This window comes from Desmodus rotundus, chromosome 4, assembly GCF_022682495.2.
Source record: "Desmodus rotundus isolate HL8 chromosome 4, HLdesRot8A.1, whole genome shotgun sequence".
In the NCBI taxonomy this organism is placed as follows: Eukaryota; Metazoa; Chordata; class Mammalia; order Chiroptera; family Phyllostomidae; genus Desmodus; species Desmodus rotundus.
The window spans coordinates 154253476-154322466 of NC_071390.1; the positions used below are offsets into that span (position 1 = coordinate 154253476).

The window sequence follows — 68991 nt, forward strand, 5'->3', positions numbered from 1 at the left end:
AATTATCTTTTTAACAAATATTATTGCAGACATAAAGTGATAGAACATGAGGCTGTCCGGAAAAAATCCAGCCATTGTTAATATAATGAGAACGGTTTGCACGACATCAGTGAAAACCGGTAGCCAAGGAGAGTGGACTGGAATGCACATGTGGTGAACAATGATGACTTCACTGTACTAATCAGTGGGGGGTGGTAGAAGCCATTGAATGAACATGTGTACTGTGTGGCTGTTGCATATCAAAATGCCTGAGTGAGTAGAGCAACCAATCTGGATCAAATTTTACATTAAGTTTGAATACTCCTCCATGGAAACTACTTGGATGTTTCAGAAGACTGAAGCTATGGGCAACTGGAGATTGGCAGCTTCATCACGACAATGTGCCCACTCATGAGTCACATCTGGTGCAGAATTTTTGGTGAAATATCAAATCACCCAGGTGATTCAACCCCCTACAGCCTAGATTTGGTACTCTATAACTTCTGGCTTTTCCCAAAACTAACATCACCTTTAAAAGGGAAGAGATTTCATACCATCAATGAGATTCAGGAAAATATGATGGGGTAACTGATAGTAACTGGGAGAACTGGGAGATCCCAAGATGTCTACTTCTAAGGGGACTGAGGCTGTGTCCTATGTTTCATAGGGATATTGTCCTATGTTTCTTGTATCTTGTATCTTCTTCAGTAAACGTCTCTAGTTTTCATAGTACATGGCTGTATAGTTTCTGGACAGACCTCATATAGCTTTTTATAGTCTAAAACAAGGGAGTAAAAGCATAAAAGGCCAACCCCTATCTCTCAGAAATACTCACTTTTATCATTTGGTATCTCTCTTTTTCATTGTATATATAAATATGTTCAGGAATATATGAGTATATATTCCTATAATTTTATATCAATATACTGACATAAACATGCTACTTTATAACCTTTTTTAAGGAAGTGATTTATTATGGAACTTAATTCCATGTCAAGAAATCTATAGCGATGTTATACAATGGGTGTTTTCTGGACCTCTGGTGGTTTCATGGACAGGTTAGCACTTACAGTAGAAAATAAATCAAATTAATTTGTCTTCTAACATAGTATAAATTTAAACTATAAGATTGATTATGATTTTCACAGAAATTTTATGTTGTACATAAAAATTAGTGTTCGCTGGTTTTGTGCATATACATAAGGGTCACTTGTTTCAGCTTACATTAAATTAGGAGTCTAATTCTTGGTCGGGTTACTTTCAAAGGACTTGCATATTAATGTTCACACTCACTAAGCTGGCAAACTTTATGGTTTTCTGTTGTACTACGACACATCAATGGGTCAAAAGTTTTTGTTGAGGGTAGAAGTGATGATAATGGGAACAGCAAAACTATGATTTAGAATAACATAAAAATTTTAAGTCCAGTAACCCAGTGTATTATTGTTGTTGTTTTTAAACTTGGTCAAGCCTCTTTATAGTTGCTGGGATTGCACTTGGGCAAGAGACTGGGAAGACTCAAAAGAATTGTGCATATGGTACAAATACCATATGATCTCACCATTAACAGGAACCTAATCAACAAAATGATCAAGCAAGCAAAGCAGAGCCAAAGACATTGGCATTGAGAACAGGCTGACAGTGACCAGAAGGGAGAGGGGAGGGGATAATAGGGGAAAAGGGGAAGTGTTTACAGGAACAATTATAAAGGGCACATGGACAATAACAAGGGGGATGGAAACAGGGGAGGGAGGTGGGGACGGCTGGGGCGGTGGGGAGGGGTGGGGGGAAAAGGCAGAAAATTGTACTTGAACAACAATAAAAAAACAAAAAACAAGCAAAAAAAGAATTGTGTGGAGGACATAGTGTAAGAAATTGAGACTGTGGAGGCGGGTCAGTTTGTATTGTTGCAAAGGTCTGGTGAAGTAAAGAGAAAGGTCATTAAATGGAGGAAAATACTGATTATCATTGAGAATGGTGACAGAAATTTAAAATGAAGAGGATCATTCTGGGGCAGAAGCTAAAATTCAATTGCTTTAAGTAGTTCCTGCAGAACAATGTTAAATAATATTGAGCCCAAGGAAAAGAACTGTTTTATTCTTAAATATAATAGGCATGCTCCTAGATATCACCCTTCAACATGGTGCTAAGTATTGTTTTGAAATTTATCTTTTTTATAATCTATTTTAGAAAATAGGTTATTTCTTTTAAAATTCAGGGGGTTTTGGCACCCAGCTATAAGTTCACATGTTTTTTTCTTCTTTTAATGTTTTCATATCCATTAATATTTGAAATATATTTCCTCAATCACTTCCTCTTCTATCTCCCCTTCACTAGCTGCTGACCCTAACAATCTTTTGATTCCCACCAGGACCTATAAACCATGGATGAAGTCACCTTTCTATGCCCTTCATCCTTCTTGTGCCGTCAATATCTTCTTTAAACTCGATGACATTATAATTCCACTCTTGGTGAATGGCAATATTCTAGGGTTAAACTTATATGGGATGAAAAACGGTGCCCTCTGGAGTTTACACTCTGGGGAAATAAGACACAAAGCATATCTGCTAGGTGATTAATTCATTCCTGCATGTAGTACCCGCCGACAGGGCATAAACATCTTGCATCAAAACCTCTTCTACAGACTGTCCTTTTAGATGATACAAAAAATCTTATTTTATGAAAATAATCACGTAGCTTTATAGTAAACTTCACTATAAGTAAATTTCTGATAAAATGTTCCAGTTTTCTAGCCTCTAAAGCAGAAGGGTGGTCTATTATGGGAGTTACAAAATCAGAGCCTATACTTTATCTTATCTATTTGTATCTGCAGCATAAAGTGTTCTTTTGAAAATTGTTCAAAACAGTTGATATTGTGCCACCATTGTAATCATTATTCAATATTTACTAAGCCTGTGCCAGAATATATTTTTAAAAACTCCATATTCTGAGCACAATAAACAGAAAAAAAAAAAAAACCAGGAGAGCTTCACCAAATGTTAACTGCTATTCTTTCTTCCTTGGAATTCTTATTGAAACTTTGGGAAAAGCATAATTTATCTTTAGCAATATATGTGTGCTGTTTTACCAAAACCTGCTTAAATTACCTGTCTGTGGGGTAGAAACTGTAAATTAGGTTTTGCCCTGGTAATTGATGAGAACTTCAAACTGGATAAATATAATATACAATAAATTTTCTGGACATGAAAGCTAGTAAAGGCTTCCTCACATGTCTCTTCTAAGGGAGGGGCCCAATTGACGTGTCAGTGAGGTGGCTTTCTGCGGCCGGGGCTGTAGCCAGTCAACAAGGGTGTTTGTTCTTTGCAGGCAGCAAGCCGCCTGGAGGTGGGAAAGCAGGATTTGTGAGATGTCTTCATTATGCTTGGTAATGTCCTGGATGCTTGTATCATCCTGATGTGCCTTCCTTAGTGGGGTAATCTTTTCTTCACCTTATCATGAAAAACCAGGTTTTCTTAGGAAGGAGGAGAAAGAGATATTTGGTCATCATTCACAGTTTTTCACAGGGACCCTTCTTCTCACACGAGATACATCCCTGGTGCCTAACGTTAGGTAAATGATCTTATCCACCCCCCGACAGAAATGGACAGGCAGAACCGTCTGTGCCCATGATGTATCTTTGTGAGAACTTGAAAACCGTGGCATGCTGAGGGAATGCAGCCCTATGTTGGAGCACATGCCTTGGTGAATGGAGCAGGGCTTAGGTTTCAGCCTCCACTTAACCGTTGGCCAAACTCCTGAGTTCAGTGAACAGCCTGAACAGCTGTATGTGGCAGCAGTCGGGACAGGACAGGAGTAAAGTAGAAGGAGTTGATTGGTGATTGATTTTAGCTTCTTTGACACAGATCCTGTTGGTTCTAACAGCGCAGCTCTTCTTTCTTTGGAAGCGAAGTTAGCCATGCTCAGCATTTACTCTGCGTGAGCAGAATCTGTGAAGCAGATGCATGAAATAGTTTGCAATCTTAATAAAATCCCTCTGATGGCTTGTAAACTTTTGACATGAGAAAAAAGGGAGGGAAAAATCTACCTCCCATATTTAAGAAAAACCTCAAGTCATCGAAAAGTCAGTGAGTACATTATTAAACAAATGTGAAGAGATACAATTATTGTAGAAGTGTATGAAAAACTATCTCAAGGAAACAACTTTCTCCTGGGCAACCAGAAGGACGGAGTGGACAGCTGAAAAGGGGAATACTGAAACTATGCCCAACAATCCTTCGCTGGACTTAGAATGCTTGCCCTCCTCAGGGTAGAACCATTTAACAATACCCAAAAGAAGCACAGGATACCCTCTAGCTATGATTGTATTTACTCCATCTTTCCTGTTTCATCTTGATAAAGACGCTGTTGCCATCATTCTAAATGTGATAGGTTTCCGGAACACAAGATGTGATCCCTCTTTAAATAGAATGCCTGCCAATCATCCTTAACTGCTTTCTCCCAAGCACTTTGTCTTTTAGGCAGGGTTATCGAGAGGAAGCTCAGCTCCTTCTTTGAAGGTGTCAGATCTTATATTACCTCATTACTCCTTGCCCTGTCCTTAATTCAGCTCTGGTTCTTCTGCTCTGTCTTCTATTTAAAAAGAAATGTAGCAAGGGGAATACATTCTGATTAAGGAAATAGCCTTCAAAGTAAATGCCTTACTTAAATAATGTCAAAGCTACACAGGAGGGACTTAAAGAAGTCACCTGCCTCAGCCCTTATTCCGCGTTGTTCATTTTTCAAAGGTTTGCAATCTGATAGCCACCCTTCTTGCTGTTGTTTTTAAATAGTCTACAGTCTTTCTTAATATTGTTTGGTGTTAATCATCTTTGTGTAAAAATTTTCCACATGTCCATTCACTCATCCATTTATTCATTTCTAGTTTTATTGTATTATATTCAGAAAGTGCTGTTGTAGCAATTCTACTTTATGGATCTTACCAATGCTTTCTTTGTGATCTAATATAAAATTGATCTCAGTGACTGTTTCTTGAGACAAAGATGTGCACATCATTATTAGAGTGTAACTTTCAATATACATTTACAAAGTCTACTTTACTGATTATTTGTATTGTGCATATCTTTCATTATTTTGGGCCCACTTGATCATAAGAATGATATAGGCTTATTCTTATTTATTCATGTGACTGATATTTTTGAACTGAACTCTTCATATCATTTTATAACTTCCTATATATATTATGTTTTCTGAATTTCTTTATCTATTTGGAAGTTTTATATATTTTTAATGTTCTTTACCATGTTTTCTTATATGGCTAATTGCTAGCTGGGCTGTTGGTGTTTAGTGCCAATATTCAGGAACTCCCACCTATTACTTATACAATGAATCAATTAATTTATTCAACTTTCTTTTTCTCTCTTCACTTCTTCCCAATTTTTAGTTGAAATATTTTCTTTTGAAAGTGGATAACATTTCTGTATTATTCTTTTAATATTATCTCTAACCTTTGTTTTTATCTTAGATCTGTAATTAAATATACACTTTCCTCACCACAATTTCTTTTGCCAAAGTTTCTCCAATTATCTCTTGGTTGGATAAAGTCCAGTCTCTACTTTTACCCAAGAAGAGTTAATGGGTACAGAAATCTCCCCGTTACTGAATGCTTAATATCATTTTTTTATGGCTTTGATATTTGAAAAATAGCTTAGCTGGGAATAGTAAACATTGCTTCACACTTCTTACTTACCCTTGAGCTTCTTGAGAATGCTGCTCCACTCTTGCCCCACTTGTAAGGTTGCTTTGAAAGTCTGATGCTAGTCTAATTCACTTTCCCTTGTAGATTCTTTGGTAATATGGTCCACAATTATTGAGGACTTTTTTATCATTAAAATTTAATATTTTAATAGTATACATCATTGACTTAATTGCTGTAGGAAAGTTTTCCCAGAACCTTGGTAGGCCTTTTCAATATATAAATTGAGGTCTTCTTTGATTTCTGAAAAGTGTTCTTAGATTATATTTTTAAATATTAGTTCTGTTCCATTGTTTTATTTTGTTTGTCCAGAATCAATAACAGTATGTCTATTGAATTTTGTTTGATAGTTTCCTGCTTTTTTCTCTTTTTATTTTTTCTTTTACATATTTTATGATTAAATCTTCATCCTTTTGATTGTTTTCCTCCTTTCAGTGACTACTGTGCATTTTTTAAAATGTATTCTCCTTTAAATATCTTGTAAATTTTAAATCATTTTAAAATCATTTGTCTTTCTCTTCCATTTCTTTTCTGAGTTCAATCATTTATCATTCATTCCCTTCCTGTTTTTTAATGTATTTATGTTTTAATTTTGGGATTTATGCTACACAATCTTTTAATTACATATATTCAGTTCAATTTTTATAGCTATTTAATTCAATGGGTAGTGTTGTTTTACAGTTTTCTTACACTTTTGGGGGGTACAGGGTACTTATTAAAAGAAATATTTAATTCCCATTTTCTAGTTGATTATTTTTAGTAGCTACGTATAACAAAAACTGCTTGCGTTCCTAAGTTATCTGGACATCTGTGGTATTTTAAGCTTGTTTGGGTGATTATAGTTCAAGAACATATTCTCTCTGATTAAAAGACTGTGGTCTCTTTAGTGGATGCATTTTTTCTTTTCTTTTTTTTCATAAATGAGGAGAAGGTCATTTAAAAAAATTTTTCTATACTTTTATCTTGAAAAATTCTAAAAATCTCCCCCTTTCTTCTTCTCCCTTTCACCACCCAGCCTTCAAAGTGTCTCCTGCACCCTTCCTTTTTACCTTTGCTGCCCCAGAAGTAGCACCTTTTCAGGACCGCCTCCTTGAACCCTGCATGCTCATTTCATCCTTTTTCCACAGTCAGTGTTCTAGGGGACCAGAACTCTTTTTCAGTATTTTCACTTGTGTGGACTTTCTCACACTGGAATTGGTGCTATCTCACTCTTCTGTTCTTTATTTAGCACAGTTTTTCCTGGGCCTTCCTACCTCTCTGCAAAGAATTGTGTCAGGGACTGGATAAATAGGTATGTTGGAAATTGGTATTTATTTTATTTTATTATTTTTACTTACAGATAATTATAAATTTGTTATGCTGAAAAAGTAGGGGTTGTGTTGTTTGTTTCTTGTTTGTCTGTACAGTTTGGGGAATGGCTAGAAGGCTAGAGAGATTTGGGTTTAGACAACTGTGCAGCTACCTGGAGGTCTTCTATGGTTTCTCTTTTATAGATCAGAAAACCAACACTTAATGAGCTTGTATATATAAACTATACATATAGTTTAAATTTCAGTGTGTACAACTCACATGTCTTATTTACAGCAATTACTCCAGGAAGCAGGATTGATACAGTAGCTGAATAGAACATCAAAGTGTCCAAAGTGTTTAGGCAACAGCTTTAAAATGATTTGGGCCAAGCTTTAGAGGAGAATAAGTGAGTAAGGTCAGAGCAGACAAGACTGTCATGAGCCTAGGTTCGTGATGCAGTCTTTCCTGTAAGTCAGCTGGGCAACTGCTCAGCTAGCTGCCTGCTGAGCAGCCCAGCACCAAAGAATAGACAAGAGTCACACACAGTGACTATGCTATTCACTCAGCTTTTATTGAATGCAGATTCACTCAGAGTAGAACATCAACATACATTAATATCTTACTCACACTCTAAAAATCCAAGAGAAGTATAATAGACACACAGAGCAATCAGCGGGGAATAATAAACTGGAGTCCCAAAGTCTCAGTCTGCAGGTCCAGGAGACAGCATGGTGGGCGAGGGAGTTGTCAGCGTGTTGCAAGGAAGGATCTCCAGAACCAGGGTGGGCAGCAGGGCAGACAAAGTCCTCAGTCCTGCAGGGCAGAGCTTCGTGCAGCCGATGCCAAGAAAGATCAGCATGTTGTAGAGCAGCGCTCTGGTGTGTGGAGCTCGGCTGTCTCAGCAGTGGTCTGGAGCCTGCCTCAGTTATACCTTGAGACTGGTGGACTCCCACCTTCTGGGTCTTTTGATAAGTGTCTTGACATCCCAGATACCAATTGTGGAATTTGCCCAGGACCCTATCTATGGGTGGTCCCGCTTTGCAGACATGGCCGTTCTAATCATATGTGCAGATATCTTAGTTGTGTCTCCTCTCCAGATGTATCTGCTCTGACTGAGGTAGTTTTCCTCTTGAACCAAAGTGTCATGGCAGATTGGCAGCCATCTTGGTTGACATGAGTGACTCCAGTTTGTTTTATATTCTTTATGCTATCTTGATCGGACTAACTGTGACAACAGCAAAGTGAAACAGATCGGATCAGGATAAACACACAGTGAAAGAAAGCAATTTCAGCCACAGTAAAGAAGTAAAAAAGGTGATGGGGTTAGAAGGATGCCATTTGTTTCTAGGGAGAGAAATCAGCATAAGAATTTGCTTAAGTCCTGGATAAGTACAATCAGGGAGATAAATTTGCACTTTCCTGAAAGCATAAAAGCCATAGAAAATTAATGGGCTATAATTGATCTTTTGGATAATTCACACCATTATTTACATCTAGAAAATTAAGATTTGTATTTGCTTGGGTACATGTCATCTTGTTGTGAAATGGCAAGATGTATTTTCAAGGAGAGTCACTTTCAAACATTTGAAGACTCAAAAAATGAAGCTACTTACAGGACAGATAATTATTACTTCAAGGCCTAGAGGAAGTGGATCTATGAACATGCAGAAAGATAAGTGCCTTTGGAAGAACTAAATATTCCCAGTGATACATTTCCATGCCTCAGATGGATTCTGAGAAATGAGTGGTAAATCAGACTTCTGGATCTAGGGGATAATTAATATGAAATAAGTATAACTTCAACATATTTCTCAAGAAATCTTAAGCTTCCAAGATATTAAGAGACCACCACATGAGTCTAAAACCGTATCTGCCTAATGCCCATCTTGTGTGTTTCTGGAAAACAGGCTTAAAGTTTTTATTGATTGATTGATTGATTATTTTCATATTCTTCTCAGGGGGAATGTGGCCTGGTGGAGGAGACAGATAGCTAGCTAGTAGTTCTGTAACCTTAGATTATTTTATGTTTTGGTGCTTTATTTCACATTAAGAAAATATTTCTTCTATGCCTATTTTAAAAAATCAACGGGTGCCTAACTCATAGAGAACAGAGATGTAATTTCTAAGTGAATAAATCTAATTCTTGGGAACACCAGCAATTAACATTGCACTCTCACCCAAATGAAGGCAGGAGATTTTACTGGGAGGTATACAGAAAATGTATTGAAATTCAGGGCAAATGTTTTTTTTTTTTTCTGTCATTTATAGTGAAATAAATCACTTACAGCATATAATCACCTATTTCATTTGACTTCATTGTTAATTGCTCCCTCCATCTCGAAATTGTCCTTGTTTTCACACTAACCATTTTTCTCTCTCTTTCTTTTTTCTTCCTCTGGGAGAAAATGTATATTCACTTTAATTTTGATTTTAATTTTTTTAAGCTGATAAAGCATACATAGCATAGTGTTTATCATCGTAACCATTTGTAGGAGTGCAGTTCAGTGCTAGTAAGTGTGCGTATATGTATATAAGTGTGTATATATCCATATAAATACGTAGTTGTGCAACGATCACTGCCACCCATCTCCAGAGTTCTTTCGATTTTGTAAAACTGAATCTAATTTGCATTTCCCCCTCCTTTCGGCCCTCGGTGAACTACCATTTACTTTCTCTCTCTACAGCTTTGGCCAGTCTAGCCATCTTATATAAGTAGATCATACAATATTTGCCTTTTGTGACTGAGTTATTGTGCAGCAAATATCCTCAAGATTCATTCATGTTATAAAACATGTCAGAATTTTCTTCCATTTTAAGGCTGAATAATATGTATATGTATGTATTATTCACACACACACACACACACATATATGAAGTCTTTTTATATAAAAAGTCCAGCCGTTATTAATATAATGAGAATGGTTGTGTGACATTGATGTGACCCTGGCAGCCAAGGAGAGTGGACTGGAATGCACATGTATGACTTTACTGTACTAGTCAGTAGGGGTGGTAGATGCTGTTGCCTGAGCCTCTGTACTGTGTGGGCATCACATTCAAATGACGGAGCGAGTAGAGCAACCAATCTTCATCAAATTTTTCATTGAGCTTGAACACTCCTCCATGGAAACTATTGGGGTGATTCAGAAGGCTGTAGCTATGGGCAACAAGTGATTGGCAGCTTCATCTCAACGACACACCCACTAAGTTATCAGGTCTTGTGCAGAGTACTTTGGTGAATCATCAAATCACCCAGGTAACTCAGCCCCCCTACACCCCAGATTTGGTACCCTGTGACTTCTGGTGACAGATGTCTCTCCAGGACTTTGTTTTCAATTCTTTTGGATGTACACCCAGAAGTGGAATTACTGGATCATATGATAATTTTAAGTTTTTGAAGAAGTGCCAATATTGTTTTCCATGCTACTTCACATTCCCATCATCATTGCACAGGGGCCCAGTTTCCACGCATCCTTGTCAATACTTGTTACTTTCTTTTATTTTTTGAGAGTAGCCATCCTAATGGGTATGAGGTGATTCCTCATTATGGTTTTTATTTGCATTTCTCTAAGTTAGTGATGTGTTGGGCATGTTTTCATGTGCTTATTAGTTCACATATCTTCTTTGGAAAAATGCCTATTCAAGTCCTTTACCCATTTTTGAATGAAGTGTTTTGTTTTTGTTATTGTTGAGTTTCAGAATTTCTCCATATATTTTGTATATTCCATTTTTCTATCTTTTTCTGAGCATTTTTTTTTACCTCCAATGAATATATCTCCAATATCTCAATGAATGAATCAGAATCACCTGGGATATGTGGTTAGAATATAGTTTCTCTGAATCCTCCACTCTACCTAGTCAATCTGTCACTAGATGAGGGACCCTGGATAGCGCATTTAACAAACTTTCTGAGTGAAATGTCACAAGTATTAAAATTTGAGAACTATTTCCTTAAATGTTAGACCTTTCTAGGATTTCTTTCCCAATGCACTATTCTCAATTTCATGGTTTAAGTACCAGCTACTGATGCACTGAGAGCTTTCAAAGCTATTATATCAGTTTGGACCATTTATTTTCAGACAACCAGCAGACCCAGACACCCTGAAGTCAATGCTTACAAAAGTTAACTTATCATCTTTCCCCACAAACCTGCTTTTTTATCTGTAGTTTCCACTGGTAGTGCCGTCATCTGCTTAGTCACCAACGTTAAAAATTTGAAAGTTAGAAAAGTGGAAATGATCCTTAATCTTCCCCTGTACGTTACTCCTCTCTCCAACCAATCAGCCAGTACATTGGACAGATTTTACCTCCATGGATTTCTCAAACAGGCCTGCTTCTCTGATTCAGCTATCATCAGTACGGGTTGGTCCTGTGCCATGTTTCAGCTGGAACACATCTTCTCTCTTCTTTTGAAACCAATTCCTTTACAGCACTCTGTTGGCTTTTCTTTTTCTTTTTTTGCAGCGTGAGTTTTCTTTTAATTATTTTTTTGTTGTTCAAGTACAGTTGTCTGCATTTACCCCCCACCACTCCACCTCACCCCAGCCATCCCCACTCCCCTCCCTTGTTTCCACCCCACCCCCTTGGTTTTGTCCATGTGTCCTTTATAGTTGTTCCTGAAAACCCTTCCTCCTTTCCCCCCCATTACGCCGTCCCACCTTCTCTCTGGTTACTGTCAGATTGTTCTTAATTTCAATGTCTCTGGTTATATTTTTTTGCTTGTGTATTTTTGTTGATTAAGTTCTACTTAAAGGTGAAATCACGTGGTATTTGTCCCTCACCACCTGGCTGAAGTATATCAAAGGCGAAGTATATCAAAGGCAAAGTATATCAGCTCAGGTCCCAACAGAAAACAATGGGCATTTTCAAAATAAGATCATACAAGGAAGTTTTTTCACAAAGAAACAATTTTCACAGGTTTGCATGTTGAGCAACCAACCACAACAGATGGTATAATTATGTAGTCAAATTATTATCACCTTTAAATTTCATGGGATGAGGTGAGGGAGCGGTTACTGGAATGTGGACAAATTAAGTGGGGAGTGCTCGCTGATTTAAAAGTAGAGATCTTCGATTAATGAAGAGACATCCCAGACCAAAGTGTATCCAGGTGTCACATACCAGGTCAACACGCTGTTCTCAGTCCCACTCTCCCTCTGATCTCCTGACTGGGGTGCCTATTAGCCAAACCAGCTGAAACTCAGAAAGCGTGAGAGCCCTGTGGTGCAGTCTGTACTGGGTAGTCTCCAGGGCAGAGCAGAGCAGAGCAGAGAAGTGAGAAAGGTGGAGAATGGCTCTAGAAAGGCAGTGGAACGATCCAGCCTACAGATCCTACAGTGCAGCTCATTGCTTGTAAGTATTTGGATTTGCCCACCTCCTAGTAGGCAACATTTCTGTTCTTTAAAACGGAACACAACCTTTTCTTTACTGCCTCGTTGCCTCTTCGGCAGACTCTGCCTGGCTCACCATGTGACAGAATGCAAACTGCTCGTGCTTCCATATGAAGATTCCAGTATTCTCACCTCCATGTTTGGGTTCAAATCTTCCCTTCTGGAGGAAGTGCTCACTCCCTCTAACTTCTTCCAAGAAACAGCACAGCTATATCCCTCTTTTTATTTAAAATCCCAATTTGGCTAGTTACTGGTTCTCGGTATTGTCTGAATCTACCATTGGGTTTACTACATTGTTTCATCAGTATGAATTCATGAGTTTCTGTTCTGAACCATACTCTGAATTCAAGGAATTCAGTTTATAGTCTGAGGACTAAGCCCAGTGCCTACTGGTTGAAAGAAAAAAATGAATTAGTAATTTCTCCTTGTTTCTTCTCTCTTGCTATTCATGTGTTAATAGTCAGAGGAATCATTTTCAGATTTCTAACAAATGGTGTGCATCTAAGTGCCTCATACTGGGGCTGCAGCCGGCGTTAATATTGAAATGGTGAGTAATGGCCAATTTTGTTCCCTTTGTAATGGAAATTGATGGAAGGAAGATTCACTGTGGATAATTAGAATGATTTTAGTTTTACCACTTTAATATCCAGACAGTTCTCGAAAGTGATCGTCGTAATTACAAAAAGACAAGCTGATACAGAGAGCCACTTTTTATTTTTCTCTCTGCAGTCTAGATTCACTGTGCTGGTAAAAAGAATTTCTTAATTCTTCTAATCTTCACTTTTGGTGCACCTTCTTTAAACACACACATGTCTCAGATAGGCTTCGGAATATAAGGGGCTACTTACCAGCCCAGTTGTGATGTTTGCAACGGGCAGAGCCTCTTATTCACTGTAATGCTTTCAGTCAAATACAGCATCAAAGAGATAAATGCTGGCATCCACACTACAATCAATTATTTTTTATGATGACAGCGTTCTAGGTGCTATGTAAAATTTTAGTTAGAAACACGGAAAGAATTATTGGGAGCAGGAAGAAATTTTCTTCCCCTATCCTACTCCAAACAATAACAGCCATTACATCTTGTTGCAATTACTTGATAAATTTCCTATTAGATGGTGAATGCTGTTAATGGAAGACATCAGTTTGATTGCTTGACTGTTATATCATTAACACTAAGTACAGTGAGTGACTTATGTTAGGTGTTCAAGATGTATTCGGGAATGACACGAATGAATAAATAAACCCACTAGCTCCAGCCTCTTGGCCGCTATCACTGTGCTTGTATTGTATACAACAAAAAGTTATAAATCGTGCCATTAAATGTTCAAATAATATTATTTTATTATTGTGCATCTACTTGTGAGAAAAACTATTGTAAGCATTTTACATGCATTAACCCATTCAGCTCTCATAACTATTCTAGAGGTAGGTATTATCATTATCACTGTCTTTTAGCTGTGTGAACTGAGACAAAAAGTATTTCTTTTCCAAGGTCACATGTTAGTAATTACAGAGCTAATTAATGTCGGGGGCTTTAACGCAGCCCCCCGGGTTCCACCACAGCCGAAGAAAAAGACTACCAAGACAGGATCTGCTTGGCGAGGAAAGGTGGCCGTTTCTCTCAGGGGGAGAAGGGCCCCCGAGCCTCTCTCTCCAGGGGCTTTTATTAGGTTCATTCGCATAGGAATACAGACAAAGGTCATCGATCATTGTCAGTCAGTAAGGGTTAAACAATACAAGATGTACAGAGAACTCTGAGGGCTTATTATGAGTTACAGTCAATTAGTTAGAGGGCCATAAAACTTTAGGCGCCAGACTCATCTCAGGTCTGGACCCTTATCTCTTAAACTGAGGGTACAAATTAAGTAGGTTTCACAGGAATGTATGTATTTTTGTTAGGCCTGATTCCCCAGGGAATCTGCCCCTCCCAGCACAGGACTGCACTGCCCTCTGTTATTGCTCCAGGCTTAAGTCAGGCAAGGGAAGTAAGGCAGCCAAGAGATTAGGAGACTTCTTGCAGACAGAATGAGGACTCAGGCTATTTCAAAGCCGAGGGGCGAGGGTCCATCACCCCCTTTTTCCACAGCCCCCCGAGTCCTTCCCTGCAGGCCTCTTTCGTGACCAGAACCTGTCTTAGGTTGATCCTCCCTTGAGGATTCTTACCCGTCATTGGCTAACTGGCCAAGCTCAGGGCCAAGCAGGGTGAAGTGGGCAGAAGTGGCACTTCTGCCAGGGAGACAAGCTTTGTCTCCGTAGTGGCTTATGGTCCCAACTCTGACTCAGCCTTAACCATGAGGGGTTACAGCCTCTGAAACCAGGCAGGGCGGTTCCCAACAAATTAAGCTGATTTAATGCTCACCAAAAACATTATAATTTGACTCCTGTACCTTACAGACAAAGAATGAGTGGGTCATAGGCAGGATATCTGTTTATTTCTATTCACATCATTTCAGGTGATAAATACACTTTGACCCCTTATTTGTAAGTTATTTAGAAATATATACTACTCTAAAAACAAATTATAAAACATAGTTTGTTTTGCTCCGGGCATAAGGGTGGGAATTATAGCATAAAGAGAGCATGCATGGACATAGACAGCAGCCCTCGGCGTGAATTCTGACCTGGACACTCACTAATAGTAGCTACTTGATTACAGCGAATCACCTAAGCAAAGGTCACTACTTGGTTAGGTGATTATCCTCTGAGCTTCAACTTCCTCATTTGTTAGAAAGAGGAACAATTCTGATAACTTTGCATAGTTATAAAGACTAAATGAGATTAAGATTATCAAAAGTCCACTGTTACACTGACTGTCACATAGTAGCTACTTGATTACAGTGACTTGGTGGCTACTCAGAGGATATTATTTAAGAACACAGGTTGCATTCTGCTGCTTGGCACATCCTAGGGGGCGAGGGCTAATTCGCACGCACTGCTCCACTGACTTCACCTTCCCCGTCTTCTGTTATTCTTTTCCCATACTGACTATTGAGGATGTTTGGTCTTTCTCTCTATAGGAACTGAAGGTTCCTTTCCAAATCCAAAATGTGAAAGATCATAAACATTATCCTACCATGAATTACCCAAAATATATTTTTCTTTCATTAGAAAAACGATAACAACAATTACAAACATTACTTAGAATTAGAAGAAAAGAAGTTCTTTTAAGATCTGGGTTGAAGTGTTGCATTTATTCCTATTGGACTTTGAAAGAGGTTTTTTTAAATTCAAAAAATAACAAGAATATCAAAGATTAAAGAAGGTTGTTGGATGTGTCAACAAATGGGAACCAAGGTGTTTAACTCCATTTACTATGTCATATTTTTAAAGGAAGATTATCACAGAAGTAGATTATGTACATAGAATATAATGTGTTCAGATGGGCACGTTAACTTGTTTTCTATTGGGAAAGCATTGGTGAATTTTTCACTAGTAAATGATATCATCTTAAGTTATCATTATTTCCACAGTGCCCCCCAAAACTACTTAATCAAAATATTCCTTTAACTCTTTGCCAGCTTATTAACAGAATGTAAACCGGGGAGATCTAAGTTCAAAATATAATTTATTTTCCCTGTAATAATTTTAAAAAATGAGTGAAAAGGGGAATGTGTTTTCTGTGTTTATCTATTGTTATGGGTTGAATTATGTCCCCTCAAAATTTACTTGTTGAAGCCCTAAGCCGCCATTGACTGTATTTGGAGACAGAGCCTCTAAGGAGGGGATTAAAGGAAAATGAAATCATTAGAGGTGAGCCCTAATCCGATAAGACTGGTGACCTTATAAGAAGAAGAAGAGCTCTCCTACCCTCTCTCTGCACGCACACACAAAGGAAAGGCCACGTGGAGACAAGGTAAGAAAGCGACTTTCTGCAGGAAAGAGAGGCCTCACCAGAAACTAAACAGGCTGGTACCTTGATCTTGGACTTTTAGCCTCCAGACCATGAGAAAAGAAGTACCTATCTGTCTTTTAAGCCAGCCAGTCTTTGGTATATTTTTATGACAGCTTGAGGTGATATATATATACACACACACACACACACACACATATGTGTGTATACATATATATAAACAAAATCTGAGTATATATCTTATATGTACACATATATAATAGTATAATTGTAGTTGGTATATATCAGAAATATCAAATATCAAGTTCTGTTTTTTTAATATCCACTTTAATCAATTATTCTAAAATAATATACATTTTTATGTCACAAATTCTAAATCTCTTCATACTGCTTTGAGTTAAAAATGGTATTTGGGGGGGGAAGTGTACATAATTTGATATACCACAATGGTTAATATCCGCTATTAATTGTTCACAGAATTACTTCATTACAATTGTGAATCCATCTAATAGTTAATTAGATGTCTATTTTCATAATTGCCATGTAACAAAATGTTATGTTGATGTGCAATTTTGTCTAGAGCCCGTACATGACAGAAATATAGTGGATGTCTTCCTAATGGTACATGATTATAATTATAATCACTTCCATTTGATACAACATTATCTTTTCATGAATTCATCACAGAGTATTTATATTAGCTTCTTTACTGGCGTTTAGGTAATAAATCCCAATGCATTACAAGAACCAATTTGCCTTCGAGAGTTTTGTCTTTGTCTTTGTGAAGGTAAATACACTGGCAAACTTCCTGGTAATGTCCAGAAGACAAATGCCAACCATTCTAAGTAGATTTTCCTCATGTTTCTTCAGTATGTGCTTTGCCTGAATAAGAGTTAAGATTGCTGCCCTTTTAAAGACAGCATTTTAGTCAATGATTGGTCGTGGGCACAACTTGACTAATCAAATAATAATTTTCATGTAGCTTTAGAGTTATGCCATAAGCACAACTAGATCCTCAGTCACAGCCTGCACTCTTAAATCCTGTTTCCAACCCCAAAGCCCTCTGAGGCTGCCTCTTTTCTAAGGATTGTAGGAGCCATAGGTTTCAGATTTCTGAAGTCAGAACTCTGCAGACAAACCCTGTGTGTGTTCTTTATTCTGTTTCTTTGGGTTTCACTTCCACTGCTGCAGGTGCCTCTAGCTCCTCCACGCACTTATGTCAAACACTGAAAGAACACGTAAATTCCCAAATGAAAATGCACATCAGTTCATGTATTTCTAGGGCATAAATGAAAGCATTATAACACTGCAAAAATTCTGCCCAGCTCCTGGAATGTCAATGGTTTGTGATGTTTCTTTGCCGGCAGCCCAGTAACATGTCAGGAACGGAAAATGAAGGAGTTACCTGTTGTCTTTGGGTAGCCTATGTTGTCTCCGAGGCTTTCTCTAATAATTCTCCTTTCTATTCAGATTCAGCTCCTGTCTCCCTGTCAAGACCTGACAGTTGATTTTCTGGACCTATAAAAGACCATGTATTAAGGAAAAGAGCTATTAAGAGGCCATTTTGTAGGAGCACAGAATTAGTCCGTGGTTGGAGTTCAGTTTAAAGCTGCTTCCAAAGAAAAGATATAAATAAAATATTATTGCATAGGTTTGGGGTGGCAATAAAAAGATTTTCTAAAAGGACAGCAACCATTTCTCAAGCATGAATCCTTTGGGGTTGTTTGCAGAGAACTCCAGGTTGAAAATCTAGGTCCTAAAGAAAAGGGCGATTGCTTTTGCCTGACCTCCTCACTCACACAGAGCCCAAATTCAGCCTGAGCTTTTCAGGATCTCCACTTTGCAGTGGCAGCCTTTAACAACAGAAGGGTGGGCATGGAACTTGCTTATTCATGTCAACTCCCAGCTTTTTATCAAGAATGGGAATAACAGGTAGTGTGAAGTGTGAGATGCTGGACATGCACTAGCTCCAAAGAAAGCAAGTAAAAGTGGTAGGCCCAGGAAAGTCCGCAGTCTAAACAACGCATTAATCCCCTCATCCATTCTTTCCAACCCTCAAGAAAAGGACCATTTTAAAATAAATAATTTACAGTAGGGATCAAAAATCTTTTTCTGTAAAAGACCGTATAGTAAGTATTTCAGCTTTCGGGGCCATATGCCCTCTATAACAACTACTGAACACTACCATTAGGATGTCAAAGCAGCCTCAATAATGCTTCCACGAGTGAATATGGCTGTGTTACAATAAACTTCATTTATGGATGCTGAAATTTGAATTTTGTATAGTTTACATATGCACAGAATATTAATCTTCCTTTGAGTCTTTTCTGTTTGGTCTAGAGACAGACAGATGTGTTACATGTGGCATCAGTTTTCCAGGTATACTAATGTGAACCTGAAAAAGCAGTACATATAACACATACAATGTGTATTATAACACATATAATTTATGTATGAATATACTCATGTGTATGTGTAGGTGTGTATGTGTACACCTATATGAAAGCAGAGCCAGTGGTGTCTCAGGTAATGTTACATATCTAGTTCCTCCTCTTCCATTGAACTCCCTCTGCACTGCCCTCTCGTCCGCTATGCAGACTCTTAAACCCTGTATCAGTCACGTCTTTGTTTCAGTGCTGGAGCTGATGGTCTCATAGAAAGTCGTGCAGGTGGCTGTACATAGAGGACAACCATTGGAGCAGCAGTTTTCAACCTTTGTCATCTTATGGCATACATAAACGAATTACTAAAATTCTGTGGCACGCCAAAAAATATAACTTTTGCCAATCTGACAAATAAAATAGGTTTAATTTTGATTCGTTCATACCAGGCAGCTATTGTTGTGCTGGCTGTTGTCATTTTTTTTTTTTTTAATTTGACAGTCAAGGGAAAAGAAGTCAGTGCTCCCGACCCATAGTTAGGGATTTCATGCACTAAAAATTCTTGCAGCACAGTGGTTGAAAATCATTGGCTTGGAGTAATATAGAAAGTGAGGTCAGTTTAAGAAGGAAATTCTTTTTAATTATACTACAACCTTAAAAATATGTGACAAACATTTTCATGTGTATATTCTATTTCAAAAAGTTCTATGAAGCAAGACACTATGATTTAAATTTAATAGATGAAGAAACTGAAGCTCAGATAAAACTAAATTTTCCGTGTTTACAAGGCAGAAGTCTTAGATGAGTATTTAACTGGAACTGTGGAAAACTATATCTGGTTGCCAGGTTACAAGGTGAAGGACCAAAAAAAAAAAAAAAGAAAGAAACTTGTTAGCTCTTCTCTTTTCTAGTACAATGGTTTTTCTGTGTTTCATTGACATCAGACCGATGATGGCAGAGATATTTCTGGAAGCTCTTGCGTTATCTATCCTAATGTTTAATATTGTTTTCAGTTTGATGAGAATAAAATCCTAACCTAAACATACTCTAGATCATCGGGGTGACTACATTATTATAATGAAATAATGCTGGCGATTTCTGTGGCCGTGATCGCCGTGATCTTTATGATTGCCTCGAGTGCCATATTCCACTACTCTAATTATCGTGTGCCGATAGAAAACAACGGCTGTGAAGTTAACACTGAATTGACTCTATAAAAAATAAAAATGATACTAGCCTGCTCTGGGTAAACAAAATAGCTCTTCAGAGAGAATGGTGGAAGATGTGAGCCAACACAAGGAGCCTGGCAGTGCACGCAGGCTTGCTGACCTCTGACACGAATGCCATAGTAATCAGGACCTTCTTCCTTTCAGGCAGGGCGACCCAATGTCAGCACAGCAACTGGGTCCTTCCCCAGAATCAGTGCGGCGCAGTGGACAAGCACATAAACTAAGGGGAACCAGACAAGCTGGCATCAGATCTCAGCTGGGCCACCGACAGGAAGTGTGGCTGGGAAAGTTTAGTTAATTTCTCTGTCCCAATGTTATCACCTGGGAAATAAGAATTGTAAATTTCCTGCTTCTTGGGGTTGTTGTAAAGCTCACATTAATAGATGTGAAGCACATAGAACAGTTTCTACAACGTAGTAAACCCTAAATAAGTTTAAAATGCAGTTATTATAAATAATCACCTTACTCTAATTTCAAAAACCATTTTATTGAAGTATTATTGGCATAGAGGGAAAGGCACACACATAAACATGTGACTTATTGCTTCCTTTGTTGTAGGTTATCGACCGCACATGCATGGGTCTGTGTCATTATACTATTTAATGTACGTTTCTTGTGGGAAAGGTAGCTGGGATTTGCTTTCTTTTTCCTCATGTTTTTTGTTTTGTTTTGGTTTTGGTTTGGTTTCTATTGTTTATGCTACCACAGTTATTCAAGTTTTCCCCCTTTATCCCCCTTTTTGTCCAGTATGACAATTTCTGCCATTTAGTTGGGTTATTAAGAACGTGGCAGTTGATTCTTGATATATGCAATGGTTATATTATGGAGCTACCTCAACCACTGAATGAGTAAAGACCTAAGCATTGTTCCTGGGGAAGCACAGTTAGGTTTCTAGAGTTTCTAGACGTAACTGCTTTGTCCGCTAGTCAGTGTAGAACCTTGTTTTATATGTGCTTCTTTATAAGACACCTTAATGGTATATATAGTTGATTAACTAACGTTGAGCTCATGGCATGCAGTAACACAGCTTATGTCTGAATGAAGCTGACCTAACACACTCAGAGCCTTCTTGCACTTGGAAACACTATGTAAATGCCCTTAGGCTTCCAGGGCATTTACATAGCTAAAACACTAGCAAACAGCACAATGCAGCACAAAATAGACCACGAAAAGGGCGTTTGCTCACAGTATTAGAGCTGAAACGCGAAGACAGAGTGCCACCTGTTTAACTGCATCTGAGAACTTGAATGTCTGGCACTGAACTTTTTTGCTGCTTTGTAGAAGTACATGGATTAACGAATGGGAAAGAGCAGCAAGTAGTGACTTGGGAATTACAAATAAATGTTAGAGAGTAGACAAACTTGCAAATATAAAATCCAAAAATGACAAGAATTGACTGTACAATTAATGGGATTATTGATATAGTAATATTTAAATCTACCATTTTTTATTTATCTATTTGTTCTACCTTCTTTTTGTATCATTCTACTTTATTTAACATATCTTCTTGGTTTAATGGAGAAAACTATTGTTTTTCTTAAACTCTATTTACTGTTACCTTTAGAATTTATAGTATACACTTTCAATATATAATAACCAATGTTCATATGACACTATACAACTTTATCTATAACAAATACACACTTTCACTCCTCTCTGCCTGGCCTTTGGGTTATTGTTCTCACGAACTTTACTTCTGCAGGAAAGAGAGGCCTCGTCAGAAGCTAAACATGCTGGCACCTTGGTCTTGGACTTTTAGCCTCCAGACTATGTTGGTTTTAACCAATTTTATAATAATACACATTTATGGTTTTCTTGCTTGAGGTTCATTGAGCTTCTTATATCTGTGAGCTAATAATTTTTATCAAGTTTGGAAAATGTTTGGCCATTATTTCTTCGAAAAATGTTTTCTCATTCTCCCTCTGTGGTGACATTTATCATACATGAGGTTGCTTGATGTTGTCACACACCTACATGGTTATTATTCTATTTCATTGTGGACGGTTTATACCACTGTCTTCAAATTCAATAATGTTTCTTCTGCAATTGCTAACCTTCCATTCATTCCATCAAGTATATATTTAATTTTAAATATTGTATTTTATGTTTGTTATTTTCAATATCTTTGATGTCTATTCTAAACATGTTCAATCTTCTTGCTTTTGAACATATGGAATATAGTTATATAACTGTTATAATATCTTCACATACTAATTCTATCATTTGTATAATTTCTGGTTGCTTTTATAGTTTCACTCCTCTGTGGCCTATTTTCCTTCCCTTTGTAGTCTTATTTTCCTTCTCTGAATGCCTGATAATTATTTTTATTGGATGCTGGACACTGTACAATTTACCTGTTGGATACTAGATATATTTATATTCCTAGAAATATTTTTGAGTGTTCTGAGATATAGTTATTCAGAAACTGTTTGTTACTTTCCTATCTTGCTTTTACACATTTTTGTGTTGGACTATGCAGCAGGTGTAGCTGTACACTTCTGAGTATGCTACCTGGTACCTTGTGAATTATATTGTGTTTCACTTCAGTTGATAAAAACAGGCACTATTCTTATCTTTATGTGTGTTCCAGAAATTGTTTCCTCCAGTCCTTTGGGTGGTTCTCCCCAGCCCTCGATAATGTCTTCACATGCTAGTCCTGATCAGAATTCACCTGAAAACTTGAAGTAGATTGTCTCTAGATTTCAAGAGTTCTTTCCTTACCAGCTCTTTGCTCTCCAGGATACTTTTCTGCAAACTCCTGCCCAATTTAGTCAACCCAGACTCCTGCCTCTGTCTCTTAAACTCAGGAAGATGAGCCAGCTCTGCCTGGCTTCCCACCTCCGCACTGCAGCCTGGAAACTTTCTCTAGTTGGCAGCCTTGGGCAGTTTCAAAGTTCACTGTGCTTGTTGCCCATTGCTCAGATATAACTCCTCTTCATCTTTCAGACAGAAGGCTAAATCCTTTCTCAGTTACTTTATTTTGATCAGAAGCAAAACCACTCTGACATTGTTATAATTTTATTGGTTTAATGTCTTTGTTTCTCTTTAAGTTAAAATTTTAATTTTAACTTTATTGTCATTTAAACATATGAGCATAAGTAATATAGAGTGACTTTAATATTTGGGGAAAAGCAATAACTGAAGCTACCCATAGGAATAGGAGAGGGGAGAGGAACAATTTTATTGTTCTTAAAACGTGTCCATATAGCATTCAAATTGTGAAACACAGTTCCAGTGTGAAGAAGAGTATGGACTCAGTATGTTTTAGACTCGAATGACATTTGTTTTTAAAATAAGTGCTTTTATTTAATTTTCTGCCTTGCTATTTGCCTTAGAATCCCTTCCCACCATATTTAATTTCTGTGACTCTTGTGATACAGACATAAACTTTTCTTTCTCTGGTGTGTACTACCTATAAATCTTAAGACTTTTACTTGTAGAGGCTGAGCATTAGAACCACATACAAATGTAATACATTAGGTATTGAAAATTCTGGGATGTTTGATAGTACTCTGAACCAGCACAACTTAATGCCTAATAAACCATGGGTAGCGAGAAAGCAGGGGAGCCCACTAACAACCTCACCCTTAGTTTTGCCAGCTCCTGATCCCCTGTCTTCGGAAGGATGTTCTGGCGATGAAAAATGGGAGAAAGGTAAAGAAAATATTCAATCATCAGGATTTACACATTTTTGTGGAAGTTTCTTTCCTTGATCCTTTTTTAAGGCAGAAAATCATCTACTTCCTTTAGATTGGAATATCCACGGGGGCAGCAGCAATGTGTTTCTCATTTGCCACCGATTCCAGCACTGAGAACATCGTCCGGAACGTGTGCTGCATGTCCTGGAAACAGCAGTATCAGTGCAATGCTCAGAGGTTAAAAACAAGTCAAGTATTTGTATCTTCTCTAATTACTTTTAATTCTCTAAGAGGCCAAGACTAAGGTAAGAAGACGGAAAAGGAAGATCTCAGTATCTGTAAAGCACAGCAGCGTAACTGACAGGTATTCCAACTGGGCTCTACTCCACTGTTGTTGCTTCCATTGATTATTGGAAAACCTGGACTCTGATTTCCATGAGCAAACAAACCATATGTGCTTTGGTTCTTCCTGTATTCTCAGGGCCTCCAACATGTACAATACATATATAATAGACACTCAACAGAAATGAAAGAGGAGTTAGTGTTCAAGGTAAGAGATGATTATGAACCACTGTGTGATTCTGAGGGGAATCTGAGAGAGTTGTTCCTTACTGCCAAGTATCAAAAGAGAATAGTGAAATTCAAGTACAGAATTCATGGATCCCAATACAGCTGTGGTATAACAAGGGAAAAAGCTATTTTTCATTATACACGTACACTACATATAAAGTTATAATGAATACATAATATTTAATTACATATGTATTTGAAACATATATATAGTTTTTGTCCTACCAACACTAGTTTCTACTTAATTTCTTCATTCTCCTATCAATTCCTTGAACTATATTACAAGTAAACCCTGCCCTCTGAGGTACTGATGGAAAAACAACCACCTTGGATCAGCCACTTAAATTTTCGATGCCTAGGTTAGGCATTTCTATTTTCCTCACTAAGATGGCATGAGTATTAATATTTAAAACATTCTGTCTGGTATTTGATGTGGTCAAGAAGCCAAGATAACTTTGATAGTTGAGTAAATTCCAGTGATAGTCAAAGCAAAGAGAAAAAAAAATGTAAACAACTAGATGGGAGAATTGCAGCAGAAAAAGAGCATGTCAAAAGTTGTGTTAAGCCCTTACCGCTGTGGCTCAGTTGTTTGGGTGTCATCCCACAAAGCAAAAGGTCACCGGTTCAATTCCCAGTCAGGGCACATGCCTAGGTTGCTGGTTTGGTCTGGAGTTGGGGTGTGTATGGGAGGCAACTGGGAGGCAACTGATTGATGTTTCTCTCTCACAGCAATGTTTCTCTCCCTCTCTTTCTCCCTTCTTTCACCTCTTTCTGAAAATAAATAAGTTTTTTAAAAATTTAGAAAGGTGTTTTAAATTATAATGGATGAATTACATGTGGTGCAAAGAATGGGGAGAACACCTCCATCTCTACCACATATCATCTATCCATTCATTCATCGAACACTTGAATGCCTACTCTATGTCCGACACTTCTAGAGGTGACTTTTCACATCATTGAACAAATGATCCCTGCTCTCATTATCCCTTTTTACATTCTATCAAGTATGGGGGCAAGTAGATATGAAGATAGAAAATGAATAACAGGCTACATAAATAAGTAAATAAATGCTGTAGGGTGAGGTAGGCTTTGAGAAAAGAAAAATAGTAAAGCAGGGAGTTTAAGAGATAATAACTGAGGGGGCTGCTACTTGCAGTTTTAAACAGGTGAGACTTGATAAAAAGGCTTGAAGGAACTGAGGAGATTACCCATATACATAAGGACACCTAAAACAAAAGCGCAAGGATGGGATGCTTCTGGTGTGGCTTGATCAGAGAGAGAGAAGGGTTGAGGAGAAAGAGAGGAAACAGGGAGCCCGCCTGTGTGCAAACGCTTAGATCTTTTCCTCTTAATAAATTGGGGAGCCCCTGCAAGATGTAAGCAGAGGAGTGAGCTGGTCTGATTGTGGCTGCTGACTGGTCTGTTGAGAATAGACTTTTGGTATGTGGGGCACATGTAGTAGCGGAGACACCTATTAGGAAACTTTTGCAATAAAGTATAAAAGAAATAAAGGTTTTGACCAGGATGGTAGCAATGAAGATGAGAAAAAACAGCCAGATGTATAGATATTTTAATGGTAGATAAAGCAGAATTTGCAAATAGATTGGATGGAAGATATAAAAGGAGTTAAGTGTGTCTTTAAGGTTTTGGTCTGAGCATTTAAAACGATGGAGCTTCCAATAACCAAGATAGAAACTGCAGATGAGGAAGGACTGAATCACTGTTACTATCTAACTAGTCTGCACATCTCCAATTTCACCTCCTTTTGCTCTTCGTATGTCTAAAACGCAAACCCAACCGCATCCTTAGCTAATAAAAGATTACTTTGGATCACCATTTATTTTAAGATAAAGTCCAAGTTTTTTAACCTGATTTCATTTAGCTTTTGCATATTTCTCATTGTTTTCTTCCCACCCTCATCACCACACAGGCTATTAATGAGACACACTTCCTTTTCATCTCTAAAACATCCAGCTTCCATTTCTCACTCATCCTCCAAGTGCCCTCTTAGGTGTTACTTCTCCGGAGAAGCCATTGTTGTTGAAAACTGCCATCCATTCTCCAAAGACACCCCACATTCGAGTGTTGTTGTTATTAGAACAATGTCTACATGATGTCATAATTGCCTATTTGATTTTTTAATCATTCACTGTCAGCTTCAGAAAGGTGCAAATCTGACTGATTTTTCCCTGTTCCTGTTAGACATTGCTGGGTTACAAACCACCCCAAAACAGAGCCAAATGCAGCGGTGGTCACTTATGTTACTCCTAAATATGCCATGTAGGCTGTCTCTGTGGGGAAAGTTTATTCTATGACATGTGGTCTCAACAAGCATCTAGAGTTTAAATTGGTTCATGTAAGTGACTGGCAAGATGACAACAGGCTGCAAGTTCCTCTCCACGTGGGTCTCTTCACGAGGTTTTTGACTCTAAGAACAAGCTCTCCAAGAGACTCAGGTAGAAACTGTATCACATTTTCATGATCTAACTGCAGAAACTATGTAGGTGCACTTTCATCGTAGTCACAAGCTTGCCCAGGTTCAAAGAGAGGAAACATAGACCCCCAACTCTCTATGGGAAGAACATCAAAGTCCCATTTTAAAAAGAGTAGGTACAGCTCTGGCCAACTGGGCTCAGTGGGTTGGAGCACCGTCCCACAAACTGAAATATTGCCAGCTGGATTCCCGGTCAGGACACGTGTCTGGGTACATGTGAGAGGCAACCAATTGATGCTTTTCTTTTCCATTGATGTTTCTCTCCCTGTCTTTCTCCCTCCCTTTCTCCTCTCTCTAAAATCAATAAGCATGTCCTTGGGTGAGGATTAAAACAGAGAGTATGTAGAATGGGAGCTATTCTTGCAGCCATTTTTGGAATGTACAATCTGCTATTGTCACTGTTGTGTCTGTTTGCCACACAGCAGACTGGCGTATATTAGAGGCTCAGCAAATACTTCTGAAATACCTAAATGTTATTCCCTGGGGAGAAAAGGCATACAACTGTAATTGAATAACAATAAAAATTAAAAAAAAAACTTGCTTCACTAAATAAAAAGAATTGAGGTAAACACTTTTGTGCAAGAAAAGCTGCTTAAAAAAATGTTATTCCCGATAGCTTTCTTTCCATCCACTTTAAGAAACTCCCCTTAATTATGGATAGCTCAGTATGTTCTTTGTATTTTAATTTAAAAAAAATTTCTGAATGACTTACTGTTCATAGGGAGTTGGTCTGTGTTAACTAACTCTGTGTTTCACCTAGATAAAATATTTATTTCTTCCATTGGAGCAGTTTTATTTATAAAGTGTTTACAAGGACAAGTTTCTAGTATTTCTGTTTTTCTTAGTAGGATATTGCCATATTTCTTCAAAAAATGTTACGTAAAACAGAAACTATTATTGTGTTAAGCAGTATAATTTTATGGAAACCAACTAACTGTTTCTTTTTGCATTTGGCCTTCCTTTACAACTTTAGACTAGACATTAATTTTAGTTATTACAGTAACAAAACTAACACATATATTGATTTGATAAGTGCTTTTCTTCCTGCAAAGCCCAAAATCTTTACTTAATTATTTCAAGTAATAAATTAAGAGCCTTCTTTGCCATTCCTGGAACAGTAGCTATTATAATTAAATAGGAGTTACATTAACAAGGCCTGTAGCGAGTGATCATTTTCCCACCATATCTACATCTACACATACAAATAGATTCTCAACACAGCACAATGGAATGAATATTCAATACTTCATTTCCTGAAGATTTGGAAGATGGGCAGTAGCATGGACTGAATGCAGAGGAACTTTATGCTACGTGATTTACAAATACTCAAACCTCTGAGGCTCAGAGAGGCCGTAACTGGCCCAGTGTTTATCTGGCGCTGTAGTCTATGCTCATTTTTACTATAAAGAAGTTATTTTTCCCCAAACCATACTTAAACATCCTTAATAATTCTATCTGTAGTCGCTTCTTTTGATAGAGGGACTGGTTGTATGAGACATATTTTCCTAATAATTTGTTATGTGATTTTAGATCTAAATCTTTATTATTTACTAGGAAGATTTTCTGAATTTCCCTAACAAAGAAAATCCTGTCTTTATTAATATTTCCCTAGTGCCCTCATGCTTCTTTTTACCATATATTTTCACTTAATATAATGAATAATTTTTAAAAATCTGTCTTCTAAATCATGTTAAGAGCTTTAAAAAAAGAACTAGATCTCCTTCATAGTTCTTTCCATCACAGTTAGCACAAATTCCAGACATGCGATGTTCCCACACCTCCTATGAAGTAACATACTTACCTTCTTACAATGCCAGAATTCATGCCTGGATTCTCTGTTCATTAGATCAGGTTCCTTTAGAATTAGAGTTTGTACTTGTCCTTCCAGTCTCTTCAGGAAGAGTTCTACCTGCTAACTCTAGACTCTCTGCTTATGGTACTATCATCTTTGCAGACAGATTTCTCAGTAAGATTTCAGTTTAAGATGCTCTCCATCATATTTCCTATTTTTTTCTCGATCATTGTTCCAACCATCAACATTGGACTGTACTTCTACTGTCTGATCTTTGGATCTTCCCTGATTGTTTCTCCCCACCGAAGGTCCACCTGGCTTTTCTGACTCTGTCATCTTTGACAAAGATCATGCTGTCTTTCTTCCAGCTGCTTTTTTGAAACCCACTAATTAAAATATGGTTTTTTATGGGAGAAAAACAAACAAAAAATACAAAACATATTTTATGTAATTTAAATCTTATAAATACCATATGATCTCATCTTTAACTGGAACCTAATCAACAAAAGAAAAAAAGTAAGCAAAATATAACCAGAGACATTGAAATTAAGAATAATCTGACAGTAACCAGAGGGGAAGTGGGAGGGGTAATGAGGGGAAGGGTTTTCAGGAACTACTATAAAGACACATGGACAAAACCAAGGGGCGAGGTGGAAGCAAGGGAGTGAGGTATGTTTGGCAGGGGTGGGGGAGAGTGGTGGGGGAAAATGCAGAACACTGTAATTGAATAACAATAAAATAAAAAATAAAATAAAAATATAAACCTTACAGAACAATACTTTCAGATAGGTGAGCAATAATTGTACTGAATAAATGCTTTTCCAGTGTTATGGAGTTTCTATAGCAGTCATTTTAGAATCCAAAAGAATGGCTTTAGAAAGTTAAAACTACAAAGTGACAATAATTTATGGCCGCCCTTCATATTGCAAACATACCTGTGAGGTGATTACTGTTTGCCACTCTGCCTCAGAGGGAAAGGTTGGCACCAAACCTTTGTTCAGAAAAAGCCACTCAGTTTTTTCTTGGTTATTTTGTTTTATTGTTGTTCCAGGTACAGTTTTCTGACTTTTCTCACCACCCATCCCCACCACCCCAGCCCTCCTCACCTCCATCTCCTGTTTCCAGCCCCCCTTGTTATTGTCCATGTGTCCTTTATAATTGTTCCTGTAAACACTTCACCCTTTTCCCCCATTATCCCCTCCCCTCTCCCCTCTGGTCACTGTCAGCCTGTTCTCAAGTTCAATATCTTTGGCTATACTTTGCTTGCTTGTTCGTTTTATTGATTAGGTTCCTGTTAAAGGTGAGATCATATGGTGTTTGTCTTTTACTGCCTGGCTTATTTCACTTAGCCTAATGCTCTCCAGTTCCAACCATGCTGTTGCAAAGGGTAGGCGATCCTTCCTTCTTTCTGCTGCGTAGAATTCCACTTATTTTTGATTGCTTCTCTCCCAAATCATTGTGGTCCTAATGCACAGGCCCATTATCTCTGAGAAATATGAGCAACCACCTCTGGTGAGACAAACACACTGCTTCTAAAAGACGCTGGTGTGCTATTACGTAGTTGTTAAATGCTAAAAGTTGCCTTTCTGTTTTGCTCTTGAGCCGAGTGCTTCAAAACATTCCTGAAGACCATTGCCAGTTTGATCAGGTGGGGCTAAGAATGGTGAGCCAAACGAAGCCGGGCCAGCTTCTGCACTGGAGGAACCTGCTCCACAGCTGAATGAGCACCACCATGGAAACTCCAGGAAGACAAGAGGGCCATGCCAAATGCTGGGGCATACAGGCTGCCATTTAGGAGACATTCTAGTTATAACAAATTTGACTATTGGAAAATGTCACATTTCTATATTCTAAAGAATTCTGAGAAGGCTCTGTGTGCAGACACCATTTCATTGTTTTCCCCATCCAACACCCTAACCTAGCACGAGCTGATCCTGTTATCTGTCTGAATTCTTTCTCCTTTCTGGACACTCCCCTCCAGGCTCACTGGCCTCCTTCTGGTTTCTTGAATGTGTTCTTGCCTCAGGAGATTTATGGTGGTGCTCTGTCCTTCCTTCCTTCCAGACTCAGCCAAAACATGACTAAAGAGGTCTGTCTACTTTGACTCCTGATCAAAGTACCCTTCTCCCCCTTCTCACTTTCATCCTCCTCACCATACTTTACTTTTCTGTATACAGTTGGTATACTACATATGAATGTATTTGTTTATAGTCTATCTCTTCCCACAGGATTTAAGTTCTACAAGAGCAGAGATTTTGGTTTCATGTTTGTTGAATGGATACATTTTAAAGGTGTTGCCTCACTGTATAATACATTCCACTTTGCCGTTCCAAACTTCCACTGAAGTCTGCTAATCATACAAATACATGTGTGCATGTTTTAGAAGACAAATCAAGGAGAAGGGTGATTTCCCCCTTTACACTGGTACAAAGCAGGTATAAATGAATGGCTTCAAGAGGATGAACCATGAACTGGTTCAAGATTTCCACAGATATCAGAATTTTTAGCTATAAACATATAAGCTCGCCACCTAACTCACAGAAGTCTTCGAACGTCAGGATACAGGATAAGAAACTCAATAAAATTTTATTTAAATTAAAGACAAGGTGACCTCAGTTGACATCTACATTATTGTGAATGATGCTGCTGCTCCATATCACTTGCTTTATGGCCTGTGCTTTGGATCAGGTGGGACAGGGGACAGGGAATAAGAAGTCCCATTATCCATTCTCCTTCTCAATTGCTGGGCTTCTATAGTAGTTCATTTTATTATGCTGAAAAAATAACTGAACTAACAAGCAAAGCAGAGACAGACTCATAGATAGAGAACAGGCTAGCATCTCCGGTGGACAGGTTGGTGGCTGGGGCGTGGAGAGATCCAGAAAAAGAAAAAAAGAACCCATGGACATGGTCAACAGTGTAGTGATTTGGGGTAGCAGGGGAGGGTAGATGGAGATGGAAGAGGGTATAAAAGGGATAAATGGCAAAGGATAACTACAATAAAAATAAACTGTTAAAAATATGAAATATCAAAAAATCACTGTCTACTAATTTCAGTGATGTAGTACTTCTTACAAGATGTTTTGTCATTCATGTGAAACATGAACTTATCCTGACTCTCCAGCTGTGATGTGACCTTCTTCCAGGTGCAGAACTGTGCAAAGGGATGAGCCCTGTCAGTGGCACATAGCACTTTCTCCTGCTTCACTGACACATGGAATATCCCCGGCCCAAGCTCCTCAAGGATGGAATCTCATACTAAGTCAGTCTGTAAGAGAAGTCAAGCTGCTTATTCCCCAAAGCTGTGTTTTATATTTCTGGCAGTCATTTGTAAGCAATTGCCAAGTCATCTGAAGTATTATAAAATCAAACTTCTTGGACTTCATATGTTTTCTCTGGAAGGTAGAATTATCTTTACAGTTTTTTCTAAGTTAATGTTTTCTAGCCTTTGAAGTACTTTGCACATTAATGAAAATACAATCTCAAAATGATGACTAAGGAAATGTATGAAGTGTTTTATTCTTTCTTGATCCCCATCAAGCCTCAAAGCACTTTCCTCATAATATTCACGGAACTGTGGTAAACAATTTAAAATAAATAAACACCTTGAAAATTCAGGAGTTATTTTAAATTATTGGAATTTTAACAGTAAGTGGTTAGAAGTGGAAACTTGAGCTATCATGGGAAATAGCATCTATTAAAAAAAGGTAGAGTCCAGGGCTATTAATCTATTGATATACGAGGTCTGTCCGGAAAAAGTCCAGCCATTGCTAATATAATACGTGACATCAATGGAACCTGACAGCCAAGAAGAGTGGACTTGAATGCGCATGTGTGAACAATGACAACTTCACTGTGCTAATTGGTAGGCACAGTAGACACCGTTGAGTGAACATGTGTATTATGTGGCTGTCTCATTCACAATGACTGGGCAAGTATAGCAAAATATCTGCATCAAATTTTGCATTGAGTTTGAACATTCCTCCACAGAAACTATTCTGATGACTCAGAAGGTTTTGAGGAACAATGCAATGAGTTCAGAGTAAATAAAAGTGTGGCATAAACATTTCAAAGATAATAGAGAATCCATTGAAAGTGATCCACATTCTGGAAGGCCTGCAACAAAAAGAACACCTGAGAATGTTGAAACTGTATGGGCTGCAATCAACAAAGATCAGTGCCTGAACTCTGTTGCTAGACCTAGAAGTTGATCTGATTATTCCAAACAGTACTGTGTCCAAGATTTAGATGCAGGATCTTGGCATGAAATGTGTCACGGCAAAATTGTTCCGTGGCTTCTGCTACCAGAGCAGAAGGAACATCGTGCTGCAATTGCTAATGATTTACTTTAAACCACTGCCAGTGAACCAGGTTTCCTCAAGAACGTCATAACCACATGAATGGTGAGTCTACGGCTATAATCCTGAAATGAAGGCACAGTCATCCAATCGAAGTCGCTTGGTTCTCCATGCCTGAAGAAGGTGTGGCAAAGTCACAACAAGATCAGGACCATGTTAACTGTTTTTTGATTGGGAAGGTGTTTCCCATCATGAGTTCCCCTCTAATTAACAAGAAGTAGCACTACTTCAGTGTTCCTCGTCAGGTGAGAAATGTAATACGATGAACACAAACACAGCTATAGGCAATCGGTGATTGACAGCTTCATCACAACAATGCATCCACTCACGCATCGTGTCTTGTGCAGAGATTTTTGGCAAAACGTTAAATCATCCAGGTGACTCAGCTCCATTATAGCCAATATTTGGCACCCTCCAACTTCTGGCTTTTTCCAAAACTAAAATCACCTTTGAAAGGGAAGAGATTTCAGACTGTATATGAGATTCAGGAAAATACGACGCAGCAGCTGATGGTGACTAGGAGAACTGTGGGAGGACCCAAGGTGCCTACTTTGAAGGGGACTGAGGTGTCATTGTCCTATGTACAATGTTTTTGTACTAAAGCCTTTGTTTTTCACTCTAAGCCTTTATTCAACAGAACCTTGAGCACAATCAGGAGATACTAATTTATTAAGTCTTGTGGATCTCAATATTTAACAAAGCAAAAGTACATCAAATCTCCAAAACTTGATATTAAATCAGCATCAACCACTTTTAGTTCTAAGCATAGATGTCCATAGAACCCTTCCTTTAGTTTAGCATTTGGAGTCAGTTAAAGTCAGTGATTTTTCCTGATTTCACAGAACCGGAATGTTATTTAGAGGTAAGTGCTCCATGTATCTTTTTACTCTAAAAGGATATAGAACTTCCATGTGAGCTTAACATGTAGAAGTACAGTTGGAAATGGAATGCTCTCATTGGTCATTTTCATAACTAAGTTAACTAGTATAGTCTCTAAAAAGAGCCCAGAGTCCGGTCACTGAACACTCTACATGTAGAAACCATTATTTCTTGATGTATGCTTCAGGTGGCTGGCGATCATCTTCCCGGGCAGGTTACAGTTTAGCACTTTGTTTTTCTGAGCAAAGATTAGGGTTAGTCACATCTTCATCAGAAACAGCATGGAAAAGCTGGCATCGAGGTGTTCTAGACAGTGCAACAGGCAGGAGTGCTGGGAGCCATGGGAACACACCGATATTGTGGTACCTGGGCCAGAAAAGAGGTGAGCAGAGATTCAATATTCCCGTGATGCCACTCTGACCCCAAATGGAGCAAGACTGGCAAAAAATCAGCTCCTCAGTTGCCCACATTGCTTTCTCACCTCCTCTACCTTTCTCCTTATCTTCTCCCCATCCTGGTGCCTTTCGTTACTTTTAATAAAACCCTCACTGACAGATCTTTGAGATCCTCAGTCCTGAATAAATTGAGAGAGTGTCTTCAATTAAAACAGTCATCCACTTGTTGAGTATTGGTTCCTGATTTTACTCTTTTTTAGTAACATGAGTGAAATTTTGGCAAAGCATGGACTCTCCCATTTCTGTATCGTTCAGTTTGTTTCTTTTCTGAGAACTGCTACTGGCTTTTTGACAAACTTTTCCCTCATACTCATTGATTCTGGAAAGAGACTGGACAGAAGAAGGGAAAGGAGAGAAAGAATATATTTACTTTAGCCAGAAGCTTGTTGGGGGGTGACCAGAAACTACCACTGAGAGCTTTAAATCATTTACATAAAAACTTACTGAAATTGTCTCATGGGTCACAAATATCAAGAATCATAATTGAGCACATTTAGTTTTCCTTGTCATCTTTTTGCATGTATTCTACTATTATTTAATGAAAAAATATCAGAGCAATCATCCCATCTCCTTACTCCAATACAATTATGCATCTATTATGGGGCAAGCTACATGTCCCCCCTGTGGGCCCCGGGATTGTTGGTCATTACTGCTAAATAACCCAGCTCCATTTCGTGAGCCATTTTAGACGAAGGAAATAGAGTGATTTCAGGGAGAAGAAAAAATAAATACAACACAAACAAAATCGAACAGGAGACACATCAGAGTCCCTGAGTGTTAATTGTGGAGGTTTTTACGCCAGCGTAAATTGCTCCTAGGAAGCAAGTGTGGCATCTGAAAGAAACGTGAACCTGCTTGGTGGTCCCTTCTGAGTGCCCTTCCTGTTCTGCCTACGACTACCTGGGGAGGGAAGGCCTCTTTACCAGGAATTGATGCTTCTTTAATTCTAGTTAAAACAGCCTCCTGTTGGCAGACCTGTCTTTGTACTGATTTATCACTTTGAAATTGTCACAAGTTTATTTTTTTATTTTTGGTCTCTCAATCCAGCATGATTTTAGCAGGTAGTTCCCATGTGTCTTCTAGGGTATGCTTAATAGTAGACTTTTAAGACAGGCCTGTTCTCCTTTTTGTGGCTCGGTAAAATATATTTTCCATCATGTGCTTCATCTCAGAGTCCGCTGAGAAGTGTGAGGGTTTAGCTGTCCCACTAAAGAAAGCCTAACCACACTCAGAAGGGATTAAAAAGTACAATGAGCCCTGTTTCTACCTCTGTCCTTATTTAGGGGACTAAATTGATTCCCTGCTCATCTGAGGAGAAAATTTTTTCTCATTATGTCCTTTATTTCAGAGTGTTTCTTTTATTCCTAAAGGCAACAGTTATGAAATTCTAAGGGAGAAAATGATTATTGTATATTTATTCTTAAACTGCTCTAAGATTTCACTATCTTCTCAAACAATAGACATTCTCCAAACACTGCCATAAAAACGAGAAAACTTGTGAGTCCTTTCACTATATGTTTTTCCAAAAGAAAGATATTATGAGTTTCCTTTCACTGCCTAAATTGCAGGATTATAAAAATATAAGATAAAACATCAGTGTGTTCTAAATGTCACACGGTATAGCATAGATATCTCTGAGGAAAAGAAATGGGCTATGAAAATCTCTAGTTATGTTAGTTTCCTTCTGGGTCAGGCCCTAAAGAGAATATGGGCCAGAACTTTTGCTAACAGTGAGCGCACCCTTATGACGTGAGGGAGGTTTGCTGAGTCTTAGGGATCAATATGGAGGAGAATGGAGATGTGGGGAGATGGGAAAAGACATGGGGGTGGAAGGGACGTCAGTTTGGGGCTCACACTCTCCCACTTTTTGCCAGGTGGCCTTGGGTGCACAATTTCCTTATTTACAAAATGGGCACAATAAAAACTATAAGAAGAAGTGTTTTGAAGGTTATAAATTACTTTTGTAAAGCACTCTTATGTGATTGGTATTTAGAACATTGTTATTATTATGATGATAATGGTTCTTGAACTCCAGGAAATGACTATTCACTTAGGGAGGAGATGATAAATATAAAACACAAACAAACAAACACAACTGACTTATTCGAGGTGTTATACATTAAATTCCCATGAGTGGTAGAAATACTGGCTTCTTCTCTAGTAAGAAGAAGCCACTGGGATTTATTGGTGGGGAAGGCTCTGAAGAAATGTTGCTGGTGTTGGGCTTTAGAACACCGCTAGTAGGACGCAAGCCTGGGGAAATGTTATGGGGGTGAAGTATATACAGATAGGAGTAGGCAACTCAGCTTAGCAAGGGGTACTAGTTTAAAAAAAGCACAAGACAAATCAGCAAATACATTTTTGAGGGCTTTCAAACGAATTCAAACTTGAAGAGCATGATTTTATAGAATTAAGTCAATGTCTGTGCACATTAAATTCTTACTCTGTGCCTAGCTACAGTGGTGAATGATGATGACATGGTTCCCATCCTCTGGAAGTGACTGTCTCCTGGGGCAGCCAACATAACACAAGAAAGCAAACAGGAAATGTATAAGGAAATAATACAATTATTTTAGTTTTAAATCTACCTATTTGTCTACAGTATATGTCTTAATATATTTAGGAATAAATGCCAAATGTCCACTGTAGATGAGTGGGCCAGTAAGGTAGTCTTCAGCAGGCCAGTTTTAACTGAGACCTAAAAGATAAGAAGGATCCCACATGCAATGCATATGGAAGAAGAATTTTTGAGGAGAAGGAAACAGAAAAAAATATCTCAAAATTCAAGGTGTAGCAAAAGTAGTTTTACAGTTTTGAGTGCATGAAACAAAGTTTATACTTGTATTATTTATTAAGTATTGTAATATTTTGCCTCACCCTGTACAAAAACAACAACAACAAACAACTACAGGGGAAACACAAGAGTCTGAAAGCACTTTCAACAAGAGTCTGAAAGCACTTGCTGTTCAAGAATTGTGTTTCCACAGATGAGCAGTAGTGGTGCCCTCTGGCACACTGCTGGCAAGACCGGATCTTGGGATTTACTTCAGATCCACTGAATCTGAATCAGCATTTTAAAATCTGCCCAGGTGATTTATACGCATGTTACATTTGAGAAAGGGACATAAAAGTAATTTTGAATTAAGTCAAATGGAGGTCTTTGGCTGGATTGATAAACACTCTTTTAGTCCAGTGGGGTGGAGGCCAGGTGAGAGGATGGGTTGGGGAGTGGCTGGGATGTCAGGTGAGAACACAGCCTGTCATGTGTACATGACTTGTGATGCAATTTTGATTTGAAATGGGTTGAGAACAGAGGATAGAGACTTTAGGTGAAAGGGAATACGGGGTCAAGAGAGACATTGTTTAAGATGAAAAATGCGTATTTGTGTGCATAAAAGTGTCATGTAGATGAGGGAGTGAGAATGACAACGAGAACATAGAAAGACCATCGGAGGATCAAGGGCCTTGAGAATGGATGACAGGCCAGGAGGCAGCATGGCACAATTAGCCTGTGATGGGAGAAGTGACACTTTCTACACTGGAGCAAAAGAGAGGGTGGATTTATTGATGGGAATATGAGCAACTTCTGGCACACTAATTATCTTTTGTCAATGAAGCATGAGGTGTGAACATCAGCTGCAAACAAGAGGGATGCAAAGGTGGAGATTTGAAAAGTGAGAAGTTAATGAACTAATCTCTGCAGAAGAACAATCTGAAAAGAACATAAAGATAAAATTACCAGATAATATAACCAGATAGTGTTCAGTAACTATATATCAATTTAGCAACCCAAATATATAGTGAAATCTGTCCAGTTACATGATTCTTTTTTTCCTAGCTGTGCTCACTCTGTGGGCACAGGTGCAGAGAAAGCAGATGGTTGGGTTCATGTAGGGTGGATGTTAATAATCAGAAGTCATCATTTAACACTGCAACGTGTCTAAATCAGGTTTTGACAAATGTTTCTGTCTACAGAAGTCAGAGGTTAGGTGCAGATATTTAGCTCAAATTATAATAACATGGTACCGATTACTCACTTCCACTGTGCTCAGCTTTTGCATACACTTCCTGGACACTTAACAGCAACACATGAAGCCCCACTTCACTGATGAAAACTGAGTTAAAAAGAGGGTTCAGTAAACCTTAAGTAAATTATAATGCCAAGAGTGAAATTAAGATCTACCTAACCTCCATCATCAAAGTCATGTAATAATAATAATAATAAAATTGTTTTTAAAAAGTAAAAATCAGTAGATTGGGGTTTCTTGTTTTCTTTTGCTTTATCTTTTTGATTTAAAACAAATATTACTGGTTTTCATTGGATTCTTTTTATTTTTGGCCAGTGGTTTTATGGGATTGAGTGAAAAATTGTGTGTTTTCTCTTTTTTGCTATATACAATCAGCAAATAAATATGCATTCTTGGACACATTGCCTCTTACATATCCTCACCACCGTGTGAGAAGTTTAAGAGGGTTTAAGCTAAGCACCATGTAGGGAGTGGGGGATGAGGGTGGTGGTAGTCTTCACACGTTTTTGAGAAGTCTGCAAAGGGTTTATCTTACCCTGCTACTTACTGCATTGTAAAATATGAGGGAGACGGCATTTAATTTGACTGGTTTCAATTGCAAACATGCTAAACAACAAAATTTCAAAATAAATGTCAGAACAAAAAATCAAATAACCAACTCAAATGTGTACAGAGGCCTGAAAGGAAGCATGAAGGAATAAAAAGAGTCAGGCAGGAGAGGGTGGAGGAATGCATGGAGCCTGAGGTGGACGAGGCAGCTGCTCGATTGAGTCCAATTGATGCCACGCAGGGATTCCAGCTCAATCTTGCTCAATCCTCCTATCATCCAATAGATGATAGTCTGAGATTGTGTGAAATGTAAACATTTTAAACATTTATTGGCAAAACCAGACATATCAACCAGCATTGGGTTAAAAGTTAAACTAAAACATATTAAAACTTTTAAGAGTTTATTTAAGCAAAAATAAATTTGAATAGGTCCGTACCAAATCAGAAGTACTGATTCAGTTAGTAGAGCTCCTTGAACAAAAGCCAGGGGAAAGACAGAAAAAGTATAGAAGCAAAATAAGGACATTTTTAATTGGTCTCTTTGATTAATTAATTTAACAATGGTTTGGCCCATGAGCTTCTAGTTTATCCTTTCTGATAGAGACAGAGATACTTTTAAATCCGTGACAAGGATCTCCGGTTACCAGGTGACAAGATATGGAAGCAGCCCAAGTGTTCCTCAATAGATGAGTGGGTAAAACAACTATGGGACATTTATACGATGGAATACTACTTGGCCATAAAGAAGAAAATTTTACCCTTTGCAACAGTATGGAGGGACCTAGAGAACATTATGTAAAGTGAAATGAGCCAGTCAGAGAAATAAAAATACCATATGATTTCACTCACACATGGAATCTAATGAATAAACTGAACTAACAAGCAAAATGGGGACAGACGCAGATGGAGAGCAGGACGACAGCATGTGTGTGTGGGGGGGTTAGGGTGTGGAGGGATAGAGCAAAAAGGAGAAAGGACTCATGGACATGGACAACAGTGTGATGATTGCTGGGGACAGGGGTGTAAGGGGACTAAATGGTAATGAAAAAAAAGAGCAAGGGGGTAAAAGGTGGGACAATTGTAGACGAACAGCAATAATTAAAAAAAGAAGTAGAAGCAAGACACACCTTAAAAACTTTTTAAAAAGGACTCATTTGACAAATATGACCCACCAGGTGTAATTATAATTAGACATCTTTTAATTTGATTTTTAATTTACAGAAGTTATCTGAGAGAACGAACTGCCTTCCACCTGATGTTAAACAATGTAAGAAAAATATGCTTCCTTTGTATAAGCCCTGGGCTTCTCTTTAATGAATGTAAAGGCGAAAAAGCTTCCTTATGAAATAGAGTAGGGGATATCTTTATTCAGCAGTGGTTTTCATTTATGCGCCAAGGAGTGCACAGTCAATTCATCATAATGAACCTCTTAAGGGTAGTCAACAAAAGCATTATAAGCACAGCAGGTAAGTTTTCCAACAATAATTATATTATGCTTCTTTCTGCACAAAGAAGCAGCTTCGTGTTTCAGATAAGTTAAGCCCATAAATACACAGATACCACAGTGACAAAAATCACAGCTTATTAGCTAAGATTCACATGTGATATTGTCTAATTTCATCACAGGAGCACTGAAAATGTGAATAAGGCTTTAATCTAAGTGAATTTCTTGCTATTCCTTAAATACGCCTCCAGCTTCAGTGACTCCACATTTGGTATTAGATTTCTTTCCCCCACACCTGACCCAGTGTGCCTGACAAAGTACTTCTGCCTGCCAAATCCAGGACCCAAACAGCTTCCTACCCACTGTTCCTAGTGAATAAAAGTCTCAGGTATATGTGTATGTATCCACCACAGTATCAGGTGTGCTAAGGTAGGGGGGTACAAGGAAGAAATGTGGACCGTAGCCATTCTTTTTTGGTAGAATGGAAAGAGTCTCAAGAGAGAGAAACTGACTTAACATAGGATTTGATGGCCAATCCACAGAGCTAAAATACCCAAGGAATTTGAAACAATGGTAACTCCTTGATTTCTCACATTATGCCCCTGAGAGCAATAGGACCTCAACGGGCATCCACAAACAGCAAGGAGAATAGGGCAGAGCCAGCAGGGAGGGCTGTGCAGCCAGGCCTGAGACCATCAGTCTGGGTCTTGACTAGGCTCGTCGGGAAACTAATGCCAAATTCCTGAGAGGAGCGTGTAATAAGCAAAAAGGATCAATTGATTAGAGGAGCTGAGGCTTACCTGATAGCAAAGCTGTACACTCACAAAGAGTATGTAGCTATGTGAGAGACCTGTGGTCTTAAAACAGAATGATTAATTGCAATGAAAATGCTCCCTGTCATAGGTGCATTGAATTATTTTTTTCTGTTAAATTTGTGATGAACTCAGAACTCCATGATAGGCTAATCTCCAGAAGCTGTGAATATATGTACCTTGCATGCAACACAAACTAGACATGTGATTCTCTACAGAACAGCTGCTTTCCCTCTTTTCATGCTTGCCCTTTTAGGTTTTATTCTCCTTGCAACAGCTTTAGTGTTATTTCATTTTATTATTTTATTTTATTTCAATGATTTTATTTATTTATTTTCAGAGAGAGGGGAAGGGAGGGAGAAAGAAAGGGAAAGAAACATTAATCGGTTGCTTTTCATACATGCCCGAAAAGGAACTCAGTCTGCAACCCAGGCATATATGCCTTGACTGGGAATCAAACCGGTGACCTTTCACCTTGCAGAATGATGCCCAACCAACTGACGCACGCCGGTCAGGGCGGTATTCTTTTACAATGTACATCTGACATCCACCCTTCTTGGGGAGCCAATGACATTCCTTCATATACAGAATAAATTCTGAAGTCTAGAATTTGGCCTATAAAACCCTATGTAATCTGATTCTTCTGCTACCTCTCCAGTCTTTCCTCTGCTATTCTGCTTCTTTTGTCCTATCTTCCCAACAACTGGGCTTTTTTAATAGTCTCTGGACATGTCACAAGTATACCTTCTTCAGGCCCTTTGCAGTTGCTATTCCATGTGCATGGAATGCTTTTCCCTCTGGTAGCCCTCTGGCTTGCTGAGGCACTTCCTTCAGGTTCTCCTTAACCAATAGCATCACTCTAACTAAAAGAACATACTTCCATTTGTTTTATACTTGTCCTTACCCCAACTTTGCTTTGCTTCATAGCACTTGTTACTATCAACCATCATATTTTAGATTCATTTGTTTCATTACGGGTCATCTTCTCCACTGGGAAAGGCAGAGCCTTGTCTATTTTATTCATCGCCATGCCTCTGGCACCGCCGACAATGCCAGTGCCTACCCCATAAGTAGGCACTCAGTTAATATTTATAATGGATGAATTGTAAATAGGCTAATCTTTTAAAAAGGTTTTTGGCTTTCTCTTAAAATTTATATATTATGAATGTAATATCTAAAGAGTAAATTCTAGAGAATAACTTGTTTTTGCTACAAGAAGTCTTCTGTTTTTCACTAATGTGTCCCAAGGGTCTAGAACAATGTCTGGAATATACGGGGCATTCCAAAAATAGTTAAAGAGTGAGTAACTAAAATGGAACCTGTATTTTATTTCTGCCATGTGTAATTAACTGTGCAACCTTTCCAGACTTTGGTTTCCCTGGTTTCAAATTCGATAGGAGGGACTTGAACTTGACTCTCATGAAAATCTTTTCTACACTTAAAAATATGTAGTTCTATCTTCTCTAAAATGAAATTTTAGAATATATTTATAATATTTTATTTATTTATCTTTAGAGAGAGGGGAAGGGAGAGAGAAAGAGAGGGAGAGAAACACGGATGTTCGGGAGATACGTCAATCGGTCGCCAACTGGAGACCTGGCCTGCAGCCCAGGCACGTGCCCTGACTGCTAATCAAACTGCCGACCTTTCGGTTTGCAGGCCGGCACTCAATCCACTGAGCCACTCCAGCCAGGGCCACTTTTAGTAATATTTTATCAGCTGTTTTCACTTTAGCTGAATGAAACACCCAGATCATCCAGTGGAGTCCCCAACCACTAATACCTTCTCCAGTTTTACGTTCTGCATTGGACAAGTAACCACCATACTCTGTTGGACTCAAACGAGACAGCCCTGACTGTGTGACTGCAACGATGTCCTGTGTCTCTCCTTTGACCTTCATCCACCTGCTCTTAATATTCCGCACACCCTCAGCTTTGTGAATCTTTGTACAAGAATCTTCTTGGCACATGGTCCAATATCCCTCCATGCAAATAGGCATATCTTTTCATTGCCCTAGCAATCATATGTCCCACAGCCAGGACTTGGTAATTTTTGTGGGAACGGAGTTGCTTCTTTTTATTAAAATGCATTATAAAGACATCTGAAGATCCATTTTTCTTCTTTCATGTGTTCGTTTAAGGATTTTTGGTCATTACCACTATTTTTTCTTTACTTCTCTATAATCATAACTGTTTTTCATTTCATGTTTTTTCAGTTTATTTGGAAGTTTATTTGGAACATCTCTTCCCTTCTCTGCATTTGTTTGCAATCCACTGGGTCAAATTACAATGTCCTAGATGAAAATGTTATATTCAGTTCTCATGATATCATCATTGAGCATCTAATTTCCTTATATTAGTCAAATAAAAAAACAATTATTGTCCTTTGACAAGATCTTCTTAGTTTTCTCATCATGCCTGATGCTAAATTCTATTCCAAACTTACAGTTTTCTTTTTCTAAATTATATTTTATTGATTGTGCTATTACAGTTTCCAAACTTACAGTTTTCAATTTAAAAAAAAAGAGAGAAAAACTCTCATATTATTCTCTTTCCTTAAGAACTTCAACATCAATGGGGATGCAGTTCATGTTTATTCTCCCTGAGTTGTCACTAAAAGAAGCAGAGAATGGTCAGGAGATTTGAGTACTGGCAGTCTCTCCGTACTTCTTTGCTCACATTCAGAGAGCAGCATCCCACATTTTCAACTGTATCTTGCAGGCTTGCATTCCTCTTAGCACCTCATGTCTTCCTCTCAGGATTATGAAAAAGATTCATTATAGATGATTGTGTATATGCATCCTTTATTGTTATATTAGAAGTGAGATCAGAAGGTCTGGATTCATACAGCCTTGGAAGAGGTCATAACTTTCATTTATCAAAACTGGTTCTCATTTTTTTTCTCTTTCTCTTTTTATCACATTATCCTAACTCTGGACTCTCATTTTAATTCCTCTTCACCACTTTGAATTTCTTAAACTTTCTGGCTTCCTTCCCAGATCTTTTTTTTTTTTTTGGTCTAAAATCTTGTCTATGGTTTCTAGAATAGCAGAGCCTATGCAATAATTCTTCCAGCATTTATGTTTTCTCTACTACAGACATCAACTTGCATCAGTAATAAATTTAACTAGTGACTTCTTCAAGCAAAGAGTTAAATATATTACTCCTAGAAAAGTAACGTGTGAGCTTCCAGTGTCTCAGTTTGAACTATACTTTCTCCTGACTTTCTCATAACATCCCACTGCAAAAATTGCTTCTTTGTCACATAGTTTACTGCTGGGGTTCTTGGGAACCTGACCTGGAGGTTTTCCTGGTTATTCTCACAAACCCTCCATAACCCACTGTTACTCTATGTTACATCACTGGTTCTCAAACTTGAGGGCACTTCCAAACCACCTCGAGGGTTTGTTAGGACAGTTTCTAAATCAGTGGGTATAAGGTCCGTCTCATGAATTTGCATTTCTACAGAGCTCTCAGGTCGTATGCTATTGCTGGTCAAAGGCTGCTGTTTGGGAGTCACTGGATTATGGAATCTAGAATTTATTCGTTTGTCGAGCAATCGATGACCCTGCCTGAGTTCTGGAGTCGAGGACGTTCAGCAGCACTTCTTAATGACTATTGACCCAGTGGGTATTTTGCTGCCACAGAAACACGTTTCCCAGATTTCTTTGAGCATTTGGTCGTAGTATCTGTAACTACATTCTTAATCTTCCAGTAATATGACAGTTTTAGTAGGTTTAAGATTTTCTTCTTTAGCTCAGGTTCTGAGTCTTGAAGAAGTACAGAGGAGGCAGGTGTATGCCACTGATGAATACCCTCAGTCCCCTTCTAGCTCCTCCACATATTTGGAGCGATCCCCAACCCTAGCTGACTGTTTACAGCTAGGAATCAAGCCTTCTTCCCTCCACCATACAAAACAGCACACTCACAAACTGACCTCCGATATTCATCTCATTTCAAAATATTTTATTCCAGTTTTCCTCCAAACTCCAACATTAACAATCGACATCTTTAGTCATATGTATAAGGTTGGTGACATCAGGGCATGTATTAACAGTGGCAAACTCGAGCACTTTCTATGTTATGTGCATTGCAGAAAACTGCACAGAGACTTCCATCATGGGCCCAACTCCAGCGATGCAGCCCAAGACAGTAAGTTCAAGACTTTGCTAGCAGTCCACCTGAGAGCTTCTTCCGGAAACTAGTACCCAGGGAGTATGGCAACTTGATTGAGTGATAAAGATGAGCTTTAAGAACTTAAAAAAACAATTTGCAAGACTTTCAAACAGCATCACCAACTTACATAGTAGAAATAGAAAAATCCCTATTTTCATAATTCTGCTTATTTTTATTTTGAATAAACTGAAAGCACTTTAGAAAAACTAGTGGATCTACCATAATTAGTGAAAGAGCTTCTGTCATCTCTTTTTCTCCATTTTGCTTTTATTGCCCTTGTGCACTAGAACAATAATAAAGTTATAGTCCTTGAGCATTTTGTATAAGCAAAGAGTTTTTCTAAGCAATTTGTGAATATCATTCTACAACCCGTACAAATATCCTGTGAGAGAGATCCTATCCATGTTTTGCAGGTGAGAAGCTTGAGACTTAGATGAAGGAACTTGTCTAAGGTCACAAGCTACTGAACAGCAGCACAACAGGCAGTTGTACTGGGCACATTCCCAACCCGAACCTTAATGGTTTTCCTGTGAGCATCACAGCAGTCTTCCTCACCACTCTGTCTCCTGGCTCTGCTTTCAGGCTTCCCTACCATTCTGACATGGCAAAGGCCAACACATGTGGAGCAGATTTCGGTCTTCTCTGTAGTAAAAGCCATAATAGGAACCAGGCAACCAAAGGCACTGGTTGGATTATGAAGTGCAAGAGAGATTTGGCAGCCATTCCAAATAAGAAAAGCCTGACTCTGTGTGTGTTTTGTGGCCACTGGGGCATATTTTCCAGATTTTTTTGAGTATGTTGAGGTAGGTCCTCTAACTATGTACTTAACCTTCCTGTAATCAAACAATTTCAGTAGTTCGGCTAAGCGTTTTCTTCTTCCCTGTGACTCCTCTTCTTTTCCCCCCTAAAACAGAGAAAAGAGTCAATTGTAATTGCTAAGCATTTAAATTGTTTTAATCCAAAAATATTTTGTTTTCCCTGCTTGAATCTTTGCCATTTAAATTACTCTTATTTCGCCTTAATGATTTTTCTCTGTCTGACTGAAGCCAGAATTATGAGTTTATTTACATCTCTAGCTATAAATATGTACAAGTGTTTCACAAAATCTTTATATGGATCAAGTTTCTAGTTTCTAGTTTCCAATAATAAGATTCAAAGCAACAATAGCCTTTCCCAAGTTCCAATAAATATAGAGGGCTAGTGAAAGACAAATACCATATGATCTCACCTATAAGTGGAACCTAATCAAAAACAAGCAAGCAAAATATAACTAGGGACATTGAAATAAACAACAAACTCACAGTAACCAGTGGGGAGGGGGGATAATGGGGAAAAGAAGGCGAAGGGTCATCAAGGAACATGTATAAAGCACCCATGGACAAAGCCAAAGAGGGGTATGATTGAGGTTGGGAGGTGGGGGTGGGTGGGGCTGGGGAGAGTAGTGGCAGGAAAATGGAGACGATTGTACTTGAACAACAATAATGTAAAAAAAGAATGCAAAATTGAATATTCCCATCCATGAACAAAACTAAAATAACACTTCTTTGTTTATCAAATTAAAAATACCTTACAACTTGGAATCCTGTTTTGTATTTTATTTATATATCTCAAAGGGAGAGGGAGCCATAGTGTACTTGACCCAACCCTGAGGGTGCCATGAAGGTTGATTTATTTGTAAACAGTAAGTATAATGCAATAACAATATTGAAAACAACTTTGGCATTCCATTTCACAAGTACTTTCACACATATTATCTGATCTGATCTTAGTACAACACTTGAAAAGAGAAGTATACAGAGAATCTGAGAATGTTCCATAACAAGCTTCAGGTTGTAAAGCTAGTACTTAAATACTCTGTTTTTCTTGATTTTTTCTTACATTATACTCCCTCCTTATTTTATTCTCTTATAAAAGTTCAAGTAAGAGGGAATGATACTGGGTAATGTAAATTATAAATGAAATGATATAAATTTTATAAATAAATAATATATAAACTTTAAAACTTAGTCACATTTTATATGGACTATAATCCTAGTATCTTGAGTACTTCATTGCTGTTTAGCTATGACTTTATGTTCATACTAACAAAAATAGGGTGGGACAAAAGTAGGTTTACAGTTGTTCCTTTGAAAAATAATATAATAACTAATAATAACACAAGAATAAACTCCATGTCACATACGACTGTGAACCTACTTTTGCCAAACCGTATTTTAAATCATGTTGATTTATTTTATGTGGTAGGTGTTTTGGAACTTCTGGTGGGTCTCTATTGCAACCCTTTTCAAAGCCAGCTCATATATAAGGGGGGACCCCAAAAACCCTGGAATTATCTTCTGGCAGGTGGACCCCTTGTAGTACAGGCTTCCCCCGCTAAGTGAGTGTTCTAGGAACACTCCATTTGCATCAGTGTACCAGCTGGCATTGTTGTGAGAGGCTGTGTTTGGCTCCAGTGAATTCAACAAGGGCCAAGAGGAAATGAAGGATACAATTTCTTGAAGACTCTTTCACCGCATTTGCCCATTTCATAATGGGTGATTTACTAGTGCAAATGCCCACACCGAGCTGAGTGTTCAGGAGTTTTTGACCCCTGTGCATGGCCTCAGTGCCCCACCCTCCCTATTCACTCAGTCTCACCCTAAACAACTCCTTCCCCCCACCCCCGATGAAAAAAGTCCTAGAAAGGAAATGGTTTGCTGATGCGGAAGAGGTGAAACAAAAAATGGCAGAAGTACTAAAAGGCATCAAAATTGATGAATTCAAAAACTGTTTAGAGCAGTGAAAAATGTCTCAATAGGCATATTGCATCAAATAGAGAGCACTTTGAAGGTGACTGAAGTTTAAACATGTAAGAACAAATACACAAATTTTGTCAATAAATTCCGTTGATTTGGCCCCCTCCTCACACACCGGGATCTGAAAAGTCTTCAAGCTCTAGTTAGCACACTTTGGCTGTGGTGCTAGTGAGTCAAATTCCAAATGATAAATTAGTGCTAGAACATTGGTTCTTTTCTTTAAAAACAGACATATAAATTTACATACCATAAAATTCACCCTTTCAAAATGTATATGCACAAATTGTGCAACCGGTACCACTACCTAATTGAAGAACACTTTTATCACCTCAGTAAGAAACCCTGTACCTGGTAGCTCCCCGCATGCATTACTAATAGATTAGTTATGACTGATCAATTTTCATGTCTACAAATTTATCAATTCTTAAAATTGCATATGAGTTGAATCATCTATGACTGACTTCTTTAACTGAGCATTAGGTTCTCAAGGTTTATCCATGTTGTAATATGTATCAATAGTTCATTCACTTTTATGCTGAATATATTCCACTGTTTATATATAGTACTTTTTGCTTGCCCACACATCGTTTAGGACATTCAGGTTATTTCCACATTTTGGCTACTACGAGTACGCTGCAATGAACATGATTATTGAGAAGAATGTGTCTTCTGAAGTTGTTGGGTGATGTGTTCTGTATGTGTCTGTTGGGTTTACAGTGTTTTTCAGATATTCTATTTCTTTGATGATCTTCTGTCTAGTTGTTCCACCCATTATTTAAAGTGAGGTTTGGATGTTTCCAACTATTATTTTTGAATTATCTATTCTTCCTTTCAATTCTGTCAATTTTTGCTTCATATATTTTGGGGATCTGTTGTTAGAGGCACATATGTTTATGGTATGGAATGGTATAAATTATTAATTGATTGACCATTTATCACTATAAAATGCCTTCATCTCTACTAGTATCTCTTGTCTTAAAGTCTATTTTGTTGGATATTTGTATAGGCACTCTAGTTCTCTTTTGATTTTTGCATGGGTTATATTTTCCATCATTATATTTTCAATATTTTGTACCTTTGAAACTAGTGTTACTGTTGTATACAATACACAGATGAATCATGTTGTGCTCCTTTTCCATTTGCCAATCTCTGCCTTTTATTGGGTAGTTTAAGCCATTTATATTTAGTATAATTAATGATCATGTAAGATTCATGTCTTCTGTTTTACTATTTTTTTCTATATGTTCTATAGATTTTTTGAATTTCAATTCTTCCATTACTGCCATCTTCTTTGGTGTTAAATAGATACTTCCATTATATCACTTTAATTGCCTTGTTATTTCTCTTACTATATATTTGATTTATTAGTGGTTGTCCTGGGAATTAACATTAACCACTTTATTTATAACAATCTAGTTCAGATTAATAGCAATGGCATGAATAATATATAAAAACTCAGCTCCTATATAACATTGTTTTCCTGCCTCTTTTATTCAGTTAATTTCACAAATTGAAATTAGAAAAATAAAGTTGTGGGCCCATGTATTTAGGTTTATAATAATTGCATTATGCAATTATATTTTAATTCATATAGGACGCAAAATTTAAAAATACACTATTATTTTTTTATATTTACCTATGTAGTGCCTATAGAGTTACCTTTACTGTGACTTTCTATTTTTTTGTTTGGATGTGAGTTACTGTTTGGTGTCTTTTCATTTCAGTTTGTAGGACTCCCTTTATTATTTTTTTGTAAAGCAGATCAACGACAAATAAATTATTCTCAATTTTAATAAATTAAATATTAAATAAATACAAAAATTAAATATATTAATTGGATAAATATCTCAATTTCTTTTTCCTTTTTGAAAAATTGCTTTGGTTGACAGTGTTTTTTCTTTCAGACACTTTGAATGTATCATGATACTGTCTTCTGGCCTCCATACCTGTTATTTTTAAGGCTGCTGCAATGCTGGGGAGAAGTAGTAGGGAGATGGGACTAGGTATGTGAAAATGTCACAAATCTCACTGTTCTTACTAAGATTTGGTTGTTTTTTTCCACAAAATGTTCACCATTCTGTAGACTGTCGCAAACTTTTGGTTAATTTCTAGAGTTCCAAAAATGATTCTGATAATTTTTTCAGTTATTTTGTTGCTCTTATGAAGGGGTAACTTTCAGACACCCTCATTCCACCATTTTTATCAAGGTCACCCCTTAAAACATTTGGTTCTAAGACTTGGTTGTTGGTGGTTTTGCTATTCTGAGATTTATGTGTGTAGCTCATAAAAGCTATGGATATAGTTGTGAGAAAAAATCTATGTGTGCACTCACACTACTTGGTGCAACCTTTTCCTGGATTCATTAGTCTCTGAATCCTACCACAAATCCTTCACCAGAAAACTCTGAGGTTAATATCCCATTTTAGAGCCTCTTCTTTCTGAGCTGACATCAACACTACTACAAAGAATTCCAGGATAAATCATTTCAGAAGCATAACCTAATAGAAAATTTAGTAGGTAAATTCAGTTTTACTGCCTGCCAAATTCCTTATCTGGAAAATCATACTTCATAGAATCATTCTGAGGATAGTGTGAAAAAAGGAATATAATATTGCATAGAACAGTGCAAACATTTGATACATACTTTATAAATTCTAACCATTAAAAACATTATCACATGGAGGATTATCAGTGGGGAGGGGGAGAATAAGGGAAAAGGTACAGGGAATAAGAAGCATAAATGGTAGGTATAAAGCAGACAGGAGGAGGTTAAGAATAGTATAGGAAATGTTGAAGCCAAAGAACTTATATGTAAAACCCATGGACATCAACTAAGGTGGGGGAATGCCAGTGGGAGGGGTGTGCAGAGAAGAGGGGAACAAAGGAGGGAAATGGGACAACTGCAATAGCATAATCAATAAGATATACACTTAAAAATTTATTCTCTCCTCTTTCATTTTCTCCTGTTATTACTTCATTACTTCCCTGAGGAACTTTCTTTGAAGAGGACTTTATTTGTGTTCATTCATTTAGAGTCTTTAGGAAATACATGTTTTACCAACACACCAACATTATTTGTTGGAGGAGGTATTTGAATATTAATCACCACTCTAAAGCAGGAAGGGTTATTTAACCACAGGATCTGGCCTCAATTGCAATGGTGCCAGGTATAAATATAAATGTATATATTAAAAAGTATAAAGGGAGGAATGATAGATGGCAGTGTTAGAAAATGCTGCACACCTGGAGGAAATGTTGTTTTCCATGATTTTTAATTACCTCGTCTTCTCAGATAGTTGTTAGATAAAATTCAAACCCAATCTTACTATGTTCATTTCATTAAATTTTTGTGAGAGCTTATATCAATAAAATAAAATCATTTTTCCATGCAAAGAAGGAAAGTATTAGATAAGCAGAAAGAAACTAATATAAATTAAAAATTAAAACTCCAAATTCAACTTATGCTTTTAAAAACTATGAGTTCTTAAGTTCGGTCATCATAATTGTCCCCAGGGCTTAGTTATGGAGTAGATGAGTCTTCATGGATGACCCTGCATGGGGTAAATCATAAAATGAAATGAGTCCAAGTCAAATTTAAGTAGTGTCTGTAAAGTACCTACTTGTTTACTCTGACATACTGATATGTACACAGAGACCAAGATATGGAATCCTTTAGAATTTACCTATATCACATAGTAACTGATGGACAGATACTTCATATGTGTTATACACTTCTCTTAGGAATTCTGGGTGTGCTTCCAAAAGTTAGTAAGATTAAACAGGACAGTCAGTGGAGGAAATATAATGCTATGTAGTTCTTACTCTCTTACGCCCTCTCTGCAGTCTGAGGGGTCCCAGACACAAGGACTAGAAGCTGAGCAGTTAAGATGTTGGATCAAATAGTGTAGAACAAAGATAACTTTATTTTACAAGGTCAACTTAAAAAAAGGATAATCATGAAAAGCATACTAAAACAATCATGAATTTTCTTATAACTTGCTAAAATGTTAGGGAATGCCACAAACACTTTATATGTAAATGCATTTATATCCCTTGACTATTGTGAAACTTTGCTATTATATTCAAATTTGTAGACTTTGTTTTCATACATTATTCTTGCTGATCTTGTTTATTCTTTAGTGAAGGACACTGGGATAGAAGTACAGAAGTGCTAGAATTCATGTTTCTGTTAGTCTGGATTATTCCAAACTTTAAATTTTAAGTGTGTGTATAGAGAAGCCAGGAAATTATGTTAAGTAGCAACAGCAACTTTAATTAAGATGATTTATGTGTATATATATGTATATATGTATATGTGTGTGCTTGTATATATGCATATGTATGTGTGTATATATATATATACATAAATATACACACACACACTGTATACATACTCCTGATGGGTTTTGTAATATGTGATTCAGATAATTGCACTTTTTTCTCTTGTTTGAAGTTAGACTCACATTGAGAGTGAACTAGATTGTGTATAGATTTTGAAAGCTTGTCTAGGTGGTTTTATAATTAGACCCTTCCAGGTAGCAGGAAATTTTGCTTTGCTTTAGCAGTAAACACCTGTGTTCCCAGCTGGGTCTGTTTGTTATAAATGAAAATGGCTCTTTCAATTTACATTCTCTACATAACCAAGCTTAGCATGAGGTGCAGCTTCTGGAGAAAGGACGCCAAAGATAAGCACAGAAGGATGTCTGATTGAAACTCTGGATCATCGTGCTAGATAGCATTATCAGCCACAATTATATATTTCTATTAAAACCAAGTGGTATGACCAATGAATCTATGAAAAGTGAATGGTTCCAGACTTCAAATGTTTTTGTAAGATGATTGAGATGAATCCCCATGATATTTCTATGGAACATAATGAACTGTGAAATATGCAAGAATAGAGGTTGTGACTTTACAGGACATTTGTTGATCCAAATAGTGATATTACCTTGCTTTAGGCCATGGGCTTATGAAAGAAGTGAATAATTTCTTCAAATAGTGCCCCTCAGACATCACAGAATTGAATGATATTTTCCTATTTCTTTTAGAGCTGTTGTGCTTTGTGGTTCACCCTCTTTGCCTTCCTTACTTTCCACTGAAGTCCCTGCAGCATCTTTAACAATTTAATGAAAATTCAAAAGGTTCTGTCAGTACAAAAAGGCTACAAGAGGCAGAGGTCCCTTTGTTTTATTCTAAGCAGCACTTTCAGTTAATATCTATGGGGAAGGGATGGGGAGGTGAAGTTATAAAAAGCTGTAGAAATAGAAACATGTACTTTGACTTCCCTAAAAAATGTTAAATTACTATTTTTTATTCTTTCTAAAAACTTGCTCTGTGAAAATCAATTGAATGCAACTAAAAGTGACTTTTTCCCATATCTCTTATCTTGAGTTGCATCCTTAAACCCACTAACATTAAAAAATGCATATGTGCATTTTAAAAGTTGGCTATATGTACGATGAACTTCTGTGGGGAGAAAATTCTTTAGTTTTTCATGTAAATTTTTTTAATTTCCTAAAGAAATAATGAATGGTTGAGAACCACATCTCTTCAGTATATTTTTCTCTAACTCATTTCAATAACTTTTTTAATAGAACGAAATATGTTCAACATGAAATGTGTGCCCTTTCACCTCTGCCTCAGTCTGTAATCACATGTACAACATGGAACCAGAAACCCTCCTACTCATTTCCTCTTTCTCCGATTTCATCAATTTTTATCATTCATTATTCGATTTTACATTATCTGGTGAAAATGTGAGTATTGAATATGTCAAATTGAAATAAAGTGAGACATAATTCAAGTATCCTTTCAATGAATTAGGCAGGCACTGTTTTTGAGCAAGAATTCTTGGGTTAATAACTAACAATGTGTTTTTTCACTTTTTCTGTTTTGTTATGACAGACATTGTTATAGATGGATTATAAAGTTTGAAAATACCTTTTTAGGATTTCCAGCAAAAGTTAATGTTTATTTGATATATAAACTTTAAAGCATATCCAAAGGATGGGTTTTGAGTCATGTGACTGAGTTTCTGTGCATTTATATTTCAGCATTGAGATCAGGCCCTTAGAGACATGAGCTCATTTTTCCTGGCTTAATCTAGGCAAACAAAATTAGTGCTTCTAGTTCAACTTTCTATTCCATTTGCGTTAATTGAAATTCTAGCACATGGTCCCATTTAAAACTTAGCACCTGCATACTTTAGTTAAGACTCTCAAAATGGCATTACTGATTTACAGATACTTCACCCAAATCATTTTTATTTAGAATATAACGCCCCTTATATCTGTCACTAAAATTGGTTCTGCTTATACACAGAAAATAACATGAAAAAAGTAAATAATTTTCAGTCAAATATTGCCCCCCCAGCATTTGGAGAAGTGTTAGTAAGAAAATTCTACATATGTTAATGTTAATTCTTGTTACCATATTTAGTCTTCCTTGCATGAGTAGTTTATAATTTTGACCATTTATCATATGCCAGGTCAACATTTTACATGCAGTTTATCATTTAATCCTCATTATACATACAAGAGGTTAGAGCTATCATAATTTTGTGTCACAGGTGAGAAAACTGAGACTGAGGACAAGTCCTTTGCCCAATATGACACAGATGGTGAGAAGCGAGCCCAGCCTGCTGACAGACTATGAGCCCTTAATGGTACATTAGACAGTGAATCTTCAATATTTCTGGATTGAATATTATTAAATTATCCTACATGCTAAATTCATTTTTATCTCCCAAACTGGTACCTCCTGCACCTCTGTGGACATTTGCAGATGTGCGAAACCTGTGAGTCCCAGACATGCTCATTCCCAGCTGCATTCCAACGAGGCAACACTCCGCCATCTTGTTTGACCTTTTATTGTGTAAGCAAGTTCTCTTCTCATAGACTATTATTTTGCTTTTTTAATAATTTTTGTAGTCCATTTCTCTGTTTAAAATGGTACCCAGCAGAAGTGTTAAAGTGCTGTCTGGGGTCCCAATGTATAAGTAGGCTCTTAGAGAAGAAGATGTACGTGCTAGATAAGCTTTGTTCAGGCATGAGGTATAGAGCAGCTGTCTGGGAGTTCAATGTTAATGAATAAACCATATGTATAACAATGAAGGGTCTTTAAACAGAACACCCATAAAACAATATTATACAATGATCAGTTGACAAAAAGGTGGCCAAAGGTTGACCGAAACTTCACCCTTTTTTTCTTTTAGGACTGATGTTTCACTACTGTTCATGTATTTTTCCCAGCAGCTGTATGAAACCAAACTCTCATGAATAACGAGACTCAATCAACTGTACTGCCGTTCAATAATAATCTCTCTTCATTGAAGACTTAGTTTACATCCATTACTTAATTTCATTTTCCCCCAAATAAAGTATGTTTGTCTTCATTTTACAGGTGAGGATTTGAGGTAAGATTTTCACCCAGCGACTGTGTGGTTGTGTGGTATCTGAGTCAGGCTGTCTGCAAAGCTTTTCATTCTGGGTTATAGGTGTGACTGTAGCCTTCCTTTTTGCTTCATAGAGAGTTTGCTTCATAACCCTCTAATTCTAGTTAGATTTTTTTCACATTCTCCCATCATTGAGCTTACATTCTTTTATTTAATGTCAATACATTTCAATTTAATTTGTTTTATAAGAATTCCTTTAGAGATTTCCTTTTAACTACTTTTTATCACTTTTTTCTGAATCTTAAATCCTCTAATAAAATTACTTTCTATAATGTCAAATAAAATCTTCCCTCTTTTAGAAAAATTTAGCTGCCTCAAACAAATAAATGTCATTTTGTCCTCACATATAATCTGATTCACTATGATAGAATCATATTCTCATATTTTCAAAATAACATGGCAGTAGGAGAAAGATATTCCCAACGTGTTAAAATTAAATAAAACTGCATTATAGAAAATCAGTGGCACATACATTTCCAAATTATGAACAAGTGTTTTATAAAGTTAATTATCTCTATTATTATATCCCTATTTATTCATAGAAAATACACTCAAGCACTAGGCATGTATAATATATAGACTACACATTTATTTCTTTTTGGTAGTTACAAGAGTTAAAAAATAGCATCCATATTCACAGAGATTTCCTCCTAACACATTAGAGATGTAAATGTAACCCATTTAAATGGCATCATTGGTCTTTGTAATATGATACTACTTAATTATTTAATTCGGATAATTGCTGAGCAGGAACATCTAGTTTTATTTTAAAATCAGCTTTTTAAAAAATCAGCTGGTTTCCCCATTTTATCTTCATAGAACTTCTTTCATTTATTATATCCCCTTGGAAGAAACCACATTTTTCCTCCCTGTAAAAAACCATTAAATTTGTATTTCTTCAGATTCACACCCAAAGATTCCTAAACCTGAGTATTCTTTTTTGTTTGTTGTTTATTTCAATGGTACTATCATAGAAGGATATTTTATTTTATTCTTGGTTCAGGAGAAATCTCAGCTAGATTTTCCATGCATATACATGTTAGAAAGAGTTTTCTGAATGTCACCACTTTCTTTTGTCTGTACCTTACCAATATCCTGTGATATTCCAAGGGTAGTGGGGAGATGGAGAGGTTTTCCACTCCGGTCAGGCTTGGACTAAAATCTTGTGGCGCAATCTGACATCATTCCTACCAGTGGACAATGGACCATGTGCTGGTAGCTGTTGAATAAATGTCCTCCCACTATACCAGCAGGAGGGACAACACCCACCCCCAATTGTGACATAAACAAACACAAAGCAATAACAAGTGCTATATTTAATTAAAAATGTTCAGAGGCTTCCTTCTAATACTAGGCATTAGTCAAAACTCTGATATAATGCTGTTTAACAGAGTACTGGAAGTTTTGTCCAATTAAATACAAAGCAAAAAAGCATGCATGCGAATTAAAACAAAGAAGACAAATGTTCAGTACTTGTAATTAATTGATCATTTGAAAACCCTATAAAATCAAGAGACAAATTATTAGAACTTTTAAGACATTGCAGCAAGATCAATATGCAAAAATCAATTGCATTTCTTTGCAACAGCAATAACATTTAGAAACTGGAAAAGAGCCCTGGTTGAGTGGCTCAGTTTGTTGGATGGTTATCCCATGCACCAAAATGCTCCAGGCTCAATCCCCAGTGGGGGCACATACCTATGTTTTGGGTTCATTCCCTGAGGCAACCAGTTGATGTCTTTCTGTCTGTCTGTCTCTCTTTTCCCTTTCCTTTCTCTGTAAAATCAAAAACATATCCTTAGGTGAGGATTAAAAACAAAAGAAATTAAAATAGAAAATAGGATACTATTTACAATTACAATAAAGTCTGTAAAGTTTCTTCATATTAACCACCCTATTCCTGAAATAAGGAAGTTTGGAGTCCATTCCCAATGTCTTGGTTTCTGTTGCTCCCCACATCTAACTTACCATTATCTGAAATATTTTCCAGATCTGTTCACCTCTCATCACCTCCATGACTATCACCTCCGTTGTAGCAACCCCCACATCTAGATTTCTGCTCAGTACAGTCACCATAGTCAATATTAATAGGCAGTGGACAGATTAGGAAGTAATATTTGCAACATTAAAAAGGTAAACTTGTTTTTATTATATAACGTACAGCATGGTTACCATTTTGGAGCCTGAACCAAATCAGTTCTGAGTTGATGCTTTCGTGGTTTGGTCTGTGCACTAGAATTCTCAATACCCCCGCCCCTACCCCAGGGGAGCCCAGGGTGTTTTCAAGACACAAAACTGTAATTTCAGAATAGTTTTATATTTACTAGAAGTTGCCAGGATAGTACAGAGAGTTTATATATACATTGCAGACAATTACCTCTAATGTTAGTATCTCATATCACTGGCTCCTTGTCACAGTTAATGAATGTATACTGATCTAGTATTAACTGAAGTGTATACTTTGTTTAGATTGCCTTAGTTTTTATCTCTTGTCCTTTTTCTGTTCCAGAATACTGAAAATATTGTTACATTAATTAATAATACAATTGTAAAGGAAAACATTGGATGACACTTCATACTCATATTATTGGCAACTATGGGAACATTGCATAAATCAGTGGCTGCTAAAGATGGCAGGAATAGGTATCTTATGCTCTTCTGAGAGTAACTAGCAAAGTCCATTTTGGAGAGCAAACTGGCAGCGTTTTCGTAAAAGTGAGTAAGTGCCTACTCCCTCTGAAACATACATACTCAGGGGACTTATCTTCAGGTACACAAAATACGTTTAGGAAAATATTTACTGTAGTATTGTATAAGTTGGAGAGAACCTACATGCTCATCATATATAAATGGGTAATAGCATGTAGTTATGCATATATGGAATATTAATCAGAAGAAAAAACCTAGATTTACATATGGCAACTTATACTAGAAATCCAAAAAAAATGTTGACTGGGAAAAGTAAGGAATAGGATATAATATAAAGCACCATACCATTTATAAAATGTTGAAGTATATATGAAGAACAATACTATTTTTTAAATATATTTATGAAAATAAATGAATATATAGGAATCGATCTAGAGACCATGCAATAAGGACAAACTGGCACTTAAAGGGTAGGGTTAACTTGGATATAGGTTACAGAGGAAAACAAGTACATATTAATACACTTGGAGTATTGAGAACTCTACAAAGTGTATTTAAATCAAATTTAATAGTTTTCTAAAGTTTTACACATCAGCACGTGAATTAGTGTGACATATACAGAGTTTCGGAAACACATTACAAGCATATTATTTTTGTGTTGGTCCTTGCTGTTGCTGCCTTTTTATTTTAAAATTTACTTCTCATAGACTAAACTCATCAATTTAAAATCCCTAGGGAAAGTCCAATTAATATATGTTCCATTCAGCTTCTAATATTTGATAATCTTTTAAAATAATTTGGTATTATTTATAGTATTCTTGTCTGTGAAGAATAACTTTAAAAACAATTTTTTGTAGATACTGCTAAAATTTGAACTTGCTCTCTCTTTTCATTTTCATTCTCTGTGAACTTGTCAGATTCAACATTATTCTCAAACTGGAAGCTATTATTAATTTAACATTATCATGCAGCTTCTCTTTTATATGCAAAAACTTACAGTACTAAAGACCTCTCTTTGAAAGTACTGGCTCTACATCCTATTACTACAATAAGATAAAGTCAAAAACCAGACAAAAATAATCTCTCAGTATTGATTTTTATTTTATAACTTACACAACCTTCTTCTAGTATAACATTTAAACTTTATTTGAACACAAAATATATGTTTAAATCTGGTTTATTAATATGTATACCTTTCAGGTAATAATATATTTTACAGGTCTCTTCATAGTCATATGTAGCCATATTCTTCATTTTCTTATACAGCCACACCATAATGTATTATGATGTGAATGTACTGTATTCCTTCAACCAGTCCCCGAATAATGGACATTTAGAAGGAACAAGGGCTCAGGATATCTTTCCTAACTTCCAGGTATTATAGCTCCTCTTCTATTGTCTCCGTGAACTGTTCAAACATAAGGCCGAGGATATTCTATCTGGAGGTCCTTTTTAACTTTCTGGAACTTTCTTTTCATTTGTATCAGTTGTCCCTGTTTTGCTAATTTTGACTGTTCTAAGCAGGTTCTCTTTTCATCCTGACGAGGGCAGCACCAGCCTACTCTCCCTCCTCTAAACCCCACCGTAGGCGCCAGGCACTCACCTGCAACTTGTAGAGTGTGGAAAACCTACTTGCCTCCTTCCAGCATTTTTCTAAGGCCTGCTGCGCTTTCCCGGAGCATCTGCGAGGATGTGGTTTTTTTCCTCTTCTCATATCCGTGAGATGCCTCGTTACTGCCCTCTATCACAAATGATGGTAATACACACATTGTACAGCTACAGATTCGTCATCAGATTTAGCACACACACACACACACACACACAAATACTGCATTAGTCAAAGAAAAATTCAGGACACCCAGTTACGTTTGAATTTTAGATGAGCAATGTACAGATTTTAGTACAATTATGTCTCATTTAATACTGGGGGTTCACTTGCACTAAAAGTTATTCAAATTTAACGCAATTTCTTACATCTATGTGGTAACCTAATTCAGGATCCTGTTATTTTCATGGATAGACTCAGGGAGATTTAAAAGCAATGTCACCATAATGGTCATCAGCAGGAATTACTGTTTGTTTAATTAGTAAAATGTTTATTTTGGCTACATCTCATAGTTACTAAATGACCCTTTTTATTTATTAACTTTTTAGTTTAAAGTACATGAAAGATGAATACCATATGATCTCACTTGTAAGTGGAACATAATCAATGAAACAAATGAGCAAAATAGAACCAGAGACTTGGAAATAAAGAACAAACTGACAGTGATCGGATGGGGAGGGGGAGAGGATAACTGGGAAAGAAGGGGAAGAGGCAAGAAAAGGAAAGTAAATAGAGGACTCATGTGCACAGATAATGGGAAGGATTGGCTGTGGGAGTGGTGGGGGGGTGCAGATGGGATAGGGGTGACCAGTGGGGAAAAGGCAGGACAGCTGTAACTGAACAATAGAAAAAATTTAAAAATAAATAAATTACAGGATGGCATTAGTATGTTTCCAGAAAGATACAGCTTTCTAACTTGACCTTTCTGTGAATGTCCAGGGATATTTATAACTAGAGATGTGTTGCTGATTGAATGTTTGTGTGCCCCCCAAATTCATATGTGAGACCCTAACCCCCAGTGTGACGATAGAAGGAGAGAGGGCCTTTGGAAGGTGATGATGTCATGAGAGTGGAGCCCTCTTGAATTGATCAGTGCCCTTCTAGAAGTGGCCCCAGGGCTCTCCCTTCTTCTGCCACAAAGGACACAGAGAGGGCCCTCTATGAGCCAGGAGGCAGGTCTGCGCTGAATCTGCCAGCACCTTGATCTTGTACTTTCAGGCCTCCAGAACTGTGGGTAATGAATGTGTGTTGTTTCAGCCACTCAGTCTGTGGTTTTCTGTTGTAGCAGCCTAAACTAAGACAAGACGCATGAGTTTTAAATTCACCTTGTTCTGCTTCACACGTGTGTGGTTGGGGTATTGATCGTATTGGTGGTAGGGCAGTTTGATAGGTCACGAATTTAGAGGAAAATGCAGTTCATGTGGAAACAATATTTCCAATTCAGTCAATCATATAATACTTTAAAGGAACAATCACATATGACCTTGAAAGGAGAAGGACATCTTAAGGTAACATTTAAAAGACAAAAAAATGACTCAGTGTCTCAGTGGGAAAGAACAAGAGTCCCAGGTATATCAAGCAGAACTAATTATCCATTCATAAATGTTACAAGGGCAAGGGACCAAAGAGAAGAGGACACAGCATTTTCAGTTCCTAAGAGAATAAAGAAATTAAAAGTCCAAATAAAGAGGCAACAGAAGCATCAACAGTTAAGAAAATGGGGAAGGGGTTTTTAAAGTTCAAAATGAATTCCTGGGACTTGAATTTATATACTCCCATGTAGGAGGAAATGTGTCCAAAAGAAGAAAAAAAAAGAAACAATCTTCTAGACAAAAAGGGCTAATATTCAGACAATCTCCCCCACTCTTCAAAAATAACAATCATCTCCCATATTTAGGTTGCAAGTAAAATAGTATTTAAGAATAGAACTTAGAAGAGTGCTTTTATTCCAGAACACCTGAACACCCTGCACTGGACCTCTCTATCTTACAGATACTGTCAATACAAACCAGGCCCAAGGTTATAGGCCAAAAGGCCACACCAACAGTGAACAACAGCAGAAACAACTTCACATGAGATGGTGTCTGTGATGGAAAAGTACCCATTATGGAGGGTAAGAAAATGGTATGATTTGAAGATTTTTGAAGGGAGAAAGCAAGGGAGATATATGAGACTAATAACGCTATAAAATTTTAATGAGGAAGGAATGAATTTAAAATCATTAAAGCACTTTTCAACTAACTGCCAGCCCACAATGAGCCCTGCTACCACAGGAGGCCAAGCAGGAATGTGAAGACACTCGTCTACTGACTGTGACCTTGACAATTAGTTCTTTTTAGTATGTTTATATACTGCAAAAGTAAGCCATGCCAATTAACACATGCTATTCTATAAAATGAATTTTTTTTCTGTAGTTTAAATAGAAGTTTTGACATTTTGGACCTCAACTGCAATAGGAATGCTGGAAATTTTTTTCAATTTTTTCTCTAATAGCTAACAATGTTTCCTGGTCAGTTTTAGTGATAATTTAAGGAGACTCTAGATATTTTCAAGTTTTTTGAAAACTTCTTTATTATTTTTAGAGAAATATAAAAATTAATTATGGCAAACATCCCTCTTAGGAAAGGGGAAGATTTGCATACAAATTATAATATTTGGGAATTCTCTAAAGCCTTGGCCTTTTTGCCCTGAATTGTCAAAGATGATATTGAAAGAGAAGGACCACTAAATGCTAAGCAAAAACCAGGTACGCTTAAAGTAGAAAGTTGAATTGTAAGTGACAAGAAGTAGATCAGTATCCATTTAGAATGCCACTTTAAGAACAAGTTGAAAATCAACCTAAAAGTAATCAAAGTGTACCAGAGGAATGAAGACTACATAGGTAAGGAATGGAAACATAGATCTCAAACGAGAAAGTAAGGACGATATTTTGTTTTTGTTTTTGAAAAATATATTTTAAGCATCAGCTGTAAGGAGCAGTTCTGTACTAATGAGTACATCTATAACACTAGGGTAAGATATTAGAACCCACTGATGGTTATGCCCGCAGAAGAAACATGTACAACTTTGTTAGATTTGGCAAGAATGACAGAGCTGCACTATCCAGTACAGTACCCACCAGCCATTCGTAGATTTGGAACACTTGAAATGTGGCTCATCCAAATTGAGATGTACTGTCAATGTGAATCACAGAATATCAGAAACTTAGTATGAACAAAATGTAAAAAACTCAAAAATATTTTATATTGTTGTGTGTTAAAATGATAATGTTTTGGATAGACTGAGCTAACTAAAATATATTAATAAAATTAATTCTACCTGTGTGCAGTACACTTGAACCTTGTTCAAAGAGAAGTCTGGCCTTTGCATTCAGCTCTTGGGGGGTAATCTCTAAGCCCTTGGAATGTCCTGATTATACGGGCTTCTGTGTATCTGGAGGTCTCGGGCCCCAGCGGACAGCTCTAAGACAGCTCTAATAATGTGATTTATGAAAGGATCCTGGAATTACATGGTATCAGCTCAGACTTGGGAGGACCTGGTGCCCGAGGCCAGCCATGTGGGCAGCTGACCATGTCACTGAGGCTGCAGGATAAACTCTGAACACCACGTCTCAGGGGAGCCTCCCTGGCTGGCAGTCCTCAGAGCTTATTGCCACCAGTGATACTGGGTAAGTTCGCACTGCCAGTGACTCTCCTGGGGGAAGGCGCCTGGAGGGTCGCTGTGTGAAGCTCTCCCGGGCTCTGCATCTCCCTTTGCTCGTTTGAACCTGTTCCCTTTCACTGTCCTAAACCCCAACCATGAGCATAAATGCTTTCAGTGACTTCTATGAGTTGTTTAGAAAAGCACTGAAATGGGGAGTGGTCCTACAGACCTTGACCTTGCAAATTGGTGTCAGATGTGAGGGTGGTCTTGAAGACCCTCGAACTTGCGGTTGGTGTTAGACGTGAGGATGGTCTTCTGGACCGCCCCTGAACTTTGCCTCTCTTCTCTTTGCTTTGTTTAATATGTCCACTGGAACTCGTAAGAGCACACACGTCCCACTTCTGTGACTCACACTGTATTTCTGTTGTACACCAAGGTAAAATCAACGTCTAGCAGGCAAAGGTGGAATAAGGCAGTGTGAGGTGCCACAGCTCAATGTAGGCAACAATGATTTAAATGGTAATTTACAGTTACTTAAGTACATAGATTTGTTTGGCTTCTAATCATCTGGCTGGATTCTAGTCCCGTGGTTAGAGATACCGAGAGCTTTATCCACAGCAGCAGTATGTAGCATCAGCTTCCAGCCTAGGCCCTGGGTGGCACAATGCTTACAGTGGTCTTTGGGAAAGGAGATTGACAGACATCCTAAATTGCAATAATTGAACAGGAAATAATTAATTCATAAATAATTAATAAATTATGAATTTTATTATTTGTTTTCTTTTATTGATGAAACAATTTACATCTTGTCTTTACTCACATTTTTCCTCTCAGGTGTTGAAAGCATATTTGATGTGTTATCTGATTAATCCTGGCCAAGCTCTTTTGGGCATCAGAACAAAATGATTAGCTTGGTACACAACCTAAGTAAGAAACGTGGGGCAGGAAGCAGGAACCCATATCTTAGATTAAGGGGATCAAGATCTGTACTAAGACACAGGATTTTAAGTACCAATACAGGAAAAGTGACAAAACACCTAAAAATAGTTAGAAGCATGGAATAGACTCAAGGTTCAAGATATACAGAACATCAAGCAAATTTTCCCAAACCTGAAATTGTGCATCATTTATACAAATATCTGGGTTCTTGTTGCATTGAATGCACTTCATCAGTATTTACTGAAAGAAGAAGAAATGGGAGACCGGCCCAATGCAGAGGGGGGGCATTTCTCCTCTCTTACTAAGAATCTCAGTCCAGCTGTCAGATCTTGATATGTGTTGTGTGCGGATTTGAGGTGCAGGAAGGGACAAACTCACACTTATTGATCGTTTGGTGTGTGCTGGGCCTAATCCTGGGCACATTTAAACCTTAATGAAGTTCAAGTAGCAAATATTAAACTTTCATTTTTACATGGTAATATTGAGGCTCCCGTTCAATGAGTAAGTATTCCAAGGTGAATAATCTAGAAGCTAGACAGGTTTTTCCAAAGAACATGCAAATCTGAGATTGATGGCAAATCCATCGCTAACGAAGACACCTAGTTATCTTGATCCAAGACTAGCACACACATTTCCAGACACCATTAATTTTATATAAGCAGGAAATGTGAAATAACATTTTGCTCTCTAATTCTGGTTACCTTGGGGGTCAAAGGGCAACATAAAGCATTTGACTTGAAATAGTTTAGCTTAGATGCCTCAACAAACCTTAGATTGTTTAATTCCAAGCCTGCTGGAAGCCTGGTTGGGCCATTTCTTGGGCTATTTGGGTGATACCATTCCTTTTATTCAGCGTGTTTAAAGAGGATTAGTTCTGCCTCTCTGCCGAGGCTAAACCCAACATTAATTTTCTTGATACCATCTTTCTTTAGTCTTTGTTCCAATGAGCAGCTTCTCTTCAACATTCTCTCTTTTCCATAAGCTGCTTCTTCTCAGCCTACAGGCATCTGTATTTTTCCTGCCCCGAAAGTCTATTTTAACCCTGACAGTATATTCTCAATTAGTCTCATTGCAATCAAACTTTGTGAATGAATTCTGCCTCTAGTCTTGCTCTTCACCAACTTTCTGTCCTTTACCAATCAGAGTTTACTCTCACATTGAAGTAACACGAACCTGGATTCAAATCCAAACCCAGACTCTAATAGTTACTAGCTGTGTGATCTTGGTTGACTTGCTTACTATTCATGAATCTCTAATTCCTATTTTGTAAAAGCAAGAATGATATTGCAACATCTCCTATCAAATTGCTTTTACTAAACTATACTTTCATGTTTGGTCCTTAGCACCTGGGCAGAATAAGTAGACTTGCTACTAAGCTTAATCTGCTATAAAATTTATATCAGGTATATTATTAATGCTATTAACCATTATTGTATACTCAAACTGACTTATATATAGAAATATTTATCAAGCTAATTTCTTTTTTCAATGGGATTGGTCATTTCTTTTTCTTGTGGGCAATTTGAGTCATGTAACTATTCACCTTTTGTTTCTTCTATACCTAATTTTTATGTACTTGTATTTTTCTACAACCACCTTTTTGAAACAAGTCAGCGCAAGTATTGGGAGATGAATAATTTAGCAGATAGATGAGCAGATGCATAGATCATTGAGACAGGGTTGTTACCAACTAGTCTTGGATTTGCTTATGCTGTGATTTAGGTTCGAGGCTCTTCTTCGTCATCAGGCCTATGAAAATTAGGTCTGTCTTTTAAAGCTTTCCTGTTCCACCTGCTACCGACTGCTCTTAGCATTTTTTACTCCTTCAACCAGGGGTATTTTCTCCTTCTCTCTCTAATAACTCTCATCACTTTCTGTATTCTTCTGTTAAAACAGTAAACTTACTCCTCTCTGTAATTCAGCCTCTCATTATTTGTAGGCTTTTCTAATTCTTCTTTCCCATGTTGAAAGTTTTTAAAAACAAGGATATATGTTCTAGTATTTTTATATCCCACAGTGCACTTAGCAGAGTAAGTAGCTGATATTCAACAAATACTTAGTGAATTTTGTAGGAATTAATTTTCTATAAACTTAGATTTTAAAGCTACCTCAAATTTTATTTAAACTTTGTATCTGACCTAAATGTACATACCATCTTTTTTTGTATAGTTGGGCAAAAGTAGCTTACAGTTTCCTTTTATTTGATCAATTTCTCCAAGATGAAGGGAGCAATTCAAAAGTTTTGGTTTCATGGGTAGCCATGCACTAAGCCATGTTATATTTACTACCTTTCCAATCTTTGACCAAGTAAGTGACATGAGTAGTATGGAGTAAATGAGAGTAACATGGGCAATAATGAGAAAACTGACCACAATGAATGCTGCCAAAGAGCCAGTGCTTTTGTAGGGGGAAGGGTGAGCTGAAGAACACAGAGATCGATATTTTCACAGCAGAGCTATAACCATTATGTGTAATGATCAGGGTAGTGAAAATGGTTGAAAACTGGGTAACAAGTACATTTTTAAGTGTTCGCAGATGTATTTGTGTTTACTAGGTCAGCATCTAAATATGAAAAGAGATGATTTGTGGGAGAATGAAGACTTGCAGATGTTGTAAGGGATGTTAAAAGTGTGAAGCAGAGGAGAAATGTCTGGATTAACTAGAGCAAAAGAGAATTGGCTGAAGCAATTTATTAGAGCAGAATAAATGATCAAAATGAAAAAAATGAAGACTTTTATTGGAAATGAAGGAGACGCCTGGCTGTCCTTTCATGTTCTTAAATACTACTGGTGTAGGATTTAGACCACCATACTACCAAGGTAGCTGCTTGTGCCCGTGTGTATGCCTCTTCACGGTCACGTGTCCCCGTATGTCACAGTTAGGTATGCAAAGTCTGTAAAATGCATGCCACAGCAAAACGCTATGGCTCTCTTTACAGAACCCTCGCTACATAAATGTCATAAAGGGACTAATGATTCTTGGGTCTTATGACTTTTGTGGCAGATTGTATTCTTCAGAAGTGGCCACAGCGATATTTTTGTTGCGTTTTTTCAATTTATAAGGGTGATATTGGTTAATAAAATTATATATGTTTCAAGTGTACAATTCTATGGTATATCATCTGGATATTGCACTGTGTGCTTACCACCCGAAGTCAAATTTTCTGCCACCATGTATTTGATCTCACCCCCTCACCCTTTACAACCTTTCTTCTCCCTTCCTCCTAAAACAATGTTTAGTCTCACATGCTCGTGCAGAATGTTTCCACTTTTCATTCAAGCAGTAGAGTCTATGTTTCCTCCCCTTAAAACTGGGAGGGACGTGTAGCTGCCTTGCTTAATAGAATCTAGTAGAAGTGACACTTTGTGACTTCTTAGGTTAGGTTATAACATATGAGACAGCTTCTGATTGGCTGTCTCTTCTTTGGGTCATGAAACTTTGAAGCTTGAGTCATGATGATGGAAAGGCCACGTGCATAATCCATGTCCAAAGACAGAGACACAAATAGAGCAAAAGCCCCAACTATTCCAGCCCTCAGGTGTTTGCGTGTTCACAGCTCAGGCACCCAAGGATTCCAGCCCAGCCACTGTCTGATTGTAACCTGTGAGACCTGAGCAAGAACCTCCCAGGTGAGCCCAGAACCAATAAGATAATGATAAAGTGACTGTTGTAAAAAGAACTAAGTTTGAGGGTGAATTGTTTTACAGCAATAGATAATCAGCACAGTATTTCCCAAAATATATTAGGATGTGTCCATTTGACCAGATAGGAGGTAAACAGAAAAGATACTTGCTCTGGGCCACTTAGTAAGTCTGTGCCATTGTTAGGGCTGAGATTACAATTCAGAGGTCCTGTCTCTTATTCAGACCAGTGGTCCACTGTAGTTATGAAAGTGGAAAACACACCTTAACATTTATTGGTATGAAAATTTATGACACAATGTACTTTAAAGCTAGATTTTTAAAAAGCTGTTTACTGAACCCAAATAACATAATGTACTAAAATGGATGTTCTTTAGGTGAATTTATATCTTATATTAGAAAGCTCTCCCAGATAGAAGCATTGTGCTTTAATTGTATTTTTAAAGTCTGATTTGACTGATGTACTTTTAAAGTAGAATCTGGAGATATACAAATATCAATATTTCCTATTTTAGCAGCACAGAGTAAAGATGAAACAGCACCACAAATGCCTGTGAGTAGTCCCACTGCTGATTTGTCACGCTGCAGATAAACTATTTGCCCATCGTCTTTTTAAGCTTCCTGTGTGCACAGCACTGATTTGAAAATAAAACAGGAGAATAGACCCTGTTTTCAAAGAGGTTTTTTTTGTTTCTTTTTTTTAAAAAAAAATCTAGGTAAAGATAGAAAACAAAACACATATGAAAGATAATTCAGGTATAAACAGATTGTTTTTTGTATAAGTTATACTTAAGTTCTGAGAGAACCAAGACTGAAGTAACAGACAAAACTTTTTTCTGAAAAATTATATTTATACATGAATGTTTAAACTCTAGTTATGAACTACTCATTTATGAATATTTAAGCATTTAGTGATATGGTGCTAGGTGTTTGTCCTTGTTACTAAAAACTACTAGGCTGGGCCATATGGAATTGCTAAATTTTGTAAGTTTTTATAGAATTGTCTATTTGTGATGGTTCATCTTATGAGTTTGGTGAAGTTACTTACTATTGCAGGCTCAGGCAGTTAAGACCTATCACGTACCTCAGTCACTTGACTTACATTCAGTTTTCCACTTAAAAAATCCCAATGACAATAGAAGTAATATTATTTGTAAATAAATATTTTATTTATATCAGACTATCGGCATCTCCATCCATAGCCTACATTCATAATTTCTAACAGTAGATGATCCAGAGA

General features: G+C 37.4%; 1 long non-coding RNA gene across 3 annotated transcripts; it reads right to left on the reverse strand.

Moving 5' to 3' along the window:
• Positions 1-44725: 44725 nt before the first annotated feature.
• On the reverse strand, positions 44726-59593 carry LOC128780716 (uncharacterized). Of its 3 annotated transcripts, none has more exons than XR_008426727.1 (4): positions 59527-59593; positions 56973-57050; positions 56363-56461; positions 44726-45930 (listed from the first exon to the last, which is right to left on the reverse strand). It is a non-coding gene; the product is annotated as an uncharacterized lncRNA (long non-coding RNA). The 3 variants fall into 3 exon arrangements; XR_008426726.1 differs by having other exon boundaries at positions 56363-56493; XR_008426728.1 differs by lacking the exon at positions 56363-56461.
• Positions 59594-68991: the final 9398 nt, after the last annotated feature.